Consider the following 72,089-nt stretch of genomic DNA (forward strand, 5'->3'; position numbering starts at 1 on the left):
CTGGGCTACTGAGTGCAAACACGAGGAAGTCTGCAACACTCATAAAAGTTGCTGGTGAACGCAGCAGGCCAGGCAGCATCTCTAGGAAGAGGTACAGTGGACGTTTCGGGCCGAGACCCTTCGTCAGGACTAACTGAAAGATGAGCTAGTAAACGATCTCTTACTAGCTCTTTACTAGTAAGAGGTCTCGGCCAGAAACGTCGACTGTACCTCTTCCTAGAGATGCTGCCTGGCCTGCTGCGTTCACCAGCAACTTTTATGTGTGTTGCTTGGGCTACTGAGTGTTTTTAATATAGGAAATACAGCAAAAAAAAAACACTTAATGAGACTACCTATGATGTTGCCCCATGAACTGCACTGAAGATTTTGTCCTAATGAGAATTCTGGCCTTAACCAACCCACAAGGACCACGTGGAGTACAAGGCGGTACCTTTGTTAGAGATGTTCAATTTGACAAACATGTTGTTAGCCAATAGACATGCAAGGATTGAAAGGTAACCGCCACCCGGATGTTAGAGAAGGTGGGCTCTCAGGAAGACTGGCCAATCACTGTGAAGGAGAACGGGACACTTTGTTCCCAACCGCCAATCGGAATGACGGTCGTTTCCTATTCACCAATCGGCGTGGGCAGAGGGCGGGAGGCAGCCCGGCGGCGCGCCTATTTATATGCGGGCGCCATGTTGTCGCCTTGTGGCAGATTGTGAGGGAAGCGGCATCGGGCAGCGTCAAGATGGCGACCAGGCAGGCGGTGTACGATGGCCGAGCGGCCAAGCGCCAGAGGACCGAAAATGACGGCAGCCGGGTAAGGGATGGCCGGAGAAGCCGGGCGGGGCAGGATGGGGCAGTCACCATCGGTCACTCTCAGGGCGGAAAATGGCGTCGCGGCCGGCGCGCCGGGTCCGGGACCGGGCGAGGCGGCGGACCAGGCCCCGGCCTGTGAGCGTGAGCGGGAACCGTGGCCGAGCAGGCGGGATCCGATGCTCTTGCCGGGAGCGAGGGAGGGCGGGAAGGGAATTGGAGAGTCCGGGCGGGTTTGGGTTCAGAAACCCGCGGCCTCGCACCCGGCATGGTTTCCCGCCCATGTGCGCCGGGCCCCGCGCTTCCTACGGTCTGGCCTCCGCTCCCCATCGCCGTGTGGGCTGCGGCTGCTACCACACCGGATCCCCAGAGGCAGAGAACGGCCGGTGGAGCCCTCATCCTTATCACTAGTTTGCAAATATAACGGCAGATGGTGGTGGTTTCCTTCATTCCCGATGACGTTTCATAAATTCGATTATTGGATATTAAAGTGCACACGTCGGCATCCTTCGGAGGGGTGACATCCGGCGTGGTATCCAGTAATCCATTTTATATCCATAGGATGTGGCTGCAGCTAATTCCCACCCGCAACTGATGATAGTGGGGAAGGAGCTCCTGTATTGGAGGGCATCCGGCGTGATATTGAATAGTTTTTCCTTAATCTGTAGGATGTGGCTGCATTAATGGTAGTGTTGGGAGTTAGAATCGGGTTTAATATCACCGGCATATGTTGCGAAATGTGTTAACTTTGTACCAGCGCTGCATTGAAATAGACGATAAATAAAAATGGATGAATAAAAACTGAATTACAGTAAGTGCATTTATGCATAGTAAATAGTAAAAAGTAGTGAGGTAATGTTCAATGGTTCAAAGTCCATTCAGAAATCGGGTGGCAGAGGGGAAGAAGCTGTTCCTAAATTGCTGTGTGTGTGCCTTCAGGCGCCTGCCTTCCTTCCTTACGGTAACAATGAAAATGAGCTATGTTATTTGTTATATGGTTATATGTTATGTTATATGGTTAATGGGTGGTGGTGTCTGCTGTGTTGCTGCAGTCTTGGGCAATTCTAAGTAGGAAGAATGAAGGAAAAGCAGTATGCTTTGTGTGACCTTAGGAGGAATTCATGCCACTATCACACTGGCTATTGCTCCCTCGTGACCACCTGGGTTCATTTCTGACCTTAATAGTGGCGTTTGCAGTTTGTTCTCATGTCAGCCTGAGCTTCCACCCTAAAGTTTCATATCCCAAAAGGTAGGGGGATTTGGTAGGTTAGTTGGCCCCTGGGGAAATAATGATCAATTCACTCAGGATGCTGTGGGAACTCAGCAGGCCAGGCAGCATCTTTGGAATTGAATAAACAGTCGACGTTTTGGAACAAGACCCTCCAGCAGGACTGGAAAGAAAGATGAGAAGTCAGTTTAAGAAGGTGGGGGGGGGGAGGAGGAAGTATAAGATGAGAGGTGATAGGTGAAACCTGGGGAGCGGAGGAAGAAGTACAAGGTGGGAGGTGAAACCGGGGAAGAGGAGGAAGTAAAGACCTGGGAAGTCGATTGGGGAAAGGTAGGTGTTGGATGAGGGGGAATCTGAGAGAAGGACAGAAGACCATGGTAGATGGGGAAGAGGGAGGAGCACCAGATGGCAGGTAAGGAGATAAGGTGTGAGAGAGAAATAGGAATGGTGAAGGAGAGGAGAGGGTGGCAATTATCGGAAGCTTGAGAATAACCCTAGTTGTGGTTGAGTGGTAGGAGTATGAAGGTGAGCATGTGAAAATACGATACAGGGAAGTAATTGGGACATGATTCTGTGGATTGCTTCAAACATTTGGCTAGACGCAAGGGGCTGATTGGCTGCCTGCTGTAAGAAAATTTATGGAATTTAACAAAAAAGTGTATTTGCCTTTCTTGGTGGTAGAAGTGTGTTTGGGAAGGTATTGTGGGTTTTGGCTTGGCATGTGTAATACATTTTGTAAAAGCTACAGAAAGATGAGGGGAGAAATATTTAAGGTGTTAGTGTGTCTCCCCCTCATATAATGGATGTTGTTGACCTGCTTGTGCATTGTTGGAGCTGCTCTCCCTGCGTGTGGGATGTCTTCTGTCGTACTTCTGACTTATGCCCTGTAACAGATGTAAAATCTTTGGGAAACATGAGGAAATCTGCAGATGCTGGAATTTCAAGCAACACACTTAAAAGTTGCTGGTGAACGCAGCAGGCCAGGCAGCATCTCTAGGAAGAGGTACAGTCAACGTTTTGGGCCGAGACCCTTCGTCAGGACTTGGGTTCACCAGCAATTTTTATAAAATCTTTGGTATCCAAGTTGGTTTCCTGGTATATAGAATGACATTGCAGCTCGATACCAGATCTGAATTCATGCAAAATATAATGCCGGTAGCATATAATAATCTGTAGTTTACGGTTGTAAAATGAATGAGATTCAGAATGAAATTTCAGTGTTCCTTAACAAAAGCAGTGCTTAAAATGGAAAAGGGGAAGGGGTGCCTTGATTTAGCAGATGAGATGAAAAGGCAGCAGAGGGAGAGGTTCATATTTTAGAATCAAGTACAGTTGTTGCTTTGAACTAACAAAAAGAAGCAAAAATACTAACTGTACTTGTGTACCTGACGTCCTCCTGGTGGTAATCTACATCAGAGTATGAATTCAGAAACCAGGAGTAACATGTATTATGCCCTTCATTGTTATCGGGTCTATACCCTGGGACTCTCTGCCCGAACTACTCTGGGAGTACCTTCACTAGAGAGCAGTTCAAGAACATAGATTAGATTAGATGATTAGATTCAACTTTATTGTCATTGTGCCGAGTACAGATACAAAGCATCTGACCAGAAATGCAAAGAATAATGTTATTTACAAAATAACTGCGAATGAAAAAACTGCTACAGCACACAAATATAGAAGTACTGAGACAGTACAATATGGATGCAATACTGCTTAGCGCTGTGATGGGCTTTTGGGGATAGACAATACATTCAACAATGCCCAGATCCTGAACAGTGGATATATTAAGAATATTAGGAACTTCAATTTTGCTTTTCTGATGGGAAAACCAATTTAGAATAGTGTGGGTATGATGTTTTCTGGATCATTATAGGGAAAGCAGACTGTTTTAATTTAATATTGTGCACTGTGAAAGGATAAACTAATTGTAGATGAGGCGTCTTTAGGCGAAATTATCGTAATGTAGAATTTTATAAAAAGGTAGCAAGCAGTGTATGAAGCAATGACAACATTTGTGTGAACTGTATGGTAAAAAGCTCTAGTCCTGACGAAGGGTCTCGGCCTGAAACGTCGACTGCACCTCTTTCTATAGATGCTGCTTGGCTTGCTGCGTTCACCAGCAACTTTGATGTATGTTGCTTGAATTTCCAGCATCTGCAGAATTCCTGTTGTTTGGTAAAAAGCTCATTGGTTTATTGTAGAATAGTGAACGCTGTGATTATGTTTAAGCGTCGGAAAGAATCGGAATGTTTTGGAGCAGAATTGAATTTAAAATGGGTGAAGAAATGGCAGGTGAAATTCAATCCACAAATCTATTTTTTTGGTAGTATATGATTTACACTATGAATGGTACTTGAGAGCATGCTGAAAATCAGAGCTAACTTGATGTAGACTCAGCAGGACAGGTAGATATGGTGCTTGTAGTGTATTGGGTATTTGCCTTCATTAGCTGGGTATTGTTTGTGGTGCAGCTAAGTTGTCATCTAGACCCACCGCCGAATACCATGGAGCGTAATGTCAGGGTTGGGAGGAGGGGTTCCAATGGTTAGCTTTGGATTGAAGAAAGCTGAGGGATTACTCAGATGCTTGATGTTGAAGGTGAGAAAGGATGTCTGCAGTTTTGACATAGGATAGAAGATTAGAAAGCAACTTTTTTTAGCCAAGGATGCTTGCAATCAGAACTGCTGAGGGAGCAGTAAAGACCAACTTTGGAAATCTTTAGATGAGCTCTTGAAACATCATGGCAGAGTTAGTTTTGGACTGATGACTGAAAAGGCATACACAATATGTTGGAGGAACTCAGCAGGCCTAGGAATATATGGAAAGGTGCGGTTCTGATGAAGGTTCTCAGCGTGAAGTGTTGACTGTTTACTCAGTGCCAGGCTTGCTGAGTTCCTCCAACACTGTGTTGCTTTGGATTTCCAGCATCTGCAGATTTTCTGTGTTTGTATAGCTAGCATATTCACAGTGGCTAAATGAGTTGTTTCCCTAAAACATGGCTGTATAATAATTGCTTTATTTTGAGGTGGTTGCTCTGTCACTTTTCTCTTTCATCTTTGATCCCATTGTTTCGTACTCTTGCCAGGGTATTTTATTTGCCCTGTACACTTGTTCCTCACCTACTCTAACATGCTTCCCAGTAATGGGCACTGGTCAAATATTCCCACTAGGCAAATACACAATACTTAACCACCTTGACCGGTACGTGTACGTGAAGGTACCCACCAGGCATTAGACTCTTTCCCATCCACTGCTACCAACCTTATAGTTCCCACACCCCGCACTTCCCGTTTCTACCTCCTACCCAAGATCCACAAACCTGCCTGTCCTGGCCGACCTATTGTCTCAGCTTGCTCCTGCCCCACCGAACTCGTTTCTGCATACCTCGACACTGTTTTATCACCCCTTGTTCAATCCCTTCCGACCTATGTTCGTGACACTTCTCACGCTCTTAAACTTTTCGATGATTTTAAGTTCCCTGGCCCCCACCGCTTTATTTTCACCATGGATGTCCAGTCCCTATATACTTCCATCCCCCATCAGGAAGGTCTCAAAGCTCTACGCTTCTTTTTGGATTCCAGACCTAATCAGTTCCCCTCTACCACCACTCTGCTCCGTCTAGCAGAATTAGTCCTTACTCTTAATAATTTCTCCTTTTGCTCCTCCCATTTCCTCCAAACTAAAGGTGTAGCTATGGGCACCCGTATGGGTCCTAGCTATGCCTGCCTTTTTGTTGGGTTTGTGGAACAATCTATGTTCCGTGCCTATTCTGGTATCTGTCCCCCACTTTTCCTTCGCTACATCGACGACTGCATTGGCGCTGCTTCCTGCACGCATGCAGAACTCGTTGACTTTATTAACTTTGCCTCCAACTTTCACCCTGCCCTCAAGTTTACCTGGTCCATTTCCGACACCTCCCTCCCCTTTCTAGATCTTTCTGTCTCTGTCTCTGGAGACAGCTTATCCACTGATGTCTACTATAAGCCTACTGACTCTCACAGCTATCTGGACTATTCCTCTTCTCACCCTGTCTCTTGCAAAAATGCCATCCCCTTCTTGCAATTCCTCCGTCTCCGCTGCATCTGCTCTCAGGATGAGGCTTTTCATTCTAGGACGAGGGAGATGTCTTCATTTTTTAAAGAAAGGGGCTTCCTTTCCTCCACTATCAACTCTGCTCTTAAACGCATCTCCCCCATTTCACGTACATCTGCTCTCACTCCATCCTCCCACCACCCCACTAGGAATAGGGTTCCCCTGGTCCTCACCTACCACCCCACCAGCCTCCGGGTCCAACATATTATTCTCCGTAACTTCCGCCACCTCCAACGGGATCCCACCATTAAGCATATCTTTCCCTCCCCCCCCCCTCTCTCTGCATTCCGCAGGGATCGCTCCCTACACAACTCCCTTGTCCATTCGTCCCCCCCATCCCTCCCCACTGATCTCCCTCCTGGCACTTATCCGTGTAAGCGGAACAAGTGCTACACATGCCCTTACACTTCCTCCCTTACCACCATTCAGGGCCCCAAACAGTCCTTCCAGGTGAGGCATCACTTCACCTGTGAGTCGACTGGGGTGATATACTGTGTCCGGTGCTCCCGATGTGGCCTTTTATATATTGGTGAGACCCGACGCAGACTGGGAGACCGCTTTGCTGAACATCTACGCTCTGTCCGCCAGAGAAAGCAGGATCTCCCAGTGGCCACACATTTTAATTCCACATCCCATTCCCATTCTGACATGTCTATCCACGGCCTCCTCTACTGTAAAGATGAAGCCACACTCAGGTTGGAGGAACAACACCTTATATTCCGTATGGGTAGCCTCCAACCTAATGGCATGAACATTGACTTCTCTAACTTCCGCTAGGCCCCACCTCCACACATTCTTTCTCTCACTCTCCTTTTTCTCCCTCTGTCCCTCTGAATATACCTCTTGCCCATCCTCTGGGTCACCCCCCCCCCCGTCTTTCTTCCCGGACCTCCTGTCCCATGATCCTCTCGTATCCCCTTCTGCCTATCACCTGTCCAGCTCTCGGCTCCATCCCTCCCCCTCCTGTCTTCTCCTATCATTTTGCATCTCCCCCTCCCCCTCCAGCTTTCAAATCCCTTACTCACTCTTCTTCAGTTAGTCCTGACGAAGGGTCTCGGCCTGAAACGTCGACTGCGCCTCTTCCTATAGATGCTGCCTGGCCTGCTGCGTTCACCAGCAACTTTGATGTGTGTTGCTAGTATTTGAGGATCTGCTCTTGTGTAAATTAATTCATTCAGCCATTTTCTACTTTCTAAACTATGATAAGATCATCTTACTGTTTAGCAATTCTGAAATAATTTTAATGTTGATGTTGCTCTCAGTTTTTGTTACAAGATTTGCCACATCCTTACATTTTTCTAGTTTAAACCTTTCATTAAATCAGTTGAGGAGGCAATTGATTTGACCCATAATTGAGACTACCACTGCTTTATAGTTTTCTGTGAAAATTTCTAATTAGCATTCAACAATGGTGGTGAAAGCAAGAGGAAGTGAATCAGCTCATTTAAAATGAAGTGAACAGCAAGGGGGAGATGTCTTGCCATACTTTCTTTGAAGGGAAGGGACTTCTGTGTGAGAAAATAATAAAAAAAAATAACAGGTGCAGTGGAATAAAATGGGTTCAAAGAGGCCACCAACAGCAGCTTGTAGTTTGTGTTGAAGAAGGTGCATCCATTAGGTCATTGAGACAGTCATTGGATAAAGCACCGTATGGTATCTTGACATGAATTGTGAGATGTACATTTGCAAACACGAGGAAATCTGTAGATGTTGGAATTTCAAGCAACACACATCAAAGTCGCTGGTGAACGCAGCAGGCCAGGCAGAATCTCTAGGAAGAGGTACAGTCGACGTTTCAGGCTGAGACCCTTCGTCAGGACTGACTGAAGGAAGAGTCCCATCTTCCTGCGATGGTGTTATATGCTTTGTATTGAGCTAGTGCTACATAATTTTTAAAAAGAATTTTGAATGCTGCTGCTGTTTGCTTTGTTTACAGTGTAGGGCTTGAATTGTATTTTTTGTTAACTTGCAAGTATATTCCTAACCCTAAAAAGACACAACTGGCCGATAGCTAAAGGAGGATGATGGTTTTTTAGAAACATGGGTGAATGGAATTGGTTATTTCATTTAATTGTGGATAGATTCTAAATGAGAAATGCTGTGGATGAATTTCCTTTTCCCTTGGCAAGTGGGGGAGTGAAGTAATCAGCACAGTCTGCCATGCTAATGTCATTTCTCTTCTGAAGCAGCAAGACGGCAGCTATCTTGAGGATCCTCATAAGCCAAGTCCATCCCCTGTAGTACATGTCAGAGGGCTGTCTGATGGAGTGATGGAGGCAGACCTTGTAGAAGCACTGCAGGAGTTTGGTGCCATCAGGTAAGTGTAATTACAGAACAGATAGAAGCTTGTCTCCTGCAAGTATTAAGTTTATAATTTGCCTATATGTTTTTGGGCTCATGTAAACTTAGTGTGAATTACAAAGCTTATATTCTGTTTGTGACTTGAATCTAAAGGCCCCCGTTAGAATTGTGCTAGCCGAATCATAACCTAGTTTCTCAGGTTCTGAGCTTACTCGAGTTTATAATTAAAGCTGACATTGTCTTACTGTTATGGATCAAACTAATTGTCCCAAGGCAGAGCCAGATGTGCCCAGCTTTACTTGTCAGGTGGCATTGATCAAAGAAACATAGTCGAGCACGTTTCTGTGAAAGTTGGAAGGAAAATGCTTAAATTTGGTAATGTCACGTCCTAATGCCCTGGGAAAGCATTTGCAAATGAAAGCAATTTTAACTGTTGGGTTCATAAAATATGGCAAATCCTAACTGAAGAGATGCTGTATTTAAGAGCAAAGGGTTAAATGTCAGATTAATTTTTAGAAATCGAGTAGTTACTCATTTTAGAAGTTATTTTGCTTTCTAGGTGCAAGGTTTATTGCAGTTTGAGAAGCTGTGGCCAATATTTGAAGTACTGGATCTCATTTTTGTGGATTTTTTGTCCATTTGATTGTTGCAAGATGTGGGACAAATTTTGAGCAGACATTAGCTCAGTTGTGATTCTTTCTGTTGATCTATCAAGGAAGGGGCAGGTTAGAAATTGAAATTGAAAGCTAACTTAATTTTCTTACTGGACTGCAACACTAATCCCACCTAAAGAAAAAGGTTAATTTAAGAAATCTTACTTTCAGATTGCTATTCTTGGTTAATTGTCAGTGTACTTTTTAAAATGTTATTGTTTTACACCAACCTTGACTAATTGCTATGTCTTGGACCCTTGCATGACAAATTTCAACAATATGAAATCAAATTAATGCTCATTTGTACACTGTACATTAGACCTTTGGGGCTGTTACGTGGTTGTGCGTCACATAAATTACAATGACGCTTTTAACTGCTCACTATTCTAAGTACTTGTCAGCTAGTATTCTCCTTGAATTCCAGGTATTCAGATTTGGCAAGCAGTCCCATAATTGACCGTTGAGTTATGCAAACTGTGGTTTTTTGTTTCTTGCAACGTGCCCAGATCTGTATTGATGTATATGTCACGAACCCTGTGTTTTTGATATTTTGAATGTTTGTAGTGTGAATGTGTAACCTGACAAGAAGTGCACACCTTGAGCATTTTTGTTTTTTTGCGAAGCTTTTTGAATTTGCATGTTATTTTAATTGCAGAAATGTTCTATGCTGTGTTCTTTCATTATAAACAGTCTCTCTCCTCAGACACTTGCCACTTTTGTCCACTTTCTGAGAGCCTGACAGCTGACTGTTGCTAGCCTTCAAATGCAAAAAATTATTTCTGGAGGATGCAAAACAAGCTGGGAATCCCAGTCTTGGTTATGTTCACACGTTATATAAAAAACTGATGCCAGTGTTTCTTTGGGGTTGCAGCTATGTGGTGATGATGCCAAAGAAGAGACAAGCATTAGTGGAATTTGAAGAACTGAATGGTGCATGTGCCTGTGTGAACTTTGCAGTTGAAAGTCAGATCTACGTGGGAGCACAGCCTGCTTTTGTTAACTACTCTACAAGTCAGAAAATTTCCAGGCCTGGTGACTCTGATGATTCCAGAAATGTCAACAACATACTGCTCTTCACAGTGATGAACCCCATCTATCCAATTACAACGGTGGGTTGCTATTTTTGTTTGCAGTATTGTATGATGTGGTTACCCTGCTGCTTCACAGCTCCAGTGACCTCATTCGAGTCCTGGCTTCCAGTGCTGCCTGGGTGAAGTTTGCTCATTTCTCTGGTGGCTGTAGTTTCCCCCGGGTGTTCTGGTTTTCTCCTACCTTCCAAAGATGCTGGGGCTGGTTGGTTATTTGGCTGCTGTAAAACACCTGTAGCAGCAACACAAACCAATGCTGCTGGAGCCCTTGCACGGGTATTTACCCTGTATGACATTCCCTCTGTTCAATCAAGTAATAATGTTCAGAAAGAGTCGAAGAAATGTATTTGATCCTTTGTTAGCAACCAGCAAAAACATACAATCCTGAAGCGGAAAAGTAGAGATATTATACATAGGTAAGGGAAATTAAGTAGGGTTAAACTATTTCAAATGTAATTAAGCGGTCAACAAAAGATATGACACCTGATGATCCCCAGCTCTAACCTGCTGTGACACTGAGCTTTATTAAGATATAATTGTAAACTCTCATCCAATTCCTGACTCAGCAGGAGCATCCTTCCATGCTCCAGTGTCCTGAGCATTCAGGATTATTGGCTTTACTGAGCTTTGGTGCAGCTGAAGGAGCTACTGCCTTATGCCAATGCTTGGGTTCATTTAAGTGCTGTTCACATGGAGTATGCATGATCATCCTGTGATTCCATGGGTTTTCTTCAGATGCTGCACTTTGTCCAAGTTCCAAAGATGTAGGTTAGTTCATCATAGTCATGTGCATGTTGAATGATGTGGGTGATCATGGTCCCGTGACCATGATTGTTCTTAGCGAATTTTTCTTCAGAAGTAGTTTGCCATTGCCTTCATCTGGACAGTGTCTTTACAAGGCAGGTGATCATTATCACCCGTTATCAGTACTCTTCAGAGATTGCCTGGTGTCACTGGTTGCATAACCAGGACTTGCAGTACACACCAGCTACTCATATGACTGCTGCTTCCATGGCTTCACGTGACCCTGATCGGGGGTGGGGGGGGGGCTAAGCTGGTGTTGCCCCTTGCCCAGAGGTGACCTGCAGACTAGAGGAGGGAAGGAGCCCCTTGCACCTCCTTTGGAAGAGAAGTATCTCCTCCCCACCACCTGCTAGTAGGTTAATTAGCCAGTGTAAATTATACCTAGTGTATGGCTGAGTGTTAAATTGTTGGGGATGTCAATGCAGATACGAGGAGAACAAGATGGGCTTTGGGTAATGTGAAGTAGTGCTTTATGGTCAATGCAGACTCGGGGTCAAAGGGCAGCTTCTGATCTGTGGCAGTTGGAAGTGGGATGGTGCCTCATTGTGTTATTGTATCTCTAAGTTTTGAATAATCGCTAGCTGTTTATAACAAACAATTTTTATTTTGCAGGATGTGCTATACACCATTTGCAATCCATGTGGACCCGTGCAAAGAATTGTAATATTCAGAAAGAATGGAGTACAGGCAATGGTGGAATATCCTTTGCATTGCTCATGTTGAGCTGGGGGAATATGTGAACCAAGTTTACACTTTGACATTCTGCTCTTAAATTTCTAATGGAGACAATGGCACACCCATCTCTTGTATATTAATTGATGTACCTTTGGGATCTGCATTTGTAGAATGCAGTTTATGTGCATCAGTGAATTCCATTATTTTAGATTTGACACAAGTTACCGCTTGAGCAGCTGACTCAGGAGCGGGATAGAACTGAGTCAGTTCAGTTATGAGTGACTGAAGGATAAGTGCGAGAGTTCTAGATTTATCTTGATCTTTTTCACTGCCCCCAGCCTTCATTTTCCATTTATTTCTTCCCTGGTGACGATATCCAAATGACATCTGATTGCATATGTAGGTTGATGTTCTGTTTATCCTTCACGCTGATTGTTTAGCATTTTTCAGAAGGGCCAAACACTTCTAAGAGCTCACCTCACTTGTGCTGGAGTAACTTTTGATGTTTGAAAAGGTGCTTCAAACTCCCTGATTTTTATTCCTTTTGCCTTTAGCTAAACTTAAACCAGCTAATTAAAATTCCTCAGATGTCATGCTAACCTCCTTGCTCTTGGTTCCTTAATCTAATGTATATCAGTGCTGTTGCAGACTTGACCTCTGCCTATCTCCACCACTGCTTCAACCCTAGTACTGACTGAATTGGTCCCCCATATGTAACCTTCAATATAATCTCCTTAGTCTAGTAGCTAAGGGGTTGTCTTGAGGTTGTTTTAGTGGTTATCTATCAGGCTGATTGACAGGCAATTGATGTGCCTTCTCAGTAATATTATTTATCTTAACTTTGGACACATTTGACTCTGTGCAGAGTGCTCAGAGAGCAAAAGCGTCGCTCAATGGGGCAGACATCTATTCTGGATGTTGTACTTTGAAGATTGAGTATGCAAAAGTAAGTTACTTGTTAAATTGACATAGTGGCTAATATACTAATGAATGACAGAACTGATCTGTGTAGAAGTGAGATGTCAGGCTGAATATCAGTTATGCTACTTCCAAAGTCATCAGTGGATATCTGTGTCTCCATTTCCAACTGATCTTGAGGTTATCAAAGGATTCATTTATTATTGAAGTATAAAACTGAGGTTCTTCTCCAGATAGCCAGGAAATCAAGGAGGGGAAAAAATGTCAACACAATCATAAACTCCCAAACACTCTTTCCCCCACCTGTACAAAAAGCAACCAGCTCCCAAATGCCCCTCTCCCCCAGGAAAAAAAAACAAAACACAACGCGAGCATCAGCCCTCAAAGCCCCTCCTCCCCACACAAAAGTAAATGAGAAGGAACAAGCAAAAAACATTGAATGTGAAAAAGATATAGGACTTGGGGAAAAAACTCCATAGTCAACACCATATCCACAATGCAGAAAACCCTGGTAACATTCTCCAGGCGCAGTAACAGGCCTCATATTCTCCCCTATCTGGCAGCAGAGTAATCCCACCAGCAATTGGAAGGCAGGCAGCTGATGCTCACCTTCCACGTACGCCTCGATGTTTCAATCTCCATCACTTTAGAAGGCGAACAATGGAAGCCTTAATTGGCAAAATGGAGTTGGACCATTGGCTCACGCCCTCTGCAGCCCCCTCACCTTGAAGCTCGCTGCTCCCTGATTCCTCTTGGAGATGGCAAAGTTCTGGATCACCCAAGCTATCTCCAAACTGCAAATCACAGGTGCCAACAGTTCGAGAAGCACATTCAAGGCAGAAAACAGAAGTGAAATAAATAGTTTTGTGGTCTAGCCAGAAGATGTCGACTGTGGGAGCATTGTATGCAGTTGCCATCTTGACCATTGGGATGATGTCAGTGTACTGTGAATATGAAGCTCCATTGGAGTTTGGTATCTGTCACTCAGGACCGTGTGCAGGGCGGCTCTAAATTGGCACACAGCTTGGTTTGTATTGAATACAGATGTTCAGTATTTTGGCTTGAATGTGGTTGTTGACTGGAAGGTATATTCATTGAACTAATCATTTTAATTCCACTCTAGCCTACTCGTTTGAACGTCTTCAAAAATGATCAGGATACTTGGGACTATACAAATCCTAATTTGGGAGGACAAGGTAATAAAAATTTGGTGTATATATATGTATATGCATATGTCCCGTTTAAAATTACATTCAGTTCTTGAATTTGAATTTTTATCACTTGTTTTCCAAATTACATTCCATTTAACCCAACACCATGTTTTACAGTTAAACTTTGGTGCTGTCAATTATTGGAATTCGGAAAAGCTTCCAGCAACATTGGAATACTGCACCCTGTAGGCTTCTAATAACTGGCCAATCTGTTTTATGGTGGTGGGTTCTTGGTGAATAGCTTTCATTTCCAATCATGGGGTGGATTTGGAAGCTCTCATTAGCTTAACAGGCAAGCACCTAGGAAGGACTTGAGCGTATTTATAACTTTAAGTTTCCTGACTGCTGGCAAGCTTTGAAATGATTCTTGCCATGTAATAAAACTACCCTAATGATATTTCTGATTTAGATTTGAGCTACAGGTTTCGCTCGTGAATCACAAGCACTGGGACTGAAGGCTTTTCCTTACTGTTTGTTTAGTAAAATGGGGTTCTTGCTTTGAAATTATAAACATGGCTCTTGTTTTGAAGTCTTTAAAAGACTGGGGAACAGATCTATTTCCGGAGCTTACCTTTTAATCTGTAAACCTTGAGTATTTTAGTTTCTCCATTTTGTTTTCTGCTTGTGTAATAAATTTAAATTTGATGATGTCGAGCTTATTCACAACATGTTTTTATCCCCAGCAGCTACCAGTGTCGAGATTCACAGAATGGTGTATTTGTACCAGCTAACTTGCTTTTTATATCATCATAGCATATTGGCCTCACCAATGCACAACAGTTGGGTCTAGGTTTAATTAGCAAGAGATACTCGAACTTCCCCTCAACATTTTTAGTAGGGCTGTGGGATTTCTTGCATATAGATTTGAACAGTTGTATTTTGATTGTTTCTGAAGCTTGGCTGCAGATTACAGAATGTACAATAATAATTTACAGTATAATTTGTAATTTGTATAGGCTTTTATGATGGAGATATTTTTACTTTTAATTCCATGTAAAGTGATCACAGATTAGGGAGATTTATTTGTCTTGGCTGAAGTTCTTAGTAGTCCCTACACTCCAAGACATTGAATGGTTGTGGGGCTATTGGGCTTGATCATTTGCAGCGTTGATTTCTAAATTTGGATCTTAGTGCTTTGCATATGAAGCTACAAGTTTGTTTCCTTCCCCCACCAACCCAAGCTTGTATAAACTAATAGATTGGAGAATGGATTAAAGGTTTACAACTTTGAGTTTGTCCCTGTCAGTTTTAACTATTGAAACAATCCACACATTTTCCAAGGATACTATTGTGTATTAATAAATGAAATTGAAACTTGAATGTTGTCCATTAACTCTCAGTACAATGGCTGATTCCAGGTTTGCATCTTTAAATTGTGAATGATTCTCTATTGCAGTAATAAGTGGATTGAAAGTTGTACTTTCTGATGCTTTGTGCACTATACAATGTATTTAATACAATAGGAAATGCAGTGAAAACAGTGGCTGGGGGAGGCAGTGAGGGCTAAATCCAGTCCACTTTGACTCATGTTGGATACAGATGGCAATTTTGAAAGGTCAAAGAATACTGATTTTTGCATTCTAGGAATGGAAACCTATTTGAACTGTTGCTAAGCAGTGAGATTTAAAGCTCATTCATTTTCACTGAATAAGTAGGTAACAGCCCTGAAAGTCTGAATTTGTTTGCAAATAATTTTTTTTTAATAGAAATGTACCAATGCGACCCCAATGTTTGTGTGAATTAGCTACTTTTAATGTTTTCATCTTTGCAAATACAGAGATTTCTAATACCTGCTTGGTGGTTGTCCATGTCTAAAGATGTCAGGAAACCTGTGCAAGAGTTTTAAAGTGGCAGTTCTACTCTCTACCTCAGAAGTCCAGGTCCAGTAGTACAAACGAGCATCAAACTGGGGTCTGTCTTGGTTGCAGTGACATATTCTGTGCCTTGTCATGCCCCTTTGCTCTCCACAGAGCATTTCTGTCCATTGGTTCTCACTGTAAATCTCATCAGCCCAGTCCGCTAGAGCTGACTGCATGCGAAGACAGGCATCTCTTTCTCACCGGGGTATGAGGCCGCCAGCTATCCTCACCTGCTTTAGTTCGCCTGTTAAAGTAGTGTGCTGGGGTGTGGCTGCTGTCGCATGCAAACAGCTACAGGTGAGAGCAGAGTGTCTGGTGTGGGCCAAAGGTGAGTGTGCTACTTCAGAATATGACAGGAGCAGAATTGGGCCATTCGGCCCATTGAGGATGGACAAGACAACCCCCTTCACTAGTGCTGCTGTCCCTCGGTCACCCTATCCATCTGATCACTAATGAAATCGTAAGCTAATATATGAAGTACAAATTAGTAGCAAAACTCTCGGCCAAACAATTCATGAATAAATTTTCCAATCTTTTCAAAAGGTATTGTACTCAATGCAAATTAACATCTGAATGCTGCAATTCTTTGTCTTGTTTTAAAAGGGTGACTTGATCACGTGGAGTTATTTTGCAGGTGTGAAGCAATTAATAGGCTGGTGTTGCAGAGCTCTGAATATCTAATTAAGCATATACTGGGAGTTGTGCACCTATTTACATTTTCCCCTTCATGGTCTGGGTAATGACTTCAGTCACACAAATGTGTCCAGGGATTTCCAAAATGGGTGACCTGGGTTTTAAAAAAATTACCAGTTAGTGCTTCAAATTAAAGTGGTGGAATGCAGTATAAATATTTACTGTGCTTGCTGGGCGAGGGCCATGTGCAATGTGTTTTCTTTCATTCCACTGACTGCATTTTGTGTCCAAGCACAATGTTGCTGAAAGTTTTCCACTAGGTTTGACTTTCCTGATGATAGGCAGGTCTTTCCTACTGAATGTTCAGGGATTGTGTTTAGTTATCCTATTGTCTGCATTGACTGTCTTTGGACTGTGCCTATTAAAATATCTTTTGTATTTTGACATTAGCACCACACATTAACAAAAAAAAACAACCATGCTGTTTGCAGGAAATTTTGTACTATGTTGGTATTGTTCATTTCTAAAGTGTAGGCATCGTAGGCTTCTTATGCACGGATTTCACACAGTTTGTGTTTAAAAGAAGATCTTCAAGATTAAAGTTTATTTGTCATGTGTGCATGGAAATATGCTGTGAAATACATCATTTGCGTTAACAACAAATACATCCCAGGTTGTGTTGGCAACTGTCCACAAGTGTCACCACACATTCCAGCACTGTCCTGACTATTTTTGGCTGCTTTGTAAAGGCCGCCACTTGCTTTTAAATATTCAAATTAATAAATTATTTGGGGATGCTCCTCTACCGAGGAAAGGAGCAGTCCTTGAATTCGAGATTTGACCTTTTTCTGTGTGAAGTTAAAATGAATACACAGCTGGATATGGAGTTACGCAGCTTCTATAGGTTCAAAATATTAATCCCAGGAAGACAGTGATACTTTGCAGACTTTAAAACAAGGCTGCTAATTTTCTCTTGCAAGTAAACATACACTCTCATGTTAAGAGCTAGTTGGCCTCTTTATCTGAGCCCACGCATTACTACAACAGTAGTAATGTGCTGGGGTTTTGTCACAGGTGATCCACAACCTGTGCCATGATGAAATTCATCACGGCATTAAACTGAAGCGGAAAGTCAAACCTCAGATCTTGGCAGCCCAAATGATGACTGTAAATTATGATTAGCATGTGTTTAACCAGCTTTGTATAATTTCATTGAATTCCACCATTTAATGCATAATGGAATTCGATTTGGGTATATTGAAGACTACCTGAATCTAATTATGGTGTAACAAACACATCTAAAGCAGCAGTAATATTATATGCCTTTAAAAATGGAATGCGTGTATGTAACCCACTATTCGGAAACAAATATGCATAGCTTAAAATTAACAGCATTTTAAGTTTGCTAATAACTCAACTTAAATCTCATATTGGATGGTTTTGTTTAACTGTGGGTACTTGTATGATTACAAAATCTGCAAATGTATATTTTTGTTAAATGCTGAACTGTGATGCTGATAGTCTGTTAATTTTAAACTCTGCTTTTGCATTATATAATCAAACCATTTGCTGGGTAAGGGCACACAGTGCAACAGTAATAGGCAAACCTTTCTGGAGAAGCAAGCAGAATTCTTACTGAACAAGAACAAAATCCTGGTCCAATACATCGAGTGTCATACATTGATCCAAGATTACCTTGCAGCCACAGCGATACGACATGCCATGACTTACATACTGTGAGGCAAATCACCATTTTCCTAGACTTCTGAAGTGAAGGTAATGGAGGCAAACAACATGAACATATTCGCCAGAGACGTAACTGTTTCATTTTCAAGATTTCTTCAAAAAAGGTCAAAAACACTGCCTCATGTGAACTGATACAGAATTGTCTCAGGGGTTTCCCCTCACTTTGCTTAGAGGAGTTTCGTCATAAGACAAGCGCATTCATACAACGCTCTCGAAGTACATGCTGAATTCCTTCCACCAGTCAAACCAACCTGTCGAAACACCAGTTTTCTACATTCCTACATTCCAAAGAACATTCAGATATCTGCCATAAACAGACGATACTCGGCAACATGCAGCTTCAACAGGAGGGATAAGAGACACATTGTGGGAGGCACATCAGCACAGCCATTTTGCTGCATAAATGATACATTACCAGTGGTACATTACTTCATTTTGGACACCTATGTGGGAGATGTACACAGATCCTTCCCAAGTAAGCCTTGCTACCACAAAGCCCAAGAACAACACATCCAACACTACTTTCAGGAGAGCGACATGGAGGAACACTGGGTTTTCATATTCACCACTTTTACTGAACCATTTGACATCTGTGAAGAATCTTTTACCAGAACTGTGAACGTTTAAGAAATTGTTGCTAGATGCAATTGTTAGAAGCTAGTACTGTCTTTGTAAAAAATGTCTATTCATTGCTGTAAAACGTGTAATGCAGGGTTGAAGCATATGTTTGGGGCGCCATCTTTCAAAACTGCAATAAGTTGCTGTTGAAGCATTGGGTGGTAAGGAAAAAATGCAGAAATTTTGTGCACATGGACGTTGTTCTCTAACTCTGGCTGTAAGTAGACCTTTTTATGCTTGAACCTTTGTGGCATTAGAACTATTAGACTACAACGTTGAATAAATTCAAAGCCCAAGTCTTTAATATGTATCTCTACTGTGGAAAAAAAACATTGTAATTCTCTTAATGTACTCTGCTGATTGCTTCCCCCTTGATGTTTTGTTTTTCTTTGCTAATGCAATTTTCTTGAGTGGCATTGGCAATATGGAATTCATTTTAACTTTTGTTTTCCTGCACCCATTTACTTTTTCTAGGAGAACCCAACAAGCGTCAGCGACAACCAGCATTGCTTGGAGATCATCCTTCTGAGTACGGTGAGCATATAGAACTGGTGGGGTTCTGGTAGCTGGCTCAAGGCCTTGCTTAAATGTATTTTGAATTTATTTTATTTCCCCCACACATCAAAAAACCATTTTACACTAACCCTAGAGTCCCTCATTTGCTTTGGCCTTTCTTTGCATCTTTGATAATTCGTCTAGCTAACTGGAATCCAGCATAACCATAAGATGTGGGAGCAGAATTAGGTTATTCAGCCGATCAAGTCTGCTTTGCCATTCCATCATGACTGATCTTGGATCCCAGTCAGCCCCATACACCTGCCTTTGATGCCCTGGCTGATCAGGATATCACCATATCCTTTGATGCCCTGGCTGATCAGGAAACCGTATCAACTTCGCCTGAAATATACCCATGGTTTTGGCTTCTACTGCAGTGTGTGGCACTAATGCGAGCATCCCACAGATTCTCTAAGCTGACTAAAAAAAAAATTCCTCGTCTGTGCTAAAAGGTGGCCCCTCAATTTTGAGGCTGTGATGTAGTTGTGTATACCCCCTCACCATTGGAAGCATCCTTTCCACATCCACCCCTCTAGTCCTTTCGTAGGTTTCAATGAGGTCCCCCCCCCCCCGTCCTGCATTCTTCTAGATTCCAATGAGTACAGTCCCAAAGCTGCCAAATGCTCCTTGTATGTTAACCCCTTCATTCCTGCAATCATCCTCGTGCACTTGCTCTGGACTATCCAATGACAGCACGTCCTTTCTGAGATGTGGGGCCCAGAACCGTTGACAGTACCCCCAAGTGCGGACTGACTAGTGTCTTATAAAGGCTCAGCATTATCTCCTTGCTTTTATATTCTATTCCACTTTAAATAAATGCCAACATTGCATTTGCCTTTTCTACCATAGACTCAACCTGTAAATTAACTTTCTGGGAGTCTTGCATGAGGCCTCCCAAGTCCCTCTGCACCCCTGATTTTTGAACTTTCTCCCCATTTAGATAATAGTCTGCACTATTGTTCCTTTTACCAAATTGCATCATACATTTCCCAACACTGTATTTCATCTGCCACTTTTTGTCCAAGTCCTGCAATCACATTGCTTCCTCAGCACTGCCTACCCTTTCACCTGTCTTCGTATCCACAACTTTGCCATAGTCATCAATTCCATTATCCAAGTCATCGACAAACAATGTGAAAAGCAGCAGTCTCAATACTGACCCCTGAGGAACATCACTGGTCACCGACAGCCAACCAGAAAAGGCCCCTTTTATGCCCACTCGCTGCCTCTTGCCTGTTAGCCATTCCTCGATCCATGCCAGTATCTTTGCTGTATCACCATAGGATTTCACCTTGTTGATTGGCCTCATGTGTGGCACCTTATCAAGTGCCTTCTGAAAATCCAAGTAAGTGACTTTGTCCACTCTGCTTGTTACTTCCTTGAAAAATTCCAACAGACTTGCCAGGCAAGATTTCTCTCAACAGGAACCATGCTGACTTCGACTTATTTTATCATTAGTCTCCAAGTACCTGAAACCTTTTGCTTAGTAATGACTCCAGCACTTTCCCAACCACTGAGGTTAGGCTAACTAGCCTGTAATTGCCTTCCTTAAAGAGTAGGAGTGACATTTGCAATCTTCGGTCCTTTGTGACTATGCTAGAGTCAAGTGATTCTTGAAAGATCATGATAAATGCATCTGTTATCTCTTCAGCAACTTCTCTCAGGATTCTAGGATGTTGTCCATCTGGTCCAAGTGACCTCATCTACCTTAAGACCTTTTGAGTTTGCCTAGCACTTTTTCCTTGTAACATTGGCTGTTACACATTCCTGCTCCATGACACTCACGGACTGTGGGCACATAGATAGTGTCTTTCACAGTGAAGACTGATTAAGTTCATCTGCCATTTCTTTGTCCCCCATTACTATCTCACCAGCATCATTTTCCACTGGTCCAATATCTACTTCCCTTTTGCTCTATATAACTGGAAAAACTTATAGTATTGTGCTTTTTATTGTTGGCTAGTTTGCCCTCATATTTCGTCTTTTCCCTTGTAGCTTTTTTAGTTGGCCTTTGTTGGATTTTAAAAGCTTCCCAATCATCCAACTTCCCACTCACTTTTGCTACCTGCTTTTATGCGATCCTAACTTCCCTTGTTAGACATGGTTGCCGACTTTTGCATAGTGGCACAATGTGTGCAGTTGCTGGGAGTGGAAGGGGATTAAGTCATTCTGCCCTGACTTTGAAAGGCAGAGATGGGTGACTTACACTTGGGAGATATCTCTCCTCAACAGCCTTTACTGCAGTTTTAGGGAGAAGTATTGACACTGAAGGGATCCATTGTGATGTGATCTTGATGGTTTTTGTAGTGTGTTAATTCCTTAATAGAACAGACTGTAAACTTGCTTTGATTTCCTCCTAAGGAGCCCCACAAGGAGGCTATAGTCACTATCCGGATGACGACTATGGCCCACCGGCCCATTATGAACGCCGTAGGATGGGAGGTCCACCCCCTCCTCATCGAGGCCCGCCCAATCAACGTTACGGACCTCAGTATGGTCCTCCTCCGCCACCTCCACCACCAGAGTATGGTCCTCAAGCAGAAAGTCCAGTGCTGATGGTTTATGGGTTGGACCCTTCCAGAATGAATTGTGACAGAGTGTTCAACATTTTCTGCTTGTATGGAAATGTGGAGAAGGTGTGTATTCTGAGAGATGGGGAACATAAATGTCTCCTTGTATTTCAAATTTACGAGTAGGTTTTTGGATGTGTGATAAATGTTATCTCATTGGAATAAGTGATAATGCCTTGTTCATCTTGTGTCTCAGCAATGCAGCTTTATCTCAGTATAATTATTTTGATTAGAGCTCTTGGTTCTCTGCTTTCAAAATATTTCAGTTGTGTGTGGTGTTTTCCAGGTGAAATTTATGAAGAGTAAGCCAGGAGCTGCCATGGTCGAGATGGGTGATGGGTTTGCAGTGGATCGTGCCATCAGCCATTTGAATAATACTTACATGTTTGACCAGAAATTAAATGTGTGGTACGTTTGTTAGGAAATTGGGGAAAGTTGATTCTTTTTACCAGGACTTGAAAGGAGAAGCTGGGGTTCAATTGGTTGTTTTGCTGCTACCTGTTAAGGCTATAATCAGTGCTTGGTTAAACATCTGCCATTATCCAGTAGATTAGGGTGGGGTCCTTTCAGATTGGTGCACTGTTTTTGGTTAATGCATGGAAGGGATAGCTGTCAGATCAGTATGACTGTATCTTGGGCAGAATCAGATATGTTCCTATTTGAGAGGTGCTTGAGATAATCAGATATGAGGACCTGGACACTATAAACTCGGTTGATTTGAAGCATGGAAATTAAATCCTTTTGGGGCTGCTGGTTTTAAAAATAAAATGTCACCTTTGGGTTATCTGACAACAGTCTAAATATCCTTGTTTTGTGAGGACTATAAGACTTGCACAGGTTGTAGTAGGTATTTGTATTAATGTTATACTGAGCTCAAATAGGCAGGAAGATTCATTACAGTTCTCAAATACTGTAGTAAATACCTGCTGCAGTCTATGCTACAGTCATAGTTAGCAATTATTTTTGGTATGTAGCATTTGGTACACGCATTTAGAAATTGTGTGTTTGTGTTCAGTGTATCCAAACAACAGGCTATAATGGCTGGTCAATCATACGAACTTGAAGATGGCTCTTGCAGTTTCAAAGATTTCTCTGGCTCGAGGAACAATCGCTTCACCACTCCAGAGCAGGCTAGCAAGAACAGAATCCAGCATCCAAGCAATGTGTTGCATTACTTCAACGCCCCTCCCGAGGTGACAGAAGATGCTTTCTGTGAGGTACTGTTAATCTTTTCATACCATACTGCATAGTTAACCTTGGTTACCAGCTTGCCCTGTGACATTTTATAATCATTGTTTGGAGAACATGGTGCTGTGAATGCTATTTTCGGTTTGTTCTCTGAATTAGATATTGGACATTTATGATCTTGCTTGGAGACTACACAGGAACTAAACTGGAGATTGTTTTAACAATTCTTGGCATACAGCTGAATTATTGACAATTCATTGGGCTTGGCAAAGATGAAATTATGACTAGTATTCCTTAACGTTGCTTATAGAGAGAGCAACGTTGTGCAGTACAGAAGTACTTCCCCAGCCCCTGAATCAATTCAAATAATAGCTCAGGAGTTCCCAATCTGTGGGCTATCAGCCCCCTTAATGGTATTGTTCCATGGTGTAAAAAGAAGTTGGGAACCCCGGCTTAAAAATTAAATTATGTTTCGCTTGGAAGGTGGGGATGTGATTTCAGAGAATTAAAAATAGCTTCAATTGTTACTCGTTTCAGGTGTGTGATGAGCTGGGTTTGAAGAGACCATCTGCTTTCAAGTTGTTTTCTGGAAAGAGTAAGTACTTGACATTTGTCAGTGTGAAGCAGGGCTTTGCATTCTGCTGTGAAGTGCAGAGGTGATAGTTGGAAAGCACATCCTAAGTGAAGCCTCTGGGCTTCTGCCTGTGATATTCATTTACTTCCTGTGCATTTTAGATTCTCAGTTCTATAGTTTTCTTCAATCAAAGGTCCATCAAGTGACCAGCGTCCAGATGAGAAATGTCGGTTGTTAATTTCCCTTCACAGGTGCTGCCCTGTGTGTTGAATCAATGATGTTTGTGTGTGATTTTTCATATGCCTGGCTGCTCTGCTGACTGCAGTGATATTTAGACTTTGAAAGCTGGTGGCTTCAGTTTTTTTTTCCTTGATGGTTTAGGATTGCATGATTGTTCTGCAGTGCCATCTGTCATCCAGTTCAGAAGTGTGGACTAACGGGTCAATTATCAAGCTTTCTATCAAAAGCCAATTGAAACAATTGTTGGTCTCAAATTATACCATTGTCTGGGCTGACAAGTCTGCCAGTCACCATTGCAAATATTCCAGGATCTGGGAGGGTGTCTGTAATTAGCTACATAAATTTTTGCCTTAAGCACTGCTTTCTCAATTGATTGTAAAGAATTTGCCGTGTTTGTCAACAGGGTATTATTGGAATTGACTTAGTGAACTTGCTGTAGGTTGCAGGCAATCTAGCCTGCCCTTAGTTTCCATTCTAGTTTGATGTGATCATCCATCAATGCAGACAACTCCTGGCCACTGCTGTGGTTATTTCAGCTCTTAGCCATCCAGGCTTTGAATAACTTAATATGTCGCTTGGTCACATTGTTTCAGTGCTCTGTGGTTTGAATCAGTTTTATTATTGTAGGTGAGAGAAGTTCTTCTGGTCTGATTGAGTGGGACACAAAGAATGATGCCATGGAATCGTTGGCTCTGCTGAATCACTATCAAATGAAAAACCCAAGTATGTGTCTCTGGTTAAAATCTTGTTGGTTGTTCATCACACAGTGCTAGTCTCTATTAACTTTGTGTTCAAGGCCCTTAAATCACTGAATGTTTTGGTCTACACGGCCTTGCTCACTGTCTGATATGTTTTGGTAATATGAGCATTACAGGCACTTGTTAATTGTATATGTAAATCTATGCAACCATTCGGGCAGCAGCTTGCTACATGCTTCAATGTGCAAAACCTTGAAACAATTTATCACAGACTCTTAACTTCTGGATTAACATTGCTCCGATTGTGATACGACAGAATTCAAGTTTCATTCCAAAATACATCACTATTAGCCAGTTATCAAAATGTGATGTCTAGCCCAGGGAGTTCTGAAGGTCCCAGAGTATTGTTATTCAAGCTCTTGTATTCAGTCTTTAAAAAATTCCGTAGATAATTGGTTAGGTTAATTGGTCATTGTAAATTGCCCTGTGATTAGGCTAAAGTTTCTGGATGGTGCAGCTCCCTGGGTAGAAAGGGCCGTAGTCTAAATAGAATGAAATTAAAAATACATTTAAAATCTTTTTGAAAGACTGAAAATTAACTGGAAACTAATAAACAATGGTCTGGTAGATCTTCTGAACTCCTTATAATTCAGCAGTATCGTGATAGTGGATAAATTGGATTTTTGGTAGTGAAGGGGTTAGTAATTGTGCAGTGCTTGATTAATCTGACTCCAGCTGGATGTTCACTCATCTGAAGCTAAGTGTTTCTTAGATATACACTCTGGCCACTTTATTAGGTACACCTTGTTAATGCACATCTAATCGACAAATCATGTGGCAGCAGCTAATACATAAAAGCATGCAGACATGGTCAAGAGGTTCAGTTCAGACTGAACATCGGACTGGGGAAGGAATGTGATCCAAGTGACTTTGACAGTGGAATGGTTGTCGGTGCCAAATGGGGTGGCCTTTAGCGTTTACGTAGGATGCTGTGAAAAACAAAGCGTTCAGTGAGAAGCAGCTCTGGGTGAAAACGCCTTGTTACTGAGGTCAGAGAATGGCCAGACTGGTTCAAGCTGACAGGACAGCAACTGTAACTCAGATAACCACACAGTGGTGTGCAGAAGAGCATCTCTGAACGTGCAGTGTGTTGGGCCTTGGGCTCAACTCCTTTTACCTCATAAAGTGGCCACTGAGTGTATGTAGGCCTTTCAAGCCATAGTCAGGCTGAGCGTGTCTTTGATTTGCTATGCTTGTGTTAATGAGACTAACGCCTCTTTCTCTTCACTCCCCAGGTGGTCCTTACCCTTACACCCTGAAACTCTGTTTCTCTACAGTACAACACGCAGCATAGAGATCTGAAGAGGTGGACTGCTCTCCACTATTGTGACTTGTATTTTAGTCTTTTCATTCTGTTAAGGTGCAGTGACCTTTTCATTCAGAAAGAAGTAATGAGCCACAGTTTGTGATGAGTATTACAGTTCATTTTTATTTTCTAGTTAATTGGTTTAATTTGTTTTAGAAGTAAATTGTATTGTAGAAGTCAAATACCCTTCATTTTTATTAGCTGTGATTGGATGATTAAGAATCGACATGTATTAGGAATTTGTTGTGTCCTGGGCACCAACAGAAATGTCCAGCAATAATAAAGAATTGTATAAAAATAAAGATATGGAATAAAATGTGCATCAATACATAAATTTCAGCATGTATTTAAGAGGAACACGAAGAGTAACTTCGCTAAGATGGTGGTGAGTGTGGCCAGCTCGATTTCAATGTGTAGCTAGGTACTTGGACGGCAGGACAATGGAGGTAGGCTGTTTAAAAGGGCACGGCACATAATCAGCTTGTTAAACTAGGCCCTATTCAGCAGGATTCAAGAAATCTCTTATTCCAATGTACGTACACTCACTCACACTCACAGGACTCGGTGACTACAGTCCAGTTTCAGTCGACTTGACTATAATCCAGTTGCACTCACATCAGTCACAATGAAGACTTGAAAGGCTGGTCAGGTCATCCCTCAAATCCGTAGCTGAAAATTTTCTGGCTCTGCAGTTGATGCAGTTACTGGTGTGGACCTTGCCCATACATATGTCAGGATCCTCTTCGATTTCAGTTCAGCCTTCAGTACCATCATCCCTGAGCTTCTGCAAGAGAAGTTCTCTAAATTCAATGTGCCAGGTATTCTATCTGCAGGTGGAATCACATACTCCTCTCTTGACAGGAGGCAGTGTGTGAGAAACCAGGCAAGCACATCTCCACATCCTGTTCACTCAGCACTGGTGTACCACAGGGATGTGTTCTCTCACTTTTCCTATTTTCTCTATACTATACACCAATGAGTGGTTCCAGTGATCCAACATTTAAACTGATAAAGGATCTACTGTTTTCCCAGCACATATGATGAATAACCTTTCAGACTTCAAGCAGGTACAGTTATCGATTATAACTTGAAGTAGATGGCAGTGTTTGTCATTGAAACATTGGTTATAATTGATGTTTGTACCTGGCTCAAAGCCTGAGAAGAGTTCATTAGTTAAACTGATAGTGGTGAAGTCTGTGAACTGAGGACTCGCCATCAGAAGTGATTGATGGAAGTATCCCCGGAAGTAAACCATTGTTGTGGTGCAGTCAGGACAACCTGGACTGAGTGCGCTCAAACTTGTGGACCAGGAGAAATGTCACCTCTCCACCTACTCGTTAACTCAACAATTAGCACTGTTTTAACAGCCAGGGTCCTGGGCATTGTTATTTTGCAGAACCTCACAGCATATCTGTACCTTTATTTTCCAGCTACAATTGAAGGGATTTCTGAATGCTGGACTAAGTACTGCCCTGTAATGTTCACATTTAGAGATAGAGCATTGAGCCCCTGACAAACCCTGAGCCTAATCATGGGACAATTTATAATGAGCAATTCACCTAATTAGTATGTCTTTGGGCTGTGAGAGGAAACCAGGGGACCCAGGGAAAATCCTCTTATTCCACAGGGAGGATATACACACTCCTTAGAGGATGCCAGGATTAAACTCTGAGCTTGGACACCCTGACCTGTAATGGTGTTGCACTAACCATGACGATAGTGGCGCCCAATTGGTTATACCAGTTTTGGTTATAAGCGGACTCCTTTTCAGTGGTTCCTTGTTATTCAAAGTTCAAAGTAACGTTTATTGTCTAAGTCTGTATGCCATATACAACCCCGAAATTCGTCTCTTCCCCTGCCCCCATGGACAACCATGAAACAAGGACAACCACAGAACCAACCCTTTCAAGTGGACGATGTGGTTAACTGGATTAGCAAATTTGCAAATAACACCAAGATTGGGAGTGTAGTGGACTGTGAGGAAGACTATCAAGGCTTTTAGAGGGATCTGCATCAGTTAGTAAAATGGCAGATGGAATTTAATGCAAGGTTTTGCACTTTGGTAGGACCAACCAGGGGGTCATTCTTACATGGTGAGCAGTAGGGGGCACTGAGGAGTGTGGAAGAACAAAGGGATCTGGGAATACAGGTCCATAATTCATTGAATGTGGCATCATAGGTAGATAAGGTCATAAAGCTTTTGGCACATTGGACTTCAGAAAGCAATGCATTACAGGAGATGGGATGTTGAAGTTGTGAGGCTGAATTTGGAGTATTGTGTGCAGTTCTGGTCATCTACTGACAGCAACGAGTGCAGAGAACATTCAGAAAAATGTTGCCGGGTCTGGAGGACTGGAGTTATAAGGAAAGCTTGAATAGGTTAGGACTGTATTAAGAATGTAGGAGATCTGATAAAATAGAAAAATTGAGGGGTTTAGATGGGTATCAAGCATGCTTTTTCCACTGAGGTGTGGGTGGGACTACAACCAAAAGTCATAGATTAAGAAAAGTTTAAGAGGAACATGAGGGTAAACTTCTCCACTCAGAGATTGGTGAGAGTGCGGAACGAACTGCTAGCGCAAGTGGTGCACGTGATCTCGACTTCAACACTTAAGTTTGGTCAGGTACATGGATAGTAGAGATATGGAGGGCTATGGTCCCAGTGCAAGTTGATGGTAGTAGGCAGATTAACTGGTTTTGGCATGGATTAGAGGGACTAAAGGGCCTGTTTTTGTGCTGTTCTTCTCTATGGCACTAAAGTTTATTAACAAAGTATGCAACCCTGAGATTCCTTTTCTTGTGGGCACACAATAAATCCACCAAAACTTCCCATTTTTCTGAACATTCGGTATTGTAGAGTAACCAGTTTGGAGATTTCAGTGACTGTATCATTGCCCTGTAGAGGTGCATTTGAACGTGGAAAGTTATGTATTTTCTGATCCATTGGAAAGCATGACTCAGCTTCTGGGGAAAGGTGCAGCTTGAGAAGTTTGCGGCTCAGTCATTTGGATCACTCTTTTGCTCATGTGACAGAGACCAGCTGTACTTGGAGTGATCTGACCCGAGCACTTAACCAGTCAGAATCCTGGCAGCCTTTCACTTGAAGTAGGTGCCAGCATCTGGATTTGGTTTGAGTAGAGGTTTCTGTAGCAGTCTGGTGTTCCTCGGAATGCATGTGGTGTCTGATCTTTATTCAGTGGACATGGTCAGTAACTTTCTTTAATTGATGTCTGCAACTTAGTCTGTACTCTGTACTTTGTACTTTATTTAGCACCAAGCAGAAGTCTTGAGAGCAAAAGTTCAATCCTGGACTTAAACTAACATCAGCATTTTTGTGTGGAATATATAGAACTGGAAGAACTGTTACTATATTGGTTGATCAAGTGAAAATAGACATCATACTACAGAATATTCATTAACCATGCTCTTTGGCTGTTTAATACTCCAGTAACTACAGGATCATAAGATAGAGGGGCAGAGTTGGGCCACTTGGCCCATCAAGTCTGCTCTGTTATTTCGTCATGGCTGATCCATCTTTCCTCAGCCCCAATCTGCCTTCTCGTATCCCTTCATGCCCTGACTAATCAAGGATCTATCAACCTCTGCCTTAAATATACATAAAGACTTGGCCTCCATGGCTGTCTGTAATAAAGAATTCCACAGATACACCACTCTCCAAGATGAGGAAATCCCTCCTCATCTCCATTCTAAAAGGACACCCCTCTATTCCGAGGCTGTGTCCTCTGGTTCTTAGACTCTGCCACCATAAGAAGCATTCTCTCCACATCAAGGCCTTTCACCATTTGATAGGTTTCAATGAGGTCACCCCTTCTGAATTCCAGTCAATACAGGTCCAGAACCATCACTCTTCATATGACAAGTCATTCAATCCTGGAATCATTTTCCTGAACCTCCTTTGAACCCTCTCCAGTTTCATCACATCCTTTCTAAGATAGGAGCCCAAAACTGCTCACAATTCTCCAAGTGAGGCCTCACCAGTACTTTCAAAGTCTCAATATTCTATCCTTGCTTTTATATTCTAGTGCTCTTGAAATGAAAGCTAACAGCACTTGCCTTCCTTACCACAGACTCAGCCTGCCTATTAAGCTTTAGGGACTCCCGCATAAGGACTCCCAAGTCCCTTTGCACCTCAGTTTTCTGTATTTTCTCTCCGTTTAGAAAATAATCAATCCTTTCATTTCTTCTACTAAAGTGCATGACCATACATTTCCTGACGCTGGATTCCATCTGCCATTTCATTACCTAATCTGTCTACATCCTTCTGTAGCCCCTCTACTTACTTAAAACTACCTGCCCTTCCATTTATCTTCATATTGTCTGCAAACTTTGCAACAAAGCCATCATCATCCAAATCATCTTTTTAAAAAAGGAGGGAGAAAGAAACCAGGGAATTATAGACCGGTTAGCCTAACATCGGTGGTGGGGAAACTGCTAGAGTCAGTTATCAAAGATATGATAACAGCACATTTGGAAAGCAGTGAAATCATCGGACAAAGTCAGCATGGATTTGTGAAAGGAAAATCATGTCTGATGAATCTCATAGAATTTTTTGAGGATGTAACTAGTAGAGTGGATAGGGGAGAACCAGTGGATGTGGTATATTTGGATTTTCAAAAGGCTTTTGACAAGGTCCCACACAGGAGATTAGGGTGCAAATTTAAAGCACACGGTATTGGGGGTAAGGTATTGATGTGGATAGAGAATTGGTTGGCAGACAGGAAGCAAAGAGTGGGAATAAACGGGACCTTTTCAGAATGGCAGGCAGTGACTAGTGGGGTACCGCAAGGCTCAGTGCTGGGACCCCAGTTGTTTACAATATATATTAATGACTCGGATGAGGGAATTAAATGCAGCATCTCCAAGTTTGCGGATGACACGAATCTGGGCGGCAGTGTTAGCTGTGAGGAGGATGCTAAGAGGATGCAGGGTGACTTGGAGTGCGCAAATTCATGGCAGATGCAATTTAATGTGGATAAATGTGAAGTTATCCACTTTGGTGGCAAAAACAGGAAAATAGATTATTATCTGAATGGTGGCCGATTAGGAAAAGGGGAGGTGCAACGAGACTTGGGTGTCATTATACACCAGTCATTGAAAGTGGGCATGCAGGTACAGCAGGCGGTGAAAAAGGCGAATGGTATGCTGGCATTTATAGCAAGAGGATTCGAGTACAGGAGCAGGGAGGTACTACTACAGTTGTACAAGGCCTTGGTGAGACCACACCTGGAGTATTGTGTGCAGTTTTGGTCCCCTAATCTGAGGAAAGACATCCTTGCCATAGAGAGAGTACAAAGGTTCACCAGATTGATTCCTGGGATGGCAGGACTTTCATATGATGAAAGACTGGATGAACTAGGCTTATACTCGTTGGAATTTAGAAGATTGAGGGGGGATCTGATTGAAACGTATAAAATCCTAAAGGGATTGGACAGGCTAGATGCAGGAAGATTGTTCCTGATGTTGGGGAAGTCCAGAACAAGGGGTCACAGTTTGAGGATAAAGGAGAAGCCTTTTGGGACCGAGATTAGGAAAAACTTCTTCACACAGAGAGTGGTGAATCTGTGGAATTCTCCGCCACAGGAAACAGTTGAGGCCAGTTCATTGGCTATATTTAAGAGGGAGTTAGATATGGCCCTTGTGGCTAAAGGGATCAGGGGGTATGGAGGGAAGGCTGGGGTGGGGTTCTGAGTTGGATGATCAGCCATGATCATACTGAATGGCGGTGCAGGCTCGAAGGGCCTACTCCTGCACCTATTTTCTATGTTTCTATGTTGACATATGATGTACCAATATTTAGACCATAAGATATCAGAGTGTCGTTAGGCCATTTGGCCCATCGAGTCTGCTCCACCATTTCATCATGGCTGATCCGTTTTCCCTCTCAACCCTAATCTCCTGCCTTCTCCCCGTATCCCTTCATGCCCTGACCAATCAAGAATCTATCAACTTCTGCCTTAAATATACATAAAGACTTGGCCTCCAGAACTGTCTGTGGCAACAAATTCCACAGATTCACCACTCTGCCTAAAGAAAGTTTTCCCTGGGTTGGCCAGATTAATTTCATCGAATGTACCAGTTTCATCACATGGCCATCTCCTTGCGTGTTTTTCATGGAATGAGCCACAGCGCCATCACCTGGCCATTTTTTTTACCAATTCAGTCTTTTTTTAAGAAACATACATCAAAGTTGCTGGTGAACGCAGCAGGCCAGGCAGCATCTATAGGAAGAGCTCTTCCTATAGATGCTGCCTGGCCTGCTGCGTTCACCAGCAACTTTGATGTATGTTGCTTGAATTTCCAGCATCTGCAGAATTCCTGTTGTTTTTTTTAAGAAACCTTAGGTCACTTATGGTGGGATGAATAGATAAGGGCTCTTTACCCATATTGCTGATATCAATCTTCCATCGCATAATTTCAGTTCTGAGTTCAACATTCAAAGTTGATGTGAGTAATTTAGGGAGGGTGTTGGGCAGGTGTATTTTAATGATGTGTGAAGTATTTACTCATATAAAATAGTTGCTAACTGGAGCATTGTTAAGAAGATGTAAAAATTGGGGTACAGAGATGATCTATATAGATGGTTAAATGGAAACCTTCATAACTTAAGTGGTTTACATCCCTGGGTTCTGCTAGAGTTTTTGAGGCTCCACGCTTCAGCCAAAGGTAGGGCACCTTTAGAGAGAGAAGCATAGATCTTGTGTGCATCTGGAGAGGCTAGAGCTGTAACTGGTGTCATTTAAAGGATTCAAGGTCGCTTTTTTAATGAAGGGGAAGCTTTCGAGTGACAAGAGCAAGTGATCACTGGGGCACTGATTGTGATGATTGGGGAAAGAGCTGGCGATGTGAGGATTTTAACCTTGATGTAAGGGTGATTAAACCAGATTCAGCAATTTGTAAAATGATTGGGTAAATCCTGAAAAAGGGGATGAATTAAGTTCAAAGTACATTTATTATCAAAACACGTATACAGGTACATCATACAACCTTGAGATTCGTCTCCTAACAGGCTGCCACTCGAAAGAACCCATTTAAAAAAGACCCAATGTGCAGAGAGAGAGAGAGAGACAAATCATGCAAACAATAAATGCAAGCAAATAGTGTTCTGAACTGAGGTCCACAAGGAGAGTCTGTCCACAGACGCTTAATTCAGCGCAGAGTGGAGCAGCGAACTGAACTGACCCGTCCCTCATCCCGGGCTCCGAGAGCCTGACTGAGCCTGTCCAAGCGTCAGGTTCAGTCGCTTTGATACGCTCTGGGACCCTGGACCCCGCAACCTTGATTCAGCCTGTACCCGACCTTTCCAATTCAACCCAGCGCTTAGATCGATCGAGCCTCGGGTCTTCCTTGCTCTCAGCGACGGGCCCACTGCCTCGCCTCGGTTCTGTCACACTGAGTTGCCTCCAAGGCTGAAGGGAAGTTACAGGCTATTGCCAGAAGAAGTGTGATTAACAAAGTACTTCATTGTTACTGAATGAAAGGAGATAGAGATCTATCACAACCTACTTGTCTCAGTATTGTTCTTTGAGGTTTTTTTTTGCCCTTGAAATATGTAGTCTACTCGAATTTCCAAATTACCTGTGGTCTGGTGTATATGATACCAAAGCAGGTGAGAAATTGATTGGATTATCATAGTATTTCCAATGTTGATGAGTTTACAAAATCTCCCTCTGGTTCAGTGATGTGGTTCAGGAAGCAAACTTAACTGGTCTGGCCTGTAAGTCACTCCAGAGACAGGCACCAGGACATCGACTTTAACTGCTGACTCAGTTCAGCAACATTGAGGGAACTGAGATGACAGTAAACATCACCACTGACAGTGCCATCCACATCCTGTGAACAACTACAATACCGTGTAAAAGTCTTAGGCACGCCAGATTTTTTATCTGGTTTCAGAGGGTATGGCCTCCACAGAGCCCCGATCTCAACATCATCGAGGCTGTCTGGGATTACCTGGAGAGACAGAAGCAAGCGAGACAGCCAAAGTCTGCAGAAGAAATGTGTTCAGTTCCAGTCACCTCGCTACAGGAAGGAATGTGGACACTATAGAGAGAGTGCAGACGTTGCCTGGATTGGAGAGCATGCCTTACGAGAGTAGATTGAGTGAACTGGCCCTTCTCTCCTTGGAGCGACCGAGAGGTGACCTGATAGAGGTGTATAAGATGATGAGAGGCATTGGTTGTGTGGATAGCCAGAGGCTTTTTCCCAGGGTTGAAATGGCTAACATGAGAGGGCATTATCTTAAGGTGCTTGGAAGCAGGTACAGAGGGGATGTCAGAGGTAAGTTTTTCACACAGAGAGTGGTGAGTGCGTGGAATACACTGCCAGCGACGGCGGTGGAGACGGATACAATAAGGTCTTTCAAGAGACTGTTAGGTAGGCACGTGGATCGTAGAAGAACAGACACTATACGATAGGGAAATTCTAGGCAGTTTCTAGAGTAGGTTGCATGGTCAGCACAATATTGTGGGCCAAAGGGCCTGTAATGCGCTGTAGATTTTCTATGTTTCTATATGTTTCTAAGTTCCTTGAAATACTTAGAAACTATGTACCAGCCAATTTCCTTATATGATAGTGTACCTAAGAGAAATGATGCATTTTTAAAAGCAAACAGTGGTCTCACCAAATATTGATTTGATTTTTATTTACTGTTTATTGCTCTTTATAGTAAATTTTCTGATATTTATGAACTTTTCATTATTTTGAAAGCATCTTCACTTTACAGAATTTTTTCTAAACATGTGCCTAAGAATTTTGCACAGTACCGTAGACTTCTCTTGCCAATTTATTATTCCTAAACAGACAACTGACCCGCCACTGCCTGGTTTCCCATTTGCATTAAATAATGTATTGACATGTGTAGCCTACTATTGTTTCCTCTCTTAACAACCCTCCTGTTGATGCTTATTGTCAATCCTGTACTTGGTGTCTAGCTGTGCTTCGTCAAATCTTCAAATACAGAGTGAGGCTATTCAATAATCTCCTGTGCCTGTACCTATCATGTTGACTTGCGACCCCTCTTATCCAACCCCGTGTAACCCTCCCACTGTGTCTCGTAACAAACTTGACTTGTTAGCTAACTCTACCAGCAGCCACGTGACTCAGCATTCCATGGGGTAACGTTGAGAAGGCCACCTTTAATAAGCAACACACATCTAGGGTCAGTATGATTCAGGTTCAACCAAACAGGGAAGCTGCAATGTTCTGATGGGAGAATAAAAATTGCGGGTGAATGCCATGTAAGTACTGCCCCATGCAAAGTTATCAGTTCACCGGGAAATAACAGGTCGTACACCAGAATAAAATTACAGTGGACTTATATTTACCAATGTTTCAACTTTAATAAACAATTAACAAAAAATGAAAAGTAAAAAAGGCCCATTACAGTTAAACTGTTTTGTGCACATAAACGTTGGAGCTCGTTTCTGTAGTAGCTGGGTGTATCACTTTACTCATAGCACTGAACACCCATCACCAGCCAAAGGTTGAGCTTCCCTCAAAGAACGTTACAAACAAGCTGACCAACTTAGAAGTATTGGCACTTCCTCCTTGGAACTATTCATCTGCACAAAGCACTCCATGCAATAGATTCGCCCTTTCGGTGGGATCCTCCGGGCATCTTCCATAAGACATAGGAGCAGAAATTAGGCCATTTGGCCCATCGAATCTGCTCAGCCATTCAATCATGGCTGATCTTTTTTTTTCTCCTCCTCAATCCTATTTTCCAGTCTTTTCCCCATAACCTTTGATGCCATGTCCAATCAAGAACCTGTCAATCTCTGCCTTAAATACACCCAACGACCTGGCCTCCACAGCTGCACGTGGCAACAAATTCCACAAAGTCACCACCCTCGGGCTAAAGAAATTTCTCCGCATCTCTGTTCTGAATGGACATCCATCTATCCTGAAGCTGTGCCCCCTTGTCCTAGACTCTCCCACCATGGGAAACATCCTTTCCACATCTACTCTATCTAGGTCTTTCAACATTCAAAAGGATTCAATGAGATCCCCATTCGTTCTTCTAAATTCCAGTGGGTACAGACCCCGAGCTCTCAAACGTTACTCGTATGATAACCCTCTCGTTCCTGGAATCATCCTTGTGAACCTCCTCTGGACCCTCTCCAATGCCAGCACATCTTCTCTAAGATGAGGGGCCCAAAACTGTTCACAATATTCAAGGTGAGGCCTCACCAATGCCTTATAAAGCCTCAGCATCACATCCCTGCTCTTGTATTCTAGACCTCTTCAAATGAATGTGAACATTGCATTTGCCTTCCTCACCACTGACTCAACCTGCGAGTTAACCTCTAGGGTGTTCTGCACAAGGACTCCCAAGTCCCTTTGCATCTAAGATTTTTGGATTTTCTCCCTGTTTAGAAAATAGTCCGCACATTTATTTCTACTACTAAAGTGCATGACCATGAATTTTCCAACATTGTATTTCATTTGCCACTATCTTGCCCATTCTCCTTATCTGTCTAAGTCCTTCTGCATCCTACCTGTTTCCTCAACACTACCTGCCCCTCCACCAATCATCTACTTCATCATCTAGAACATTTATATACAGCACAAAAAGAAGTCCCAACACCGACCCCTGCAGAACACCACTAGTCACTGGCAGCCAACCAGACAAGGATCCTTTTATTCCCACTTAATCAGCCAATGTTCTAACAACGTTAGCAACTTTCCTATAATACCATGGGCTCTTAACTTGGTAAGCAGCTGCCTCATGTCTGGCATCTTGTCAAAGGCCTTCTGAAAGTCCAAATATACAACATCTACTGCATCCCCTGTATCTATCCTACTTGTAATCTCCTCAAAGAATTCCAACAGGTTTGTCAGGCAAGATTTCCCCTTAAGGAAACCATGCTGACTTTGTCCTACCTTGTCCTATGTCACCAAGTACTCCATAACCTCATCCTTAACAATTGACTCTAACATCTTCCCAACCACTGAGCTCAGGCTAACTGGTCTATAATTTCCTCTCTGCTGCTATGTTCTTCGCACCTCCTAACAAAAGACTGCAAACCAGACGACTGCCCTTCAGAAGTCTGATCCCGCCTAGCTCTCTCGAATCTTCCATTGCGTCCCACTGGGCAGAATATAACAACACGTTACCAAGACAAACCTGACTGGCTGAACACAACATTCCTAAGTCTGGTAAATGGCTCCTTATCTTCCCCAGAACACTACGAAGCTTGCTAACAGAACACACTGCGTTTGCAGAAAACAGCTAAAATAAAAAACCTGACAGCATAGCAGTGGAAATACAATTTTAGCCAGGGCATTGCTATATTGTACAGTGGCTAGATAACTTGCACAGGAGATTGAAAAGAAAATACAAATTGTTCAAAGCATTCAGCAGGTGAACTCTGTCTTTTTGTGTGTTTCCCCCCCCCCCCAGCCGTCAGTCTGTGGTTTGTATCGCCACGTGCTCCTGTCCCTGCTCCTGCTCTACTCCGGCCCCTGTATTACTGAGTACTCCGTCTCTCATCTGCTTCTCATTATTACCTGTGTCTCATTGTGCTCCACCTATCATCTGCCTCGCTGTTTGTTGCTCAGTGTATTTCAGTCCTACACCTGTTTAACGCCAGATTGTGCTAATGAGTTTTCCTGAGCCTTTCCAGCACTTGTATCTGAACTCTGTCTGTCTGAATATCGACTCTGCCTGTTTCCCGATTCCGGGTTTTGGATTTCTCTGGATGTTTTGATCTCTGCCTGAACTTTGACGCTGACTTTGTTTGCACCTCGGGAGTTGTTACTCAGTTAATATCACTGTGTGCACAGTACTGGGTCTGCGATTGGATCCCTGCTCCAGCGTCCTGACAGCAGGTCAGGGAGTTATGTGAGGAATGAAACAGGGGACTGTTCATCTCTTGAATCAGAGTTGCTTTCATAGCGTTGTGATTAGTTAGGAGGTACAAGTGATTCTGCAGATGCTGGCTATCTTGAGTGAACACACACAAAATGCTGCAAAAACTCAGGAGGTCGAGCAGCATCTATGGAGAGAAACGACCAGCCGATGTTCCAGCCCAGGTTTACGCGCTAGGGAAATTCTAGGCAGTTTCTAAAGTAGGTTACGTGGGGTCAGCACAACATTGTGGGCTGAAGGGCCTGTAATGTGCTGTAAAATTTCTATGTTCTAAGTACTTCATCAGGCAGGAATAGCAAGGAGGGAGCCAGAAGATATTTCTGGGGCTGCTGAGTGTTCTTGGTTGAGTTCCTGAAGCATGTGTGGCTCAAGTTGTGGATTTTCGTCTTCTCCCAACTTAATGAGGATGTTTGGACTGAGTCTATCACGGCTCTTGGATTAATCTTATTGCCAACTAATTCTCCACAACCCATGCTCCTACCATCGACCTCCATCACTGGTAAAGCCCCAGCCACCATTGAGCACACCTGCAGGAAAGCAGCATCCGCCATCAGCGACCCCCTCCATCCGGGCCACGCTCTCTTCTCGCTGCTGCCATCAGGAAGAAGGGACAGGAGCCCCAGGACTCACAGCATCAGGTTCAGGAACATTTATTACCCCTCAACCGTTAGACTCTTGAACTAAAGGGATAACTTCACTTGCCCCATCATTGAAATGTTCCCACAAGCTTTGGACTCTCTTTCAAAGATTCTTCATCTCACGCTCTCAATATTTACTGCTTATTTATTTATGAGTATTATTAACGTAGTGTTCACACAGTTTGTAGTGTTTTTGCGGATTGTGTTTCTTGTATTTACTAAGTACGCCGGGCCGGGCTGGTGGCGCAATGGGATCAGCGCCGGACGCCGGACGCTGGAGCGAAGGCTCCCGAGTTCGAATCCAAGTCAGGCCACCCCCCCGAACACGCTTTCCATCCGTGCCAGTCAGGTTGAGCGTTGAGCTAGCCACTCCGGCCTTAAGTTGAGTCAGGAACGTTCACATCGTGACCCGGTTAATCCGAAAGGAGACCAATCCTGACACGTGCCAGACAAGAATGGCTGACTGTCTGGTGCGACAGGCTTAAAACAAACAACTAAGTATGCCCACAGGAAAACGAATCTCAGGGTTGTATATGGTGACACGCACATATGGACTTTGGTAATAAGTTTGAACTGCGAACCTACCCAATGGACAATTTATAGTACCAAAATAACCTCCCGCCCAGCACATCGCTGGAAGGTGGGAGGAAACTCAGGGTCACAAAGAACGTGCAAAGAGTACTCGGACAGCACCCAAGGTCAGGTTCAAAGCCGGCCTGCTGGAGCTGTGAGCTGGCAGCGTCAGCTTCTCTGCTAGCCAACGTACAACACTAAAACTCTGCTTTCCGTACACTTCTCTCCAAGTGTCACACTGTCCAACCCAAGGAAATATGTCATCCTCGCTTGCTGTAATTCCTGGAACTCAGACTAATCTCACTGGTTTTGAGCACTCAATTTAGAACATAGAACAGCGCAGGAACGGGGGGAGGGAGGGAACGTTGACTCAGACCGTGAGAGGCCTGTGTCGGGCATTTTCATGCCTTACAAGCCGCAGATTGGAAGTCCCCTCGCACAGACACTAGAGCAATGTGTGATTAAGTGTGGTTAAGCACACAAACACGCTGCCACAGCTGAGGCGCGAGCTAGTGACCTTCAGATCGCTAGATGAACGCCTTAACCACTTGGCCACGGGCCCAACACAGGAACAGAACCAGGTTTAATGTCATTGGCATATGTTGTAAAATTTGTTAACTTAGTGGCAACAATACATAATAATATAGAAAAATAAGTAAATCGATTACAGTAAGGATATATGTGAATTAAATAGTTAAATTAAAAGTAGTGCAAAAACAGAAATAATATAAAAAGTAGAGAGGTAGTGTTCACAGGTTCTATGTCCATCCAGAAATCGGATGGCAGAGGGGAAGAAGCTGTTCCTGAATTGTTGAGTGTGTGCCTTCAGGATTGTACCTCCTTTCTGAGGAACGAGGAGAGGGCATGTCCTGGGTGATGGGGTCCTCAGTGATGGACATTGCCTCCCTGAGGCATCGCTGCTTGAAGATGCCTTGGATACTAGTACCCATGATGGAGCTGGCTAACTTTACAACTTTCTGTAGCTGCTTTCGACCATTCGGCCCACAATGTTGTGCTGAACCAGCTGAAAAGCAAATCATAAACACCCAAACACTAATCCCTCCTACCTACACCATGTCCATATCCCTCCATCTTCCTCACATCCACGTGCCTATCCAACGTCTCGTAAAAGTCTCTAATGTATTTGCCTCCACCACCATACCAGGCAGCACATTCCAGACATCCACCACTCTCTGAGTAAAAAACTTACCCCTCACATGCCCCTTTGAATCTGCCCCCTCTCACCTTCAGTGCATGCCCCCTGGTATTAGACATTTCAACCCTGGGAAACAGATATACCCTGTCTACTCTGTCTATGCCTCTCATAATATTGTAAACCTCTGTCAGATTTCCCCTCGGCCTCCGGTGTTCCAGCGAAAACAACCCAAGTTTGTCCAGCCTCTCATGATGGTGTATGCTCTCTGAACCAGGCAGCGTCCTGGTGAACCTCCTCTGCACCCTCTCCAAAGCCTCAACATCCTTCCTACAGTGGGGCGACCAGAACTGTGTGCAACGCTCTAGATGTGGCCTCACCAGAGTTTTATAAAGTTGCAACATAACCTTTTTGAACTCACTACCTCAGCAAATAAAAGCAGAAGCTGTCACCACTACCTTCACAGTGCACATCCCATATATGATAAATAATTGGTTCAATTAGTACCACTAAATTAGATCAAATATCAAGATGCAGACACTGGGGCACTAATATTCACCACCGACAGCTCACAATGACTATTAATTCCCACTTTATGCTTGAAAAATATTGCATGATTTTTCTTTGTGCAAGGAGAGGAGGGATATTGAGGGCAATATTCTTGTTACGTTTCATGTGGGGGGGGATTAGGGGTTGATGATCGTGTTGCTGTTCTTGGATTTGTGACTATCTGGAGAAGAAGAATCCCAGAGTTGTATACTTTAGTAATAAATGAACCTTTGAATCCTTTGAAAAGACTGATTTTCTTTGTATGACCACTTACCCCCTCGCCCACCGTCCTACCTGCAGATTCATCAGATGAGTAGACATTAAGCTGAGCGCCAGGGGGTAACGGAGGCCGGGAAAGCTGTGGAATGAGCTGCCAGCACAAGTGGTGCGTGTGAGCTCAATTTCAAGCAAAGTTTTGATGGGTACATGGATGGCAGGGGTGCAAGGTGCAAGTCAATGGGAGAGGGCAGTTTAAAAGGCTCAGTATGGACTAGGTGGGCAGAAGGGCCTGTTGCTGTGCTGTACGTTTCTATGATTTTTAGGAAGCTGGCAGATTAATTTTCCACGAGTACCCAGGATGTGAAGGAGGGCACTGGGGCAGCAGCGGACTCCCATGATAACCACAGAAACACCACACACCACCAGAGATCTGGGATGAACTTCACCATCAAAGTAAATATATTATCAAAGCACATATCCGTCACCATATAGAACCGTGAGATTCATTTTTTTTCGCAGTAGATCCAAAGAAACACAACAGAATCAATGCAAAACGACACACAAGCAGTGTTCCCTCTAATTTCTAATGACCAGCGTGCGCAAAAATCTTGTGCCGTGCAATTTTTCTGCCCAGTGACGCCAACATGCGCGCGCTGAGTTTTTAAGTGGAATTAAACCTGAAGTTACTCTAAGGATAATAAACTACCAAGTCCAGTTTGTTGTTCATTGTTTAAAATAAATAAAATAACACACATCAATCGGCACGGACTAGAAGGGCCGAGCTGGCCTGTTTCCGTGCTGTAATTGTTATGTGGTTATATAAACACACGCAAACTGCTGGAGGAACTCAGCAGGACAGGCAGCACCTGTGGAAAAGAGTAAACAGTCAACGTTTCGGGCCCGAAACCCTTCGGCACATCGCTGAGTTTTATTTCTCAGAGACTATCCGACAGCATGTAACAATATCAATCTTTTCACGTTATTAAAGTTGTTTGGAATGGTCATTAAGCCATTCCGCTTTAAGTGAACTCGCAGTTCTTTTGCTTTCAACGCCCTCTTTCTTCTTTGGAATTCGACATGATGAATCAATGATTTCCTCAATAAAAAACAGTATAAATGAGCCAGTTCTAAAATCTGCTGGCAAATCATCACAAACTCCACGCTGCCAGCACCGTCCGCGTCGGAAACTGGGAAAGGAAATGTGGTTGTGTACGACCCTGAAATATGCTTAACCCGCCGACGAGGTATAGAGAGTGACAACCCTTTTGCGCGCAGTTTAAATTCCTTTGTGAGCGCGCACCTGAGCGGGAACTTCGCTTTCAAACAAAAATGGATAAACAAGCAACGTGCAAGCGAGGACAAACTGTAAATACGTACAAAAAGAAAATCAGTAAATAATAATTGAGAACATGAGTAGCGGAGCCCTTGAAAGTGAGTCCACAGGTTGTGGGAACAGTTCAGTGTTGGGGTGAGTGAAGATGTCCACGATTTACTAAGACAGTATTCAAAGATCTGAGATGCAAAGGGACTTGGGAGTCCTCGTGCAGGATTCCCGAAAGGTTAATTAGCAGGTTGGGACGGTGGTGAGGAAAACAAATTCATCCATTCTGAAAGCAAGGATGTAACGCTGAGGCTTTATAGGGCCACGGGTCAGACTGCACTCGGAGTTCTGCGGGCAGTTTTGGGGCTCTTATCTAAGCAACGGTGGCATTGGAGAGAGTCCGGGGAGGTTCATGAGAATGATTGCAGGAGAGAAAAGGGTTAATGTATGAATTCTGTATGATCCTGGCCGCTACTTTCATCTGTGGCTGGCGCCGGGCAGCGTGCGGAAGCGAAGTACTGTGCGTGGGCACCCAGCGCCACCATGTTCCACGACTCCATCTGTTCCCGGTACTGCGAGGGTTGAGTCTGGCCCCCCGTTACCGCGCAACGCCCCAGTCAGCTGCACATTGTCACGCTACCTGTCTTCCATGTGGAAAGTTCTTCCAGACCAACACTTCTGACCACAGGCGCATCGGGCAGTGGTCGGCGTGGAACACCACCATAGAACCATAGAACTATAGAAAATACAGCACAGAAACAGGCCCTTTGGCCCTTCTTGGCTGTGCCGAACCATTTTCTGCCTAGTCCCACTGACCTGCACACGGACCATATCCCTCCATACACCTCCCATCCATGTATCTGTCCAATTTATTCTTAAATGTTAAAAAAGAACCCGCATTTATCACCTCGTCTGGCAGCTCATTCCATACTCCTACCACTCTCTGTGTGAAGAAGCCCCAACTAATGTTCCCTTTAAATTTCCCCCCCTCACCCTTAACCCATGTCCTCTGGTTTTTTTCTCCCCTTGCCTCAGTGGAAAAAGCCTGCTTGCATTCACTCTATCTATACCCATCATAATTTTATATACCTCTATCAAATCTCCCCCCATTCTTCTACGCTCCAGGGAATAAAGTCCTAACCTATTCAACCTTTCTCTGTAACTGAGTTTCTCAAGTCCCGGCAACATCCTTGTAAACCTTCTCTGCACTCTTTCAACCTTATTTATATCCTTCCTGTAATTTGGTGACCAAAACTGAAGTTCCCCGTGCAAGTTCTCCAGGTGCCTCACAGCCAGAAATCCCCAACAAGCACTGAAAACTTGTGCTTGGCTGGCAGTGCCAGTGCAGTCAGATCCTCCCTGCGTGGTCGGAACATCACCCCCAACAAGCGCCCTTCCGGGATACCGTAACTGCGCCGGGGACCAGCCTCTGGCTCACCTGTTTGCGGGCTTGACACTACCCGACTTGCCAAGCTCCCGGGTCGGAACCTTGCACGGGGATAATGCTGCTCTACCCGCCGAGTTCCTCCGGCAGATTGTTCATCGCTTCGGGCTCAGCTGTGTCGCCCTGCGTCTCCGCCGGCTGCTCGCTGACTGAAGGCGGGACGACCTCCATTCCGGCGTCCTGCCGACGAGCTGGAATCTTGTTGGAAGTGAGGTGCCGCCGCGCGTTGAGGAGGACTAAGCTTTGCTTGTTGAGACCCTGTTCTGAGATTGGATCACGGAGTCTTAGAAAAGTACAACACAGAAACAGGCCTTTTGGCCCATCTAGTCCGTACCTGGTCATTTAACTGCCTGCCGCCATCGACATGAACCGGGGCCATAGCTCTCCCCTAACCCAGACATCCCACCCTGAAAAAACTCATTTCAAGGAGGTAGCACCATCAATTTGCGGGAGACTCCCGGAACTTCCGGGAGAGGTGGGATGTCTGCAATAGAGTAGCTCCTGAGCAGCTGGCCAGCTAGTTTAAATAACGTTAGCTATGCTAATGAACGAATGATACCTGGTAAACTCACCTCAACATGAATTTTACAGTCTTAACCCACCATAGGCAATGGAAAAGTCACTGTTGCAAACAGTGCAGCGAGCAACACTGTCATTATTTTGACCCCTATTAGGCAGGGGTACACTTTAGTGTAGTGTGGGGTGACTTACGTTTTATATTTTCTTTTTTGGAACACTCTCCCATGGCATGCTCTCGCTCTCTCTCTCTATCTCTCTCTGTCGCTCTCGTGCTCTCGCTCTCTCTCGCTCGCTCGCTCTCAAAAAATTGATTTCCATGATATTGTATATAATTTGCGGGCATCAGGGAGCCACTATTAATATGCAGGAGACTCCCGGAACTTCTGGGAGAGGTGGGATGTCTGCTACCCCTACCATTCATATATCTATCCAAACTTCTCTTAAATTTTCCAGTCAAGCACACATACACCACTTGTGCTTGAAGCTCGTTCCACGCTCTCACGACCCTCTGGGTGAAGAAGTTTTCCCTCATGTTCCCCTCAAACATTTCACCTTTCACCCGTCACCCATGACCCCTGGTTGTAGTCCTGCCCAACCTCAGTGGAAAAAGCCTGCTTGCATTTACCTCTCATAATTGTGTGTACCTCTCTCAAATCTCCTCTCAGTCTTGTCCGTTGCAAGGAATGAAATTACAATCTCTGATGAACCTGCAGTGAGATGGAATAAACTGTAGTGGGCAGCCATACTGAAGAAGGACGTTTCACAGTCTCTCTTGATTGATTGGAGTTAAAGGTGTTTCTAAGTTTAAAAAAAAGGTCAAGTATAGTGCAAAGTTGCCACACAAGGTCAACACTGCATTTCAGGGAGTAACAGGGAGGAAATGTCTGAGGAGGAGACTGGTGGGGATCTCACCTGCTGTCTGTTAAGGTGGTGTGCGGACAGAAGATGTTGTGGGGTACGGGGTGGTGCTTCAGTGATGTTGGTGAATTTTCAGTGAGACAGTGACAGATGCTGGTGAGTTTCCTGACACAGGACAGATCTTGGTGATGTTTAAGTGATACAGTGACTGATGTTGCTGAGGTTTCAGTGATAACACAGAACATAGAACATAGAATAGTACAGCACAGTACAGGCCCTTCAGCCCACAATGTTGTGCTGACCCTCAAACCCTGCCTCCCATATAGCCCCCACCTTAAATCCCTCCATATACCTGTCTAGTAGTCTCTTAAACTTCACGAGTGTATCTGTCTCCACCACTGACTCAGGCAGTGCATTCCATGCACCAACCACCCTCTGAGTAAAAAACCTTCCTCTAATATCCCCCTTGAACTTCCCACCCCTTACCTTAAAGCCATGTCCTCTTGTATTGAGCAGTGGTGCCCTGGGGAAGAGGCGCTGGCTATCCACTCTATCTATTCCTCTTATTATCTTGTACACCTCTATCATGTCTCCTCTCATCCTCCTTCTCTCCAAAGAGTAAAGCCCTAGCTCCCTTAATCTCTGATCATAATGCATACTCTCTAAACCAGGCAGCATCCTGGTAAATCTCCTCTGTACCCTTTCCAATGCTTCCACATCCTTCCTATAGTGAGGTGACCAGAAATGGACACAGTACTCCAAGTGTGGCCTAACCAGAGTTTTATAGAGCTGCATCATTACATCGTGACTCTTAAACTCTATCCCTCGACTTCTGAAAGCTAACACCCCATAAGCTTTCTTAACTACCCTATCCACCTGTGAGGCAACTTTCAGGAATCTGTGGATATGTACCCTCAGATCCCTCTGCTCCTCCACACTACCAAGTATCCTGCCATTTACTTTGTATTCTGCCTTGGAGTTTGTCCTTCCAAAATGTACCACCTGACACTTCTCTGGGTTGAACTCCATCTACCACTTCTCAGCCCACTTCTGCATCCTATCAATGTCTCTCTGCAATCTTCGACAATCCTGTACACTATCTACAACACCACCAACCTTTGTGTCATCTGCAAACTTGCCAACCCACCCTTCTACCCCCACATCCAGGTCGTTAATAAAAATCACGAAAAGTAGAGGTCCCAGAACTGATCCTTGTGGGACACCACTAGTCACAATCCTCCAATCTGAATGTGCTCCCTCCACCACCACCCTCTGCCTTCTGCAGGCAAGCCAATTCTGAATCCACCTGGCCAAACTTCCCTGGATCCCATGGCTTCTGACTTTCTGAATAAGCCTACCATGTGGAACCTTGTCAGATGCCTTACTAAAATCAATATAGATCACATCCACTGCACTACCCTCATCTATATGCCTGGTCACCTCCTCAAAGAACTCTATCAGGCTTGTTAGACACGATCTGCCCTTCACAAAGTCATGCTGACTGTCCCTGACCAGTCCATGATTCTCTAAATGCCCATAGATCCTATCTCTAAGAATCTTTTCCAACAGCTTTCCTACCACAGACGTAAGGCTCACTGGTCTATAATTACCCGGACTGTCCCTACTACCTTTTTTTGAGCAAGGGGACAACATTCGCCTCCCTCCAATCCTCCAGTACCATTCCCGTGAACAACGAGGACATAAATATCCTAGCCAGAGGCTCAGCAATCTCTTCTCTCGCCTCATGGAGCAGCCTGGGGAATATTCCATCAGGCCCCAGGAACTTATCTGTCCTAATGTATTTTAACAACTTCAACACCTCCTCTCCTTTAATATCAACATTCTTCAGAACATCATCCTCAATCATATTGTCCTCACCATCATCATGTTCTCTCTCATGAATACCGAAGAGAAGTATTCATTGAGGACCTCACTCACTTCCACAGATAAGGACAGATATTAGTGAGGTTTCAGTGAACCAGGACAGATGTTAGTGAGGTTTCAGTGACACCGGATGGATGTTGATGTTTCTGTGATAAAGAAAGATGTTGGTGAGGTTTCAGTGAAACAGTGACAGATGTTGGTGATGTTTCTGTGATAAGGACAAATGTTTGTGATGTTTCTGTGATAAGGACAGATGTTGGCGAGGGTTTAGTGATACTGTGACAGATGTTGGTGAGGTTTCAGTGATACAGGACAGATGTTGGTGAGGATTCAGTGACACCAGACGGATGTTTGTGATGGTTCCGTGATAAGGACAGATGTTGATGTTTCTGTGATAAGGACTGATGTTGGTGATGTTTCAGTGACACCGAACAGATGTTGGTGAGGTTTCTGTGATAAGGACAGATGTTGGTGAGGTTTCAGTAATACGGGACAAATGTTGGTGATGTTTCTGTGATACTGTGACAGATGTTGGTGAGGTTCCAGTGATACAGGACAGATGTTGGTGAGGATTTAGTGACACCAGATGGATGTTTGTGATGGTTCCGTGATAAGGACAGATGTTGGTGAGGGTTTAGTAATACTGTGACAGATGTTGGTGATGTTTCAGTGACACCGGACAGATGTTGGTGAGGTTTCTGTGATAAGGACAGATATTGGTGATGTTTCAGTGATACTGTGACAGATGTTGGTGACGTTTCAGTGATACTGTGACAGATGTTTGTGATGTTTCTGTGATACTGTGACAGATGTTGGTGAAGTTTCTGTGATACTGTGACAGATGTTGGTGATGTTTCAGTGATACTGTGACAGATGTTGGTGACGTTTCAGTGATACTGTGACAGATGTTTGTGATGTTTCTGTGATACTGTGACAGATGTTGGTGAAGTTTCTGTGATACTGTGACAGATGTTGGTGATGTTTCAGTGATACTGTGACAGATGTTGGTGAAGTTTCAGTGAGACTGGACGGATGTTGGTGATGTTTCTGTGATACTGTGACAGATGTTGGAGATGTTTCAGTGATACTGTGACAGATGTTGGTGATGTTTCAGTGATACTGTAACAGATGTTGGAGATGTTTCGGTGATACTGTGACAGACGTTGGTGATGTTTCAGTGATACTGTAACGGATGTTGGTGATGTTTCTGTGATACTGTGACAGATGTTGGTGATGTTTCTGTGACACCAGATGGATGTTTGTGATGTTTCAGTGATAAGGACAGATGTTGGTGATGTTTCTGTGACACTAGATGGATGTTTGTGATGTTTCAGTGATAAGGACAGATGTTGGTGATGTTTCTGTGATACTATGACAGATGTTGGTAAGGTTTTGGTGACACCGGACGGATGTTTGTGATGTTTCTGTGATACTGTGACTGATGTTGGTGATGTTTTTGTGATAAGGACAGATGTTGGTGATGTTTTTGTGATAAGGACAGATGTTGGTGAAGTTTCTGTGATACTGTGACAGATGTTTGTGATGTTTCTGTGATACAGTGACTGATGTTGGTGATGTTTTTGTGATACTGTGACTGATATTGGTGGGGTTTCAGTGATAAGGACGGATGTTTATGAGGTTTCAGTGATACAGTGAGACACGGTGATGGGAGGTGGGTCGGCGTAGCTGCAGTGACCAGCGGCCGCCACGAGGTGGCTCTGCGCCGCGATAACGTGTGTCACCGCTGGGCGGCGCTGCGGCCTCGGTGTCGAGGCCGAGTTGATGGCAGCGGGAGTCGTTCGTGAGTGTCCGGGGGAGAGTAATCGGGGCCGGGGGCTATACCTGTGTCCGGGGGTCGGTGACAGGGAGAATGGGAGGGGGAGAGACCGGGGACGGGGGAGGAGGCGGACTTTCCGGGACCTAATCCTGGCAGCGGAAGCACTTTGAAGGCCCGGGCGACCCGCGCTGCTACCGGGAGCAGAGGGCAGAGACGCCGGGATTAAACCCCGTCTGGGGGTCATTACCGACCCCCACTTGGGTAAAATGTTCAGTAGGGCAAATCCCCAGATATAAACTGTATCCCGGGGTATAACCTGCATCTGGGACAAATCCCGGGGTATAACCTGCATCTGGGGCAAATCCCGGGGTATAACCTGCATCTGGGACAAATCCCGGGGTATAACCTGCATCTGGGGCAAATCCCGGGGTATAACCTGCATCTGGGGCAAATCCCGGGGTATAACCTGCATCTGGGGCAAATCCCGGGCTATAACCTGCATCTGGGGTAAATCCCGGGCTATAACCTGCATCTGGGGCAAATCCCGGGGTATAACCTGCATCTGGGGCAAATCCCGGGCTATAACCTGCATCTGGGGTAAATCCCGGGCTATAACCTGCATCTGGGGCAAATCCCGGGGTATAACCTGCATCTGGGGCAAATCCCGGGGTATAACCTGCAACTGGGGCAAATCCACGGGTATAATCTGCATCTGGGGCAAATCCCGGGGTATAACCTGCATCTGGGGTAAATCCCGGGGTATAATCTGCATCTGGGGCAAATCCCGGGGTATAACCTGCATCTGGGGCAAATCCACGGGTATAATCTGCATCTGGGGCAAATCCCGGGGTATAACCTGCATCTGGGGTAAATCCCGGGGTATAATCTGCATCTGGGGCAAATCCCGGGGTATAACCTGCATCTGGGGCAAATCCACGGGTATAACCAGCATCTGGGGTAAATCCCAGGGTATGATCTGCATCTGGGGCAAATCCCTGGGTATAATCTTCATTTGGAGTAAATCCCCGGGTATGACCTGCATCTGGGGTAAATCCCGGGGTATAATCAGCATCTGGGGCAAATCCCAGGGTATAATCTGCATCTGGAGTAAATCCCTAGGTATAATCTGCATCTGGGGTAAATCCCCAGGTATGACCTGCATCTGGGGTAAATCCCCGGGTATGACCTGCATCTGGGGTAAATCTCGGGTATAATCTGCATATGGGGTAATCCCCGGGTATAATTATAATCTGAGGTAAATCTCCGGATATAATTTATATCTGGGGTAAATCCCAGGTTGCAATCTGCTGCAGTTGTAGTGTACTTGGGTACAAATGTTTCAGTTTGGGATAAGCATCTGGGTATTTTGTATTCAGTGGGGGAAATGACCGGGAATAAACCTTTACAGCTGGGACAGAGCCCTTGCTTTAAACTTCAGTCAGACTCAGTTCCCTAGTGTAAACAGGCGAAAACATCTGGGCAAGTATTGATGGTAAAGTCCTGGGTGCAAGTTAAATCAACTGGGATTTTCAAACTGGGACTTTATAAAAACCTGGTTAGGCTGCGTCTGGAAGACTACAAACAACATGACAGCACAGTGCAGGCCTGCGATGTTGCGCTGACCTTTTAAACTATTCCAATTAGATCTAACCCTTCCCTCCCACATCAACCACCATTTTTCTTTCACCTGTCTGCCTCTCAGAGAGTCTCCTGAAATGTTCCTCATGTATCTGCCTCCAGTACGACCCCTACTAGTGGGTTCCACACACCTACCAGTCTCTGTGTTTAAAAAAAACCTGCCTCTGACACCTAATACTTTGCTCCAGTCACCCTTAAATGATGTCCCCTTTGATTAGCCATTTTAACCTTGGGGATAATACGCTGGCTCTCCACTCTATCATTTTGTGCACCTCTATTAAATCACCTCTGTCCTTCCTTCGCTGCAAAGAGAAAAGCCCTCGCTCGCTCAACCTTTCCTCTAATCCAGAGGAGAGACGTGCTCTCTAATCCAGATGGCATTGTGGCAAATCTCCTCTGCACCCTCTCAAAGGCTTCCACATCCTTCCTGTAGTGAGGCGACCAGAACTGAGCACAGTACTCCAAGTGGGGTCTGACCAGGGTTTTATAGAGCTGCAACATCACCTCATGGTTCTTGAACTCAATCCCCCAACTAATGAAGTCCAGCTAAGTGAAGTCAAGTCAAGTTTCGGCACTCCTTCAGGCAGTCCCTCCTGGGTCACAGCTCATCCTGTAACTGATCGCGCAGTGGAAATACAAGTTCAAAGGAAATGTATTATCAAAGTACAGAAATGTCTCTTTATACAGCACTGTGTAAAAATCTTATACATATAAAAGACTTGAAGGCTTGCACAGTACTGTATTTGTCAACATGTTTGTAAGTCTGGCGGGAGCAAAGAATGTTGGGAATGGTGAGGGTGGAGGGGTGTGGGACAGGTGGCAGAGAAGGAGTGCCGGTAAGTTGGGGGGGGGGTGGTTGGCAGGGGTGCAGACACACTCTCTCCTGAGATAACAGGGAAGGTCAGTTGATTGCAAGCAATTGGTTTATTGATCATTACAGAATGTCTCTCTGGTGCTTCCCGCTCCCTCCCCTCTCCCTTTCCCTTTTCCCAACCATGATTCCCCTCTCCCTGCCCCCTTCCCACTCTCAGTCCACAGTAGAGACCCATATCAGAATCAGGCTGGGGGGGATCTCATTGAAACCTTTCGAACGTTGAAAGGCCTAGACAGAGTAGATGTGGAGAGGATGTTTCCCATGGTGGGGGAGTCTAGGACACGAGGGCACAGCCTCGGGATAGAGGGGTTCCCTTTCAGAACAGAGATGTGGAGAATTTCTTTAGCCAAAGGGTGGTAAATTTGTGGAGTTTGTTGCCACGTACAGCTGTGGAGGCCAGGTCGTTGGGTGTATTTAAGGCAGAGATTGATAGGTTCATGATTGGACATGGCATCAAAGGTTATGGGGAGAAGGCCGGGAACTGGGGTTGAGGAGGAGACGGAAAAAGGATCAGCCATGATTGAATGGCGGAGCAGACTTGATGGGCCAGATGGCCTAATTCTGCTCCTATGTTTTATGGTCATGAAATTTGTTTTTTTTTTGTGCGATACATAAAATTACTACAGTACTGTGCAAATGTCGTAGGCACCCTAGCTATATATATGTGCCTAAGACTTCTGCACAGTACTGTATAACCCTGAGATTCGTTTTCTTGCAGGCGTATTCAATACATCCAAGAGCCATAATAATCAGTGAAAGACCATACCCCACAGGACGGGCAAACAGCCAGTGTGCAAATACAAAAGAGAAAAAAAATCAATAAATAAACAATAAATATCGAGAACATGAGAAGTGTCACTGAAAGTGAGCCCATAGGTTGTGGAAACAGTTCAGTGAGGTTGGGGAGGTAACTGGTTGGATAACAATGGCCATCTCTGTCACATTGCCCACTGGGATAGCCCCCTTTCCCTAGCCTGCCCTGAGGTGACCTTGTCCCATTCTGCTTTCTCTCTCTCTCCTTTATAATCTGCAGGCAGACTGTCGGGGGTGCTGCAAGGGTGGACGCGGAGCATGTCGGCAGAGGCTCGGAATGCGGCGTCCTCGTACAAGTTCGAGAGCCTGCGCGTGACGGGGGTGAGGGACAGCGTGCTGCACGTGGAAATGAACAGGCCCGAGAAGAGGAACGCGATGAACAGAACCCTTTGGAGGTTGCCTTCCATCTATTACTCTGTGTTTGAGGAATCGGGTCTGGGTGCCTGTTGCCTAAAGTGACCTCAGTGTAATCCATAAGGAGCAGGTTTAAGCCATTCCGCCCGTCAGGTCTGCCCTGTCATTCAACCATCACTGATTTTTTTCCGACCTTCTCCCCGTAACCCTTGAACTCCCCTACCAATTAAAAAAAAAATCTATCGAACCTTGTCTTAAATACTCCCAGTGACTTCCTCCATTGTCCTCTGTGGCAACAGATTCCATAGATTCATCTCCGTCTGGCTGAAGAAAATTCCTCGTAATTTGGTCCTGCTTGAATTGAATTGACTTGAATTGACTTGACTTGAATTGAATTGAATTGAATTGACTTGAATTGAATTGACTTGAATTGACTTGATTTGACTTGACTCGAATTGACTTGATTATTTACATCCTTCATATACATGAGGACTGAAAATCTTTACGTTACTTCTCCGTCTAAATGTGTAAAGTGACTCAAGTGTAGCACTGACCCCCCCCTACTGTTTATAGAACCTTGGTGTGGTGGCGGTCACTCCTGCTTGCGTGACTTTGACGTAGACCAGGTTATTGTTTAAAGGGATGTCCGCAACAATGGCCGCTCGCTGCCCTCAGCAGCTTGCCGGAGTGTTGATTATGTGCCGTTTGATTGTGATCTCATTCTAACGCTAATCGCACACTTCTTAAAGGGACCTCGTGCGCTACCTGCGCGAAGGGCACTCCTTGAATCGCTGGTTGAAAGCAACTCCCTCAGCCAGCGCAGATTGCCTCTTCTCAGCGTACTTTTATCGATTGGCGTACAGCAAGGAACAGGCCCTTCTGGCCCTTCGAGCTGTGCTGCCCAGCAGTCCCCCAATTCAATGCTAGCCCAGTTCACCTACCAAGTGAAACAGGAGCACCCGGAGGAAACCCAGTTAGTCACGGGGAGACTGAACAAATCCTTAGAAGCAGCAGCAGGAATTGAACCTGGGTCAGCTGTACTATAAACCCCCCCCCCACCTCCCCCCCCCGCCAGCCTAATCATGGGACAATTTACAACGACCAATTAACCTGCTAATCGATAGGTACGTCTTTGGACTGTGGGAGGAAACTGAAACACCCAGAGAAAACCCACATGTTCCACAGAGAGTCCTTACAGAGGATGCGTTGGAATTGAACTCGGTCGTCCCGAGCTGTAGCAGCGTCGCGCTGACCGCGACAATGCCCGTGGCGTGTTTCTGGTTGTCGGCAGGTTAGAGGAACGTTCTGGTGTAACGGGGAACCTCCTGGTCGCTTTGGTGTTATCCCAGCTGTCCTAACCTGGGTCAGCTGTACCAGTCAGCCTCGTGACGCCCAGTGTGGGGTGGGAAAGATCAGATTGGTTCCCATCTGAGGCTCTTAACCTTTATTACCCCCCCCACTCCCATTTCTGGTGAGAATTCATTGACCTGAGGCATGGAGCATGTCTCTCTCTACATAGCTGCCACCTCATCTGCTGAATACAGTTGATTCGGGTTAATTGGGACATATTGGGAACCGTACATTTTGGCCCAATTAAGCGGCTGCCCCAATTAGTGGAAATTTCATGGAAATAGTTAAAAGGGTATAAATAATACAAATTGAGTATCAAATTATGTATTTTAATGAAATACAGAACAAATTAGAACCCTACCAAAATTACCGCAGTACTATAAAAATGTGTATTAGTTCCTAATAATTATCAATGGAGGAATTTATTCAAGGTACGCAATGAACAAAATCAGCGCAGACACCTAGTCCAAAGTTAGAAGTACATTTATTATCAAAGAATGTATAAATTATACAATCTTGAGATCCATCTGCTTCCAGGCAACCACAAAGCAAGAAACCCAAAAGAACCCTATTTTTTAAAAAAGACCCAACACCCAATGCGCAGAGAGAGGAAAAAAAAACAAATCATGCAGACGATAAAAGCAAGCAACAGCATTCAGAACCAAATCGAGTCCATAGACCTGGAACGCAGAGCAGCTGGAGTAGGCCCATAGATTATCTGTAAAGATGCTGCAGATAATGGACTGCCTTCATACAACTATTGCATCCTCCAAATCTTCATTTTCATTGAAACATTCAAGGTGATTGTTGTTACCTTCAAATTCTTTGTAGGTCCTAACTTGTTGAAGTAGAGAAATTGTTTCATTTTCACTCCAGGCCGTTTCTGGAATCTCAAAGCTTGAATGCTTGAAATCGCAGTGACCAAAACAGTTCTGAATTATCTTACTGCTTATTTCTCGCCAACTATCAGTGACAAACATCAATGCTTTTTGGACACAAACACACCCAACTAATAGTAATTAAAAACTCTTCGCTATAAGCACAGTGTAGTGTCTAATGGCCGCACAAGTACATGCAACTGATGCTACTGAGAAACTGTTCAGCAACATTCACCTGCCCGATTAAGTGGCAAAGTGTCCCAAATAAGCAAAGGGAATGCCGGCAATTTTCTCAATTAGTTCTTGTTCTTTTAACAGTTGTCCCAAATAAACAGCAGCCCCGATTAACTGATGGCCCAATTAACCAAAATAACTGTATGTCCATCATTTTCAATTTTTATTTCAGATTTTCGCCATCTGCAGAATTTTATTTTGACATAGTTTCCATAACTGTTGGAAGTTCACTTTCACTATTTTGCAATGTTAAAAGAATTATTGTGAAACTTGACGTGGTTTTGGGACAGAGACTCATTATTTACCACGCACCCATCTACATTACTCACCTGAGTGAGAAGATATTTTGGATAAAGGTTGCAATTCCTGTGTATGTCACTCGCCTCGCAAAGGTAGTTTAATCCTTTACACTTTATCCTGCTGCATAATTCGATGACCAATTAACTTACTGTGAGTTTGTAACTATTTTTGCTCATTGATAAAATCTGTTGCTCCTGGGGTTACTGAGATTCAATACCCTATGACCTCCCACAGAGGAAAATCGTAAGACATTCAATGATTCAATAATTCCATTTAATATTGGTAGGGCATTGAATGCTGTAGAACAGAGGGATCTAGGAATAATGGTGCATAGTTCCCTGAAGGTGGAATCTCATGTGGAATAGGGTGGTGAAGAAAGCTTTTGGTATGCTGGCCTTTATAAATCAGAGCATTGAGTATAGGAGTTGGGATGTATTGTTGAAATTGTACAAGGCATTGGTGAGGCCAAATTTGGAGCATTGTGTACAGTTCTGGTCACCGAATTATAGGAAAGATGTCAACAAAATAGAGAGAGTACAGAGAAGATTTACTAGAATGTTGCCTGGGTTTCATCACCTAAGTTACAGAGAAAGGTTGAACAAGTTGGGTCTTTATTCTTTGGAGCGTAGAAGGTTGAGGGGGTACTTGATAGAGGTGTTTAAAATTATGAGGGGGATTGATAGAGTTGACGTGGATAGGTTTTTCCATTGAGAGTAGGGGAGATTCAAACAAGAGGACATGAGTTGAGAGTTAAGGGGCAAAAGTTTAGGGGTAACATGAGGGGGAACTTCTTTACTCAGAGAGTGATAGCTGTGTGGAACGAGCTTCCAGAAGAAGTGGTTGAGGCAGGTTCGATGTCGTTTAAAGTTAAACTGGACAGCTATATGGACAGGAAAGGAATGGAGGGTTATGGGCTGAGTGCAGGTCGGTGGGACTAGGTGAGAGTAAGAGATTGGCACGGACTAGAAGGGCCGAGATGGCCTGTTTCCACGCTGTAATTGTTATATGGTTATTATATTAGAGAATATATACAATATGCCACCTGAAATTCTTACTTTTCACAGACACCCACGAAACAGAAGAAAAACCTCAAAGAATGAATGGCAGGAGAACGTTAGAAGCCCAAAGCCCCCTCCCTCTCCCTTCCCATGCACAAGCAGCAGCAAAGTGCCAACCCTCCTCCCTCAGCAAAAGAAACAGCCCCCCCACCGTCCAGCATGCAAGCAATAGTGAAGCCCCAAAGAGACTGTGACCTAGAGTCTACATCAAAAATCACTGTTCACCCAACAGTTTGACATGCCACCACAGGTGCTCGTTCTCCCCGTCCCCTCCCTCCTTCCCACTCTCCCTCTCACACACTCACTCTCCCTCGCTCTCTCTCTCTCTCTCTCTCACTCTCTCTCTCTCATTCTCTCACTCTCTCTTATACACACGAGGGAGAGAGAGGTACCACTCCTGCCAGGTCGTGAGTGGAGACCGGCGGTTCGCTCTTCGATGCAGCGTCGCTGTTTATTTCAAGTTTCTCCGACTTGAGAATTGGCGGCACTGTCGTCGTTTTAAATTAGAGTCGGTTAAAAAGGTGGGCACAACGTTGTGGGCTGCGGGATCTGTACCATGCTATAGTGTTCCATGGCTAAAATTACTCAAGGTCTTTCCCCTTAGTCACTGGAAGTCAAAGCACTAACAACGGTGTCTTGATCCAACAGAGAGATGGTGGAATGCTTCACCCAAGTATCCCAGGACAGTGACTGCAGAGTCGTCGTGATATCAGGAGCTGGTCCACTGTTCACTGCAGGTAACACTGTACAAGATCCCGTGCAGGCTGTGTGAAAGCTCATCTTTATTGATGCATATGTTAACCATGGTAATTAAAACATGCGGCTTCCCGCAGAATGCACAGATTGATGGGCTGAGTGGCCTTTGACCACTTTAATTGTGACTAAATGCATAATCCAGGCTCCATTTCTTACTGCCCGTTACACCGCTTGTATTTAGTGCAGCGATGAAGGTCCTCCATCTTGGTCAGTCCTTGGCCATCTTCTCTACTGTGCCCCAGACGTGGTTTATGGTCCTCATTTCTGCCCCTACGCTACGGCGCCAAGTTGTCTTTGGTCTGCCGCGTTTCCTCCGCCCTTCAGGGGTCCAATGAAGCGCTTGATGATGGTGTTAGCCTCTCTTCTCATCACGTGCTTGGTCTTGGTGGTGTTCAGGGCTTCCTTCATCATGTCAGTAGCTTCCTCTCGGTTTTCACGACTGTCAGTCATACAGATCCCGGGTGGAGACTCAGGAATACCGTCACACTCAGATGTAGAAGGATTCTTCATTGCTGTTTCCGTAACAATTCTGTTTGACCAGTCAGGGTTATTAGCCCTGAGCTGAACCCCCGAACCTGGAGGACTGGTGGACCACTCTTAGTCTAGCTCTACCCTTTGACCTGTTTGGCATGGGGGACCCTACCAAGAGCCAAAGCATAAAACCCTGACTCCAGCCAACGTAGCTCTCTGGGTCACTGAGGCACACAAGTCTCCAAACCCTCCGACCTCTTGGAGGTCAGGCTCCATTATCACCCTACTGCAAAATATGATTTCATTCCTTGATGTGGAATTTTTGTCTGCTGGGTGACAAAGTGTGTGTCACCCACTTTGAGTCATGGAGCACAGAAACAGGCCCTTCAGCCCATCTAGTCCGTGCCAACCTATCATGCTGCCTAGTCCCAATAACCCACACCTGGACCATAACCCTTCGTACCCCTCCCATTCATGCACTTATCCAAACTTCTCTTCAATGTTGCAGTCAGAACCCCACCCACCACCTCCGCTGGCGGCTGGCTCCACACTCGCACCTCCCTCTGAGTGAAGAAGATCCCCCTCAGGTTCCGTTTTTCTCTCGGCTTGTACGTTCTCCCCGTGGACCGCGTGGGTTTCCTCCGGGTGCTCCAGTTTCCTCCCGCAGTCCAAAGACGTACCGGTTGGTAGGGTAATTGGTTATTGCGAACTATCCTGGGATTAGGCTAGGATTAAATCGGAGGATTGCTGGGCAACATGGCTCGAAGGGCCGGAAGAGCTTGTTCCATGCTGTATCTCAAATAGTAAATAAATAAATGTTTGCAACACACATCAAAGTTGCTGGTGAGCACAGCAGGCCAGGCAGCAACTCTAGGAGGAGGTACAATCAAGTCCTGATGAAGGTTCTCGGCCTGAAACGTCGACTGTACCTCCTCCTAGAGATGCTGCCCGGCCTGCTGCGTTCACCAGCAACTTTGATGTGTGTTGCTTGAATTTCCAGCATCTGCAGAATTCCTCGTGTTTGCGTAAATAAATGTTTCACCTTTTACCCTTGACCTATGCTCTCTCGTTCTGGTCTCACAAAACCCTAGTGGAAAGGCCCTCACTATCCCCTTCATAATTTTGTGTATCTCTATAAAATCTCTCCCCATTCCCTTAGGCTCCAGGGGAAAAGTCCTAACCAATTCAACCTTTCCCTATAACTCGGGTACAGGTGAGGTTTGACTCGGAGGAAGCGTGAGGGCATCGAATTCTCGCTTGTGAGCCCAGAATCCAGAACTTGTTGCAAGTTTGTGGTTACGCTAAAGCTCTGTGTCGCAGCTCCCCACCCACCCCGGTTGGACCCCGAACCTCGGCTGCGGTCTGTATGCAGTTGGCAAGTTCTTCCTGTGACCGTATGCGTTTCCCCGGGTGCTCTGTTTTCCCCCACTTCCCGATGGCATGGTGCAGCAGGATCATGGTGGATTAGGTGGGCATTTGAAGGAGAGTAGGTTATAGAGAAACTCAAGAGCATCACGGGCGAAACACTGGAGGAACTCAGTAGGTCAGGTTGCATCCATATAACCATATAACAATTACAGCACAGAAACAGGCCATCTCGGACCTTCTAGTTCGTGCCGAACTTTTACCCTCACCTAGTCCCACCGACCTGCACTCAGCCCATTACCCTCCATTGGTGGCATCAATGGAGGAAAATGAAGAGTTAACATTTTGGGCCGAGACCCTCCATCAGGACTGGAAAGGAAGGGGGCAGACGGCAGGATAAGTAGGGGGAGAGGCACAACTGGAAGATGCGGCAAAGGCAGAGGAACTGGGGGAAGAGAACAGCATTTTTAGAACTGGCGGGATGGGAAGAGGAACGGAGGGTGGAGGTAACTGTGGGAGTCAGTGGGTTCACAAAAGGTGTCAGTGGGTAACCTCTCTGCAGAGATGGAGACAGGGAGATTGAGAAAGGGGAGAGTGGTGTCAGAGATGGATGGAGTAAGACTGAGGGCAGGGTGGAAGCTGGAGGCAATGATGTTGAAATAGACGAGCACCAATGCAGTCATCGAAATAGTGGAGGAGAGTAGGGGAGGATTACCGGTGTAGGGTTGGAACGTGGACTGTTCGATGTGCGTAGCTGATGCAAAGGCAGGCAGAGCTGGGGCCTATGCGAGTGCCCGTGGCTGTGCCTTTGGTTTGGAGAGAGTGGGAGGGGGAAACTGTTGCGGGTGAGGCCCAGTTCTGCTGTACAGTATAGAGGTGGGTGGTAATGGACGGGATCGAGTTGGGTCTAGTTGTCAGGAAAGAAGTGGGGAGCTTCAGGACCTTCCTGATGTGGGGATGGAAGCGTGCAGGGACTGGATGTCCGTGGTGGGAAGTGGTGGGAAGTGGTGGAGGGCTTGTGAAGTGTCGTGGATGTAGGTGGGAAGGGACTGAACCAAAGGGGACGACGTGGAGTTGAGAAACGCGGACATGAATTCAGTGAGGCAGGAGCCGGTAGAAACAATGGGCCTAACTGGGGCAGTCATGTTTGCGGATCCTAATGTGAGGTAGAAATGTTTACAAGGAAATGTGGGGAGAAAGTGATTGCTTTAAGATAGATTTTGATGGCTTGAACAGCCTCCTATTTTGAGTACGCAGTTTCTGTATAATAGTTGGGTGAATTAGTTGTTCGAAAATGTTTTTCTTTTATATATTGATTGCCCTTCTCTTTGGAGAGGTTTTTGGGACCTGTTAAAGGGAATCTCATGTTTATGAATTGCTAAAACTCCACTGGGGGACGAAGGTATGGGAGTGCAGGTGACGAATTCCTTACAGTGTTCGGAAGGCCGCTTTTAAAATCGAACATTTAAACCGCGTATTTCACAGTCCCAGGCTTTGTAGCAGCCAAGAGTCACAGTCTGCACAAGCCAGCTCCCAGTGCCACGTGATCGAGGTCACAAATGATCTACAGGATGGAGTCAAACACTGGCGGGGAGAGAGTGAGGGGAAGCCCCACTTCTCTGTCAGACAGTGGGTTCAGTCATGAGAGCAGGTGGATCTTTCAGGGGAGGGGTGAAAAGGAGTAGATGCAGGACCCGAGGTGCAGGTTTTTTTCCTGAAACTTTGGTAATTCCTCAACCCCTCGCCCCCGACCCCCAGAGTTCTGTTATCACATTGCCTTTTTGCTTTCTGTTAATGATCCACTTGAAAAATGTCAATGGTCAGTAGCTGGCACAGACTCTGGACCAAGAGGCCAGCCTATGTATTTATTTGTTCTATCTTTAGAGATCCAGCGTGGAGTTGGCCCTTTGAGCTGAACCCCAGACGGCCCCGATTCAGCCCTAACCGAGCCACAGGACCGTTTACGATGACCAGTTAACCTACCTTTGGACTGTGGGAGGAAACTGGAGCTCCCGGAGGGAACTCTCGCATTCCACGGGGAGGTTGTACGGAGGGGAGGCTGGGATCGAACTCAGAACTCTTGATAGCGGGCCGGCTGGTGGCGCAACGTCGGTGCCGGACCCGGGAGCGGAGGTTCCTGGGTCTGCTCCCGAGCACGCTTTCCATCCGCGCCGGGTTGAGTGTCGAGATCGCAACTCGCCCTCGTAAAATAAAAGGGGAAAATGCCGTGAAAATGTCTGTGTGGGGAGTGGCGCGCTGCACAGTCTCTCTCTCTCGCTCTGCGCCTGTAAAAGCCGTGAAAAAGACATCATCACAGACGCTCACACGCGCAGGCGCACGCCAAAAAAAAACTCTTAATAGCGTCGCATTAACTGCTACAGTACCGTACTGTTTCTGTGCTGAATGACTCCAGGAAGAAATTAACACAGGTAGAGTCACAGAAGATTACAGCACAGAACCAGTCCCTTCAGCCCATCCAGTCAGTGCTGACCCATTTAAACTACCAAGTCCCATCAGCCTGTACCCCTCCCATTCACGTCCCCATAGAAACATCTCTTGAACGCTAAAATCGAGACCGCATCCGCCGTTGGCGCTGGAGTCAGTAGTTGTGTGAACTGTTTGCAGGGATTGACCTGATGGACATGGCCGGGGACTTACTGCAGTCGGAGGAGACGGACACCGCCCGAAAGGCGTGGCACTTGCGGAACAAGATCCTCCAATTTCAGGAGAGCTTCAGTGCGATTGAAAAGGTAAAGCCTTCGATTGCCATTAGCAAGGAACCCACAGTGAGCATTAGGAGAGAGAGCTTGTAATGTCGATGATCCAGGAATTTCGAGGTGCCTTTGGAAAGCGGTATAAACCACACCTGCAAGAGCTGTGCACCAGAGTTGTGTCACTCATCATCCACAAAATATCTGCAGATGCTGTTGTCAAAGGAACACTCACAATGCGCTGCAGGTCAGTCAGCATCAGTTGAAAAGATTAGTCGACGTTTTGGGCCGAAACCCTCCGTCTCGGTAGTCTCCAGCCCCTTGGTATGAACTGACCTGCTGAGTTCAAACAGTCCTTCCAGGTGAGGCAACACTTCACTTGCGAATCTGTTGGGGTCATCTATTGCATCCGGTGCTCCCGGTGCGGCCTCCTCTACATCGGTGAAACCCGACGCAGATTGGGAGACCGCTTCGTCGAGCACCTCCGCTCCGTCCGCCACAACAGACAGGATCTCCCGGTAGCGACCCACTTCAACGCTGCTTCACGTTCCCATTCAGATATGTCCATACATGGCCTCCTCTACTGCCATGATGAGGCTAAACTCAGGTTGGAGGAGCAACACCTCATATACCGTCTAGGTAGTCTCCAGCCCCTTGGTATGAACATAGAATTCTCCAACTTCCGGTAATTCCCTCCCCCTCCCTTCCTCTATCCCTATTTTGCATCACCTCCCTCATAGTTCCGCCTCCTTCTACTATTGCACATTGTTCTCCTGCCAATCACCTCCCTGCTTCCCCTCCCTCACCCCTTTCAAATTACTGTTTTTTTCAACTACCAGCATTCTTCAAACCCTCCCCAAAGTTCTTCCTTCAGTCCTGACGAAGGGTTTCGGCTCGAAACGTCGACTAATCTTTTCAACTGATGCTGACTGACCTGCTGAGTTCCTCCAGCGCATTGTGAGTGTCCCTCACTCATCATCCTTACGTGTGCACACTATACACAGGCAAGTGTTTGTTTGTCTGTTTATTTGTCAACAAAACAACCTCTCCCTCAATGTCACAAAAACAAATGAGCTGGTGGACTAAAGGAGGAATGGAGACAGGCTCACCCCTATAAACATCAATGGATCTGGGGTCGAGAGGGTGAACAGCAGAAATGGCGTAGTATTTGCATATAACCTGCGCACGTCCTCCCGTATACTTTAAATCATCTCTAGATTACTTATAATACCTAATACAATGTAAATGCTTTGTAAATAGTTGTTATACTGTATTAGAACATAGACCATAGAACATAGAATAGTACAGCACAGTACAGGCCCTTCAGCCCACAATGTTGTGCCGACCCTCAAACCCTGCCTCCCATATAAGCCCCCACCTTAGATTCCTCCATATACCTGTCTAGTAGTCTCTTAAACTTCACTAGTGTATCTGCCTCCACCACTGACTCAGGCAGTGCATTCCACGCACCAACCACTCTCTGAGTAAAAAACCTTCCTCTAATATCCCCCTTGAACTTCCCACCCCTTACCTTAAAGCCATATCCTCTTGTATTGAGCAGTGGTGCCCTGGGGAAGAGGCGCTGGCTATCCACTCTATCTATTCCTCTTATTATCTTGTACACCTCTATCATGTCTCCTCTCATCCTCCTTCTCTCCAAAGAGTAAAGCCCTAGCTCCCTTAATCTCTGATCATAATGCATACTCTCTAAACCAGGCAGCATCCTGGTAAATCTCCTCTGTACCCTTTCCAATGCTTCCACATCCTTCCTATAGTGAGGCAACCAGAACTGGACAGAGTACTCCAAGTGTGGCCTAACCAGAGTTTTGTTTAGGGAATAGTGACAAGAAAAAAAAGTCTGTACACGTTCAGTACGGATGCAACCATCGCGATCCATGATCTGCGGTTGATATTTTCATCTGCGGTTGGTTGAATCCGTGGATGCGGAACCTGTGGATACGGAGGGCTGACTGTGTGTGTATATATATATTAAAATAGTTACACTTAAAAAGTAGTGCAGAACACACACACACACACACATATCTGTAATTCACTTATTGTAATTCCTTACATTCCTTAATATTGTAATTACTTAATGTAATCCACTGTTTCGTTATTACACATTGCATTATACTGCTGCTGCAAAAACCAATACATTTCACAATATATGCCTGATTCTGACTTTGCTCAGTTATAAATCTTTCCCACCGTACAATGTCCAACCTCTTGGAGCGCTGTGTTGCCTTGCTGGAATGATATTTGTATTTCTGTTATTCACTTTGTTTTCCTGCTTTATGACTGAGGGGATCACAGGGGTCTCCCTACCATCCATCGGGGACATTTATCAGGAGCGCTGCATACTCTGGACCCTTAGTATTATCGAGGATCCCACCCGTCCAGCCAGCACCCTCTTTGACTTTCTACCATCAGGCAGGAGTCTCCGATGCATAAAAACAAGAACGGTCAGGGTGGGAAACAGTTTCTTCCCTCAGGCCTTTAGTCTTCTGAAATCCCGGCCGCATTGCATTCGAAGTGTCGCTGGTTAATCTGTTCTGTACCTCACAATATTTAATTTATGCACTTTAGTTTGTTTCTTTGTGCGTGATTAATCTGTAGATTTTATCCTTACTTTCATAAATTATTGTGTGTTGTGAGTACTAGTGTGCTTTACACCCTGGTCCAGAGAAAAGCTGTCTCGTTTGACCGTATATATGTATATAGTTAAACGACAATAAGCTTGACTTTTTCGTTCTGGCCGCTGTTCCCAAGCTTGTACTTCGCACAAGTCGGCGTAGGAGATGACCTCCTACTCTGATCCCTCCTCAAAGCGCAGGAGAATTCCTGCACGTCTGCCGGGAACTCCGGATGGTGTGAGAACGTCTGCTCCTGCCTGCCCACTGATCGTAGATTTGCCTTGTGTTCTCTTGCAGTGCCCGAAGCCCGTCATCGCTGCAGTTCACAGTGGCTGCATCGGGGCAGGTGAGTGCACACTCTCTTCAATCATCAGAAAACCAGAGAAACCAGGGGCAGGTAGACAGGGTGGTGATGAAGGCTTTTGGCGCGCTGGGTCTCCATCTATTAGGACGGAGAGTCTAGAAGTTGGAATGTTACATCGCAGGTCTGCACAACATTGGTGAGGACGTGTTTGGAATACTATGTTCAGATTTGGTCCCCCTGCTAAAGGAAAGATGCTGTTAAACTGCAGAGAGTATGGAGGAGATTTATGGGGATATCACTGGGATTTGAGGCACAGAGTTACGGAAGGAGAGGCTGAGCTGGCTGGGATTTTAGTCACTAGACGTGCAAGAGAATGAGGGGTGATTTTATGGAGGTGTATCAAATCATGAGAGGCATACTGTAGACAGGGTGAATGCACACTCTCATTTTCCCGGGGCTGGAGAATGTTGCCGGGACTCGAGGACTTGAGTTTTGGGAAAGGTTGAAATGGTTAGGGCTTTTTTTTTCCCTGGACCATAGGAGAATGAGGGAAGATTTGATAAGGGATAAAAAATGATCTTTTATTAATTTTAAAAATTGAGACTTTGAGCCATACCGCCCGGCAATCCCTCGATTTTAATCCTGGCCTAATCACTGGAGAATTTACAATGACCAGTTAACCTACCAACCGGTCGGCCTTTGGACTGTGGGAGGAAACCAGAGCACCCGGAGGAAACCCATACGGTCACTGAGAACGTACAAACTCCTCACAAGCAGCGGCAGGAACTGAACCTGTGAACCTGTGTACAGCATTGTGCTAACCACTACACTATCGAAGCTATAGCAGTAGTAAACACGAGCAGCATTTTTCTGCTGAGGTTGGGTGAGACTAGAACTAGAATTAGGAAAGACATTCTTGCCATAGAAGGAGTACAAGGAAGGTTCACCGGATTGATTCCTGGGATGGCAGGACTTTTATATAATGAAAGACTGGATCGACTAGGCTTGTACTCTCTGGAATTTAGAAGATTGAGGGGGGATCTGATTGAAACATATAAAATTCTGAAGGGATTAGACAGGCTAGATGCAGGAAGATTGTTCCCGATGTTGGGGAAGTCCAGAACGAGGGGTCACAGTTTGAGGATAAAGGGGAAGCCTTTTAGGACCGAGATGAGGAAAAACTTCTTCACACAGAGAGTGGTGAATCTGTGGAATTCTCTGCCACAGGAAACAGTTGAGGCCAGTTCATTGGCTATATTTAAGAGGGAGTTGGATATGGCCCTTGTGGCTACGGGGATCGGGGGTATGGAGGGAAGGCTGGTGCAGGGTTCTGAGTTGGATGATCAGCCATGATTGAACTGAATGGCGGTGCAGGCTCGAAGGGCCGAATGGCCTACTCCTGCACCTGTTCTCTATGTTTCTCTGTTTAAAGGATGTGGGTTTTAGGTGAGAGGTAAGGGATTTGAAAGCAACCCGAAAGACAATCCTTTCTTCCAGTCGGTGGACCACAGGTGGGGTGAGGTGTGTGAGACAGGCACGTCAGCAACATTTAAAAGACATGGATAGGAATTTTAGAGGGATATGCGTCAAATACAGGCAAATGGAACCCTGCCAAGGATGGTCCCAAGCCTGGCTGTGGATGGAGGAGGGTTTAGACATGGGCCAAGCAACCATATCCCATAAAAACCAAGAGCTGCAGAAACACCAATAGAAGCCCCAGAGACCTTATTTGCTGGGAGAGGAAGGACCTCCATCGAGAACAGGGACTCCCAACCTTTTTTTATATATATGCCATGGACCCCTACCATTAACCGAGGAATCTGTGGATCCCAGATTGGGAACCCCCGGCCTAGATGTTTGACGTCGAGAAGAAGCCACAAGGCCGATCGACCTTCGGCCCAGGACAGAGGCCTCTGGCAAACTGCTGCTGGTGGTCTCGGGGCGATGGCCTTAAGAAGCAAGAAGGCAGGCAAAGGGGACGAGCTTAGGTGGGTCACCTCGGTCAGCACGGACCAGCTGGACTGCAGGGTCTGTTTCTGCGCAGTAAGACACTGAACGTTCGAGTCAGAAGGCGTCCATTCAGCCCGTCGTTTCCTTTCTAAGTAGAACTTCCCACTCCCACGTTCCAGCTCTCTGCTTTGTGACCCTTTCTGTTCCGTTCCAGACACTCACCACTGCTTGGGTGAAAATGGCTTTTCCCCTTTCCCAAATACTTCCAGCAATTAACTTTTTTTTAAGCTCTCCCCCATTATTAACCTCTATGTCAAGTGAAGGGAGACCTTCCTTGTTTCCTCTGTCTCAACCTCTTATAACCCTAGTTAACCGTCCCTCTCACCTCCTTTGTACCAAAGGAGACTAGTCCTGTCTAACCAGCCTCTCCTAATAACTATAATGCTGCTGTACGGATAATGCCCACACAGCCACCGTCTGCACCATCTCCAGGGAGAAGTCCTGCGAGCAACAATTCATAATGCAGGGACCAAATCCTTCATGGGGCCCCCTCCCACACAGGCATTCTCCTATCTCCCCCTTCCCATCGGGCAGAAGGTATAGAAGCCTGAGATCACACACCAGCAGGCTCAAAGGCAGCTTCCACCCAGCTGTTACTGGATCTCTCGGACACCAAGAAGGTGAATTCTTCATCTCCCAATCTCCTTGTACTTTATTTGTCTGCCTGCACAGCACTTTTTCTGTAACTGCCTCCTACCACCTCGATGCACTTCTGTATCTGACGAACTGTCTCGATGGCGTGTAAACAAGGTTTTCACTGTGTCTCAGTACATGTGGCAACGTAAGCACCAATCTTCTCCCTCCCTACCTCTCGCCCAATCTCCCCATGTCTCCTCCCTCCCTCTGTCTCTTCCCCGTTTGTCTCTCCCCGCTCTGCCTCTTGCTCCCTTGGTCTCTTCCCCCTTTGTTTCTCCCTCCCTCTCTCTTCCCCCTCTTCTGTCCCCCCCCGTTTCTCCCTCCCTCTCTCTTCGCTCTCTTCTCTTCCTACCTCTGTTTCTCCCTCCCTCTCTCTTCGCCCCTCTGTTTCTCCCCTCCGTCTCTTCCTCCCTCTGTTTCTCCCTTCCTCTCTCTTCACCCCTTTGTCTCTTCCTGCTCTGCCTCTTGCTCCCTCTGTCTCTTCCCCCTCTGTTTCTCCCTCCCTCTCTCTTCCCCCTCTTCTCTTCCCCCTCTGCTTCTCCCTCCCTCTCTCTTCCCCCTCTGCTTCTCCCTCCCTCTCTCTTCGCCCCTCTGTCTCTCCCCTCTCTGTTTCTTCCCCCCCTCTGTCTCTCTCCCTGTCTCTCTCCCTCTCTCTGTCTCTCCCCCTCTCTGTTTTTAACCCCCACCTCTGTCTCTCGCTCCCTCTCTTTCTCTCCTTCCCAGGCGTGGATTTGATTACAGCCTGTGACATCCGTCTGTGTTCACAAGATGCCTGGTTCCAAGTGAAGGTGAGCGTGTCTGTTTGCTGAGTTGAACTCCCAGTGGGTGTTCAGAGATGTGGAACTTTTGCACTTGCACAGTGATCGTTATGGGGGGGGGGGTGTGGTGGTGCTTTCTAAGTTAGACCCCACACCTTATCTCAGTAGCAGTCACAGGAGCTGCAGGTGAGGTTTCCTATTCACAGTGGATACCCCAGGCAGCAGGAAACAGGCGCTGAAAGATGGCGCCTGTGACAGCAGAGGATTTGCTCTGTACTGCACTGGGAGTGCCGGCCTGCCGCTCCTGGGGCTGGACTTGAACTTGCCGAGTTCTGAAAGAGAGGCAAGAGCGCCACCATGAGGCCACTGCTGGTACCTGGCCACTAAACAGCTGCCTTGCCCTCAGTCAGGAACAATGCATCTCAGCTATAGTTTCCCGGTAACACCTTCCACCACCTTTTCCTCCTGCACAGCAGGGTAGATAATCCAAGGCTTGTTGAACCTAGATCTGAATATACAGTACTGTCTTGGTGGCATCCGTTGGTCTCACGAGACCATGGAAGGTCTTGCTTCAGTCTGTGTCAGAGCAGCGTCTGTCTGGCTGTAGAGTCCCACACGGGAGTGACAGTCTCGGCTACAGCGACTGCACTTGAAGGCGCTGTCCTCCAGTGTTATCTCGGTGATGTTTTTCCGACGAGTGCGCTTTTCTTCAGCAGCAAGCCTCAGCTTCTCTTCTCCTCTTTTTAGACCTCTGCGTAGATCCAGACTCCAGTGAGAGCGATCGCGAGGAGAAGTATGGTCTTAGGCACATATTTATGTATCCATCTATCTATCTAGAGAGAGAGAGCTAGGGTGCCTAAGAATATTGCACAGTACTATGGTAATTTTACGTATCGCACTGTATTGCAAATTATGTACTGCAAATTTCATGATGTATGTGAGTGGTGATAATCCTGATGCTGATATGGGTTTCTATTGTGGACTGAGAGTGGGAAGGGGGCAGGGACAGGGGAATCATGGCTGGGAAAAGGGCAAGGGAGAGGGAAGCACCAGAGAGATATTCCATAATGATCAGTAAAGCAATTGTTTGGATTCGAATGACTTTGCCTGGTGCCTCAGGGCCGGGTGCGTCTACACCCGCCCCTGGAGCTCCTTCTCTGCCATCTGTCTCACACCCCTCCCATGGTGCACCACTCCCGCCATTCCCAACATGCTTTGCTCCTGCCAGATTTACAAGCTCGCTGTCTGCTCCACATTGATAAATACAGTGCTGTGTAAAAGTCTTAGGCACCCTAGCTATATATATGTGCCTAAAAATTTGCACAATACCGTATGGTCAAGCCGATAATAAAGTGCATCTTCAGCAGGGGGTATCTGGAAGAGCAGGAAGTCCCAAACAAGGACCATAGTGATCTCTGAAAAATTTCCTCTGCACCAAACAGGCTCGTCAGAATGCGTTACCTAGCCTTTCCCTCATCTTCTTCAGAATTATTCACCACGACTTGTTCAGATTCAGTTATTTATCACACGTACATAGAAACATACCGTGAAATGTGTCATTTGCATTAACAACCAACACAACTTGTGGTCTGCTGCGGGCAACACATTCTGCATTGCTAACCTTTACCAGAACAGCACACGCCACAGCAGCAATTAAACAGAACAGCAGTAGCAAAACCAGGCCATTAAACACGAGGAAATCTGCAGATGCTGGAATTTCAAGCAACACACATAAAAGTTGCTGGTGAACACAGCAGGTCAGGCAGCATCTCTAGGAAGAGGTACAGTCGACGTTTCAGGCTGAGACCCTTCGTCAGGACTAACTGAAGGAAGAGCTCGTAAGAGATTTGAAAGTGGGAGGGGAGGGGGAGATCCAAAATGATAGGAGAAGACGGGAGGGGGAGGGATGGAGCCAAGAGCTGGACAGGTGATTGGCAAAAGGGATATGAGAGGATCATGGGACAGGAGGTCCAGGGAGAAAGAAAAGGGGGAGGGGGGAAAACCCAGAGGATGGGCAAGGGGTATAGTGAGAGGGACAGAGGGAGAAAAATGAGAGAGAGAAAAAGAATGTGTGTATATAAATAAATAACAGAGGGGGAGGTGGGGCATTAGCAGAAGTTTGAGAAGTCAAGGTTCATGTCATCAGGTTGGAGGCTACCCAGATGGAATATAAGGTGTTGTTCCTCCAACCTGAGTGTGGCTTCATCTTTACAGTAGAGGAGGCCGTGGATAGACATATCAGAATGGGAATGGGATGTGGAATTAAAATGTGTGGCCACTGGGAGATCCTGCTTTCTCTGGCGGACAGAGCGTAGATGTTCAGCAAAGCGGTCTCCCAGCCTGCGTCGGGTACTACTTTTACTTTTACCTCATTTACTACTTTCTTTCTCTCTCTCTCTCTCTCTCTCTCTCTCACTCACACGTACATACAGACACACACACCCCCACCCCCAGGCTGCCTCCAGAGTCTTTGGCCCCAGAGATCCAGACGTCAGGCTTCCAATCTCCAGTCCGTGGCCGGGGCTCCAGACATGCTGACCTACAGGCTTCGTAATCTGACATAGAAACATAGAAAACCTACAGCACAATACAGGCCCTTCGGCCCACAATGCTGTGCCAAACATGTACTTACTTTAGAAATTACCTAGGGTTACCCATACCCATAAGGCAGAGATTGATAGGTTCATGATTGGACATGGCATCAAAGGTTATGTGAAGAAGGCCGGGAACTGGAGTTGAGGAGGAGAAAGAAAAAAAGGATCAACCAGGATTGAATGGCGGAGCAGACTCGATAGGCCAGATGGCCTAATTCTGCTCCTATGTCTTATGGTCTAACACAAAATTATTGGTTCATATCCTGTCCTTTCCAGTTAGAGCTTCATCCAGTTTAGGGCACCCACGGTGGTGAATCTGTGGAATTCGCTGCCACAGGTGGCTGTGGAGGCCAGGTCATTGAGTGTATTTAAGGTAGAAGTTTATAGATTCTTGATCAGTCAGGGCGCATAAGGTTACGGGGAGAAGGCAGGAGATTGGGGTTGAGAGGGAAATGGATCAGTCATGGTGAAATGGTGGAGCAGACTCGATGGGCCGAATGGCCCGGTTCCGCTCCAATGTCTTGTGGTGGCGTAGCGATTAGTGTGACGCTATTACAGCTCAGGGCGTTGGCGATCACGCGCTCCATTTCCCTCCCACAGTCCAAAGACACGCCAGTTAGTAGGTTAATTGGTCATTGTAAACTGTCCCGTGATTGGACTAGGGTTAGTTGCTGGGTGGCGTGGCTCGGTGGGCTGGGAGGGCCAATTCCGTGCTGTATCCCTAAATAAATAATACTTCTCTTTCTGCCCAGGAGGTGGACATCGGAATGGCAGCTGATGTGGGAACGTTGCAGCGTCTCCCCAAAGCTATAGGAAATGCCAGGTACTCTTTTGCCGTCACTAATCCTTGATCTCTGTCCAGACTGCACGCTCACCCTCTGTCTAACACCATTGTGACTGCTCTCCCTTGTTGACTCTCTCCAATTCTTTGCTGACAGTCTCATTCTCTGCACCCAGCCTCCCCTATGTCGCTGATCAGCTTTCCTCGGTAAGAAAATTATGCAACTAATTTGCCCTGTTTTGTTTTAAGATACGCATTTTTGTTAGTGTGACGATATCCCAGAAGTGACATTGAGTTTGCATTCAACCCGACATCCGTGCTGGTGTTTCTGGGCCACACAACTCTCCTCCCAAACTTTGTTATCTAACTTTGACCGGTCTAACCTTTCTCCTTCATTATTCATCGAACCTCCTCTCTTAAGTATGACAAACTTCATCCAGAAGCAGATTTATTGTTCAAAATTAAATTTTAAGATCAAAGTACATATATAAAACTCTGGGATTCATTTTCTTGTGGGCATTCGCAGTAGATAGAAGAAACACAATAGAATCAATGAAAGACTGCACCCAATAGGACGGACAAACAGCCAGTGTGCAAAAGACAACAGATTGTGCAAATGCAAAGAAAATAATAATCGTCATAAATAAATAAGTAATAAATATCGAGAACATGAGATGAAGTGTCCTTGAAAGTGAGTCTATAGGTTGTGGAAACAGTTCGGTGAAGAGTTGAGTGAAGTTATCCCCTCTGGTTTGCTATTATCACTGACAGTTCAAAGGTCAAAGTAAATTTATTATCAAAGTACACATATACTTCACCATATACTACCCTGCAGGAATTTACAGCAACTACAAAGAAACAGAACAAAATCACTGAATACACACACACAACAAATATCGACCAACAACCAGTGTGCAAAAGAGTGAAG

General features: G+C 45.1%; 2 protein-coding genes across 3 annotated transcripts in view; both read left to right on the top strand.

The window, feature by feature from the left end:
* Positions 1-653: 653 nt before the first annotated feature.
* Positions 654-26,138, top strand: LOC134352657 (heterogeneous nuclear ribonucleoprotein L-like). 2 transcript variants are annotated; one of them, XM_063060000.1, is made up of 13 exons: positions 654-802; positions 8,308-8,438; positions 9,947-10,184; positions 11,580-11,665; positions 12,492-12,588; positions 13,684-13,756; positions 19,102-19,161; positions 21,544-21,818; positions 22,039-22,160; positions 22,768-22,969; positions 23,478-23,535; positions 24,382-24,477; positions 25,748-26,138. In XM_063060000.1, exons 1-13 carry the CDS (start codon positions 731-733, stop codon positions 25,804-25,806), a joined length of 1,569 nt encoding a protein of 522 aa, XP_062916070.1. In that variant the 5' UTR covers positions 654-730; the 3' UTR covers positions 25,807-26,138. The 2 variants fall into 2 exon arrangements, with proteins under 2 accessions (XP_062916070.1, XP_062916071.1); XM_063060001.1 differs by having other exon boundaries at positions 8,311-8,438.
* A 22,467-nt stretch (positions 26,139-48,605) lies between these two features.
* Positions 48,606-72,089, top strand: part of ech1 (enoyl CoA hydratase 1, peroxisomal) — a 34,923-nt gene continuing 11,439 nt past the window's right edge. Inside the window, exons 1-7 of the mRNA XM_063060002.1 lie at positions 48,606-48,667; positions 52,189-52,363; positions 56,791-56,879; positions 61,360-61,484; positions 64,376-64,424; positions 67,752-67,816; positions 71,133-71,203. Of these exons, the coding sequence (XP_062916072.1) occupies positions 48,649-48,667; positions 52,189-52,363; positions 56,791-56,879; positions 61,360-61,484; positions 64,376-64,424; positions 67,752-67,816; positions 71,133-71,203 (593 nt within the window). The 5' untranslated portion in view covers positions 48,606-48,648. The remainder of the gene's footprint in view (positions 48,668-52,188; positions 52,364-56,790; positions 56,880-61,359; positions 61,485-64,375; positions 64,425-67,751; positions 67,817-71,132; positions 71,204-72,089) is intronic.

This window comes from Mobula hypostoma, chromosome 10 (genome assembly GCF_963921235.1).
Source record: "Mobula hypostoma chromosome 10, sMobHyp1.1, whole genome shotgun sequence".
Lineage (NCBI taxonomy): Eukaryota > Metazoa > Chordata > Chondrichthyes > Myliobatiformes > Myliobatidae > Mobula > Mobula hypostoma.

Bases quoted from the DNA above. Each gene is read 5' to 3' on its own strand.
- LOC134352657 (XM_063060000.1), top strand. From the start codon at position 731: ATGGCGACCAGGCAGGCGGTGTACGATGGCCGAGCGGCCAAGCGCCAG. The intron at 10,185-11,579 runs GTGGGTTGCTAT...TTTATTTTGCAG, and splicing joins CCATCTATCCAATTACAACG to GATGTGCTATACACCATTTG. The intron at 22,970-23,477 runs GTACTGTTAATC...TACTCGTTTCAG, and splicing joins CAGAAGATGCTTTCTGTGAG to GTGTGTGATGAGCTGGGTTT.